General features: G+C 35.5%; 7 protein-coding genes and 2 long non-coding RNA genes across 10 annotated transcripts; 6 read left to right on the forward strand and 3 right to left on the reverse strand.

Annotated features, from left to right (window-relative positions):
- Positions 1–6593: 6593 nt before the first annotated feature.
- Positions 6594–13394, forward strand: LOC130641978 (chymotrypsin B-like). 2 transcript variants are annotated; one of them, XM_057449032.1, is made up of 6 exons: positions 6594–6807; positions 11582–11623; positions 11847–11891; positions 12088–12288; positions 12423–12638; positions 12906–13394. In XM_057449032.1, exons 1-6 carry the CDS (start codon positions 6756–6758, stop codon positions 13268–13270), a joined length of 921 nt encoding a protein of 306 aa, XP_057305015.1. In that variant the 5' UTR covers positions 6594–6755; the 3' UTR covers positions 13271–13394. The 2 variants fall into 2 exon arrangements, with proteins under 2 accessions (XP_057305015.1, XP_057305016.1); XM_057449033.1 differs by lacking the exon at positions 6594–6807 and adding an exon at positions 11155–11238.
- Positions 13395–15643: 2249 nt separating this feature from the next.
- On the forward strand, positions 15644–18000 carry LOC130640686 (uncharacterized). The gene is made up of 2 exons (XR_008982379.1): positions 15644–15702; positions 17554–18000. It is a non-coding gene; the product is annotated as an uncharacterized LOC130640686 (long non-coding RNA).
- Positions 18001–21837: 3837 nt separating this feature from the next.
- LOC130642362 (uncharacterized) lies at positions 21838–23427 on the forward strand. The gene has a single exon (XM_057449448.1). It carries the CDS (start codon positions 21838–21840, stop codon positions 23425–23427), a length of 1590 nt encoding a protein of 529 aa, XP_057305431.1.
- Positions 23428–23466: 39 nt separating this feature from the next.
- On the forward strand, positions 23467–25317 carry LOC130642363 (uncharacterized). The gene has a single exon (XM_057449449.1). The coding sequence runs from the start codon at positions 23467–23469 to the stop codon at positions 25315–25317; it is 1851 nt and encodes a 616-aa protein (XP_057305432.1).
- Positions 25318–25370: 53 nt separating this feature from the next.
- On the forward strand, positions 25371–26022 carry LOC130642364 (uncharacterized). Its single transcript, XM_057449450.1, has 3 exons — positions 25371–25519; positions 25606–25756; positions 25849–26022. The coding sequence occupies exons 1-3, from the start codon at positions 25371–25373 to the stop codon at positions 26020–26022; spliced, it is 474 nt and encodes a 157-aa protein (XP_057305433.1).
- A 5458-nt stretch (positions 26023–31480) lies between these two features.
- LOC130641983 (uncharacterized) lies at positions 31481–32744 on the reverse strand. The gene is made up of 3 exons (XR_008982528.1): positions 32179–32744; positions 31821–31884; positions 31481–31641 (listed from the first exon to the last, which is right to left on the reverse strand). It is a non-coding gene; the product is annotated as an uncharacterized LOC130641983 (long non-coding RNA).
- Positions 32745–33362: 618 nt separating this feature from the next.
- Positions 33363–35057, forward strand: LOC130642365 (uncharacterized). Its single transcript, XM_057449451.1, has 4 exons — positions 33363–33634; positions 34000–34246; positions 34361–34686; positions 34784–35057. The coding sequence occupies exons 1-4, from the start codon at positions 33363–33365 to the stop codon at positions 35055–35057; spliced, it is 1119 nt and encodes a 372-aa protein (XP_057305434.1).
- A 2686-nt stretch (positions 35058–37743) lies between these two features.
- Positions 37744–40825, reverse strand: LOC130641982 (uncharacterized). Its single transcript, XM_057449037.1, has 4 exons — positions 39797–40825; positions 39275–39383; positions 38976–39207; positions 37744–38831 (listed from the first exon to the last, which is right to left on the reverse strand). Exons 2-4 carry the CDS (start codon positions 39362–39364, stop codon positions 38395–38397), a joined length of 759 nt encoding a protein of 252 aa, XP_057305020.1. The 5' UTR covers positions 39365–39383; positions 39797–40825; the 3' UTR covers positions 37744–38394.
- An 18670-nt stretch (positions 40826–59495) lies between these two features.
- Positions 59496–60846, reverse strand: LOC130642367 (uncharacterized). Its single transcript, XM_057449452.1, has 3 exons — positions 60625–60846; positions 60223–60551; positions 59496–60111 (listed from the first exon to the last, which is right to left on the reverse strand). The coding sequence occupies exons 1-3, from the start codon at positions 60844–60846 to the stop codon at positions 59496–59498; spliced, it is 1167 nt and encodes a 388-aa protein (XP_057305435.1).
- Positions 60847–71078: the final 10232 nt, after the last annotated feature.

Raw genomic sequence — 71078 nt, forward strand, 5'->3', positions numbered from 1 at the left:
TGCGTCAGCATATTTCCTGTGACGTCATCAGAAGTCTAAAAATTGTTAAAAATGCCACTATCTGCTTAAAATATAATTACTTTTGTTCTAGAGCGAATTTTTACATTCTGTTTGAAGTTTCTGGAAGCTAAATAAATGTTATTTAACATATCTTCCGGTTTTTACATGGATCGGATAAAAAATTGCCAAAAATTGCCCAAAAATCCGTTTTTTTCCGATTTTTGGGTAAAATCCGACAAAATCGTGAAATCGGAATCGTCACGTGTACAAATTATTCAAAATAATTCTTCTTGATGAAACAAAGTTGTGTTGCAAGTTTTAAGTTCTATGGATAATCCTAACAGGAGTTATTATATTTTCCTCACTATAAGGATTTCATAGAGATTTTTAGGGGTAGTTTCGAGTAATGGCCAACATCAAAGCCTCTGAAAGGTATGGGACCTAAAAATTTAGCATGCAGGTGTCTAATAGATAAATGTTCAAACTCAGTAAGTATCATAGCCATATAACAAAGCAATCAGGAGTTATTAAAAAAAACCGTCAGGGGGGGGGGGGGGGCGGAATCCGCCCCCCCCCCCGGACCGAATAGGGTTAAAACTTTCTCGGTAATCACACTTGTACGGATGTGCAACAATTTTTACCTGGACTAACCGCTCAGCCCTGTTGTGTTTTTTTAAACAGAGTCTGTGACAAAGTTTTTTCCAAAGGCGTATTATTTCTATATGCCTGTGCAACACGGTTTAACTGTAGTAAGCGCTTAGCCCAGTGTCACGATAAATTTTTTAACTTTCACAAAAACTTATTCCGCAAAATAAAATAATATTGACTGATTGTTTTTGCTATGATGGGGTACCGACTGTTGTTTGTAAACTGTGTTTTTATTTCAGCTATCGTTGCGGGGAATATTTTTTTTTGAAAAATATGTTACAGTTGCAAGACTATAATGATGTATGCGCTTCACTTAATTTACGACATACTGTATACCTGTACTAAAGCGCTCCACCTGATCGTGTGGCACAGTTTACGGCTCTTATTAGGCGCTCCACAGAGTGTTCAACGTCAGGTCACACTTTGTCTTTGGCTTACCACGGCGTTTCGACACCGGGGTAAGCCAGTGGTATAAAGAGTATGGGCGGGGACGTGGATTATTCCACGGGCCATCGACTAGTAATATTAATAACGCAGTAGATGATAAATTATAAACATTCATTGCTTTCTTCTGGCGGAGTGATAAGACGTTGTGGATTTACTATAATTTCATTTTTGAGTCTGTATGTTACTATATATGTTGCCATTCTCTGGCGAAGTTGTTTGTTTAGACTTTTAGCAACCATTTTGGTTTTCCGTATAAACCGTTCAAAATAGCCATCAGTTAATAAAATATAATAATAACCGATTATCCCGTACCGTGCCAAAAATATCGTCCGACGTCTGAGTACCGACCGAGCTTTCGAGGTCGATGCAATGACGGAGAGGAGTCGGTTTTTTCTTGTATCAGAGTTGCAGTAATTTAACTATTTGAGGTAAAACATCAAACGTCAAATTCCTCATTGCAATTAAATGCAATTTTTATTTTTGCGATAAAACGATAACATTCACGTGTCTCCGATTAAAGTAATCATGAATTGATACGATATATAGCTACATATTTTTGCACCGCGGTCGCAGTTTCAGCAAATCGGAATTTAGACAATTCCGATTTTAGTTATAACACAAAAAATATGTACAGTGTTGTTTTGGCATGCCTAGCCCATCAGAATCTTTAATTATCTCATATGTTATTTAGACTTGTTATCAATAGTATAAGAAATTTCATTTTTTCTACTCTGCTAAATTTTCAAATGTGAACAGCCCATGTTAGCTTTACTGCTAATAACTAAAATTAAAGCAAATAATGGTCACACTTTATCAGGTAAAAAATAATCACAGAAAAGGATACATTAAAAGAAATTAAATTAGGACTTGCGGGGTGTGTTAACCCTATTTGTGCTTGGATGGGGGGAAGGGGGCTGTTTCAACTCTTACTCTTAAACTTCTTTTAATAACTTCTTATGTGTTTATAGTTACACCTTCCCAATTTGTGACATTTCCTAACTTTTATTTAGCTTTATTTTCCAAAATTGTTTTTTTGGAATTATGCCGAAATGTTGCCATATGTTGTGTAAAATTCTTAAAACTTTTTACTCAAAACAGTGACTTTTTATTTTATATTGTTATAATATTTTGTGTTTCTATTATTATTGTTACTAAATTCATCGAAATTATGTACCAATTATTGATTTCATTGTTCTTATTGTGTCATTGTTCTTATTGTATTGTCATAACGGCATCACCAGAAATGCTAACGTCATCAATTTTTTTTTACCAAATTTCTTATTAATACCTGGACAACACTTGTGGTGATTTTCAAGCCCAACGGACAACAAATGTAGAAATTACACAAGGGGGGGTTGAGGAGCCCATAAAAGGCCCAGCAGAAATAGGGTTAAGATATGAATCCCGTAATTTGGCATCCTGTTATTACGGGCTGTGGGTGACTGTCTGGTAAACTATATTTAACAGGATAATACTTTCAGGGTTCCCACTCTCTTTTAAAACAAAATTTGAGAAGATTTGAGCACTTTTGATGATATTTTTGTGATTTCTGAGGAGCTTTTGTTAACAAAATTAAGCAGATTTAAGGAGAAAAACTTAAACTTGTAAAAATGAAGGAAAACACATGGGGTCAGCCTATCTCTTCTTTCATAACTCGTATATACATTCTTTGAAATAAAGCTGTTCGTTTGTTAACCTTCTCACCTCCTTGGGTCTCTGCAGCACCCATTCATCACAACCTAGCCTTGCTTAGAATCCCTGACATAATAGAAATTCTTAATATCACTTTATCAAAAAAACATTTTCTCAAATGACATTCCTCAACCTCTTGCTGAAACTTTTGATGTCAATGATACCGTTATAAAAACAAGAAACAAATCTACCCGTATGCTAGATTGCAACACTACATCCTATAGTCTCAACTTGATCAAGTATTAAACAGTTTCATAATGGAATAATCTTCAAAAGACAACTAATCTATCTAGTTCGCTTTCTGTCCCATCTAAAATCTAAACTAACTTCATTTTTTTCTTTCCAGTTATGACCCTCCTTGTATTTTGTAATGTAATTCTTGATATGTAATTCATTAATTTTATGCATAATCCCTCTGTGATATTTCTTGTCCTATATTTGTAGTGTTATGATGTGACGTGATGTTTTTGTCTCTCATTGCTTTTTTTTTTAATTTTTTGCAGCATAAAAAACTTTGGCGGTACCATAAAACTTTTTACTTGATTCACTCCCGTATTTTTTCTGTTTATTTAATAATTTAAAGACACCATTATCTACTTGTCAAAGACAATACAGTTCCCTCCCTCTCTTCCTCCCCTCTTCCTCTGTCCCTCAATTCCTCCCTTTTTTTACCTTTGGGTGACCTCTACATTCTTATTAGCTTCTGCTACAGTATTGGTCTCCTGCCATGATAATCATAGTATGTAATTATCAAAACCTACCACTTGTAATTTTACATATTTTTTTACTGCCAAATAAATTGAATTGACACAGACTGGCATCTCGTTATTTTCTTACAAAACTTTGCTTCAAATGCAAACACAACAAAAAAAAGCAATGATTTGTGGTCATTCAAAATCAATAATATAAAAACTAGCGTAGAGCTATAGGAAATAACCAAATGGCAATGTTGAGGAGATTTAAGAAGAAAACAAAAATTTCAATAAAAACTTAGGACATTTGAGGAGAATTAATGAGACCTTTCGAATTTGAGGAGATTCAAGGAGTTTTGAGGAGGCGTGGGACTAATTAAGATAGTACATTTTAAGCACGGTGCTGGAACATTTGTGTGTACAGATTTGTGACATTAACATTTGTGCGTACTACCATTTATAATTTTTTTTTTTTTTGCTATGCCCTATTATCCTTTGCTAGTAATGAATATATTTTAGCTATATATGTATGTATAAAGCCTCAAAAATTATTAAGATTTTGAGAATTAGGAATTAGAGCAAGACAAATCTTTTACAAATGCAAATAACATCGTCACTGCAGAAACAAAAAATATGCAATGCTTAATTGCTTTTCACGTGTGCAAGTTATCTAATACGTTTAAATATTGATTGCTATGATTTAGTCTAGCAGGATGGACTTTTGTACTACTTACAAATACAGTTTCTTGTGACGACAAGCTTTGCGCTATGAAAAGTAAATTTGGGGACAAAACATTGCTTTTATGAAGAATCAGGTAGTATAACCCATATTGTGTTTTTCTATGATCTTTTATGGATCGTCTTTGTAGTATTCCAGTCTTGCATTAGCAACAAGAATCAAAATATTTGATCCAGCAAGTTATTTTGCTTTGTTGGATAACAATGGAAATTCTTAAAAGTTTAAAAAATGATGTATACGTGGACACTCGTTTCGGTAATTCAAAAAACGTCATAAGAAGGCTGTCAGTCTAAAGAACACTGTTAGATATTTCAATTTTCTCACAAACAAGCATGCATCGCTGCATAAGTTTGTGCAATTATAATTCATATAATTCTACTCAGAATGATTTTGTATTAGTTTCAAATTTAAGGCCATTCGGTCCGGGGTTTTCATAAACTCTTCGTAGATTGATTATATTCTCGTGCGCAGGTCCAATTTGAAATACACAAAAAACGTAAATAGTATCCCAGCAGAGTGGGTCACACAACATCGCCTTGTTCTGTGTGATTTTAAATTTTGTGAAAGTTCTGAAAAGCCTCGTAGAGTTGCTCCAAAAATTAATGTTTGAAAGCTGAAGGAGGAGCCTGTAAGAAACAGGCTATGTGAAAATTTTATCCAGTCGATTGAAGCAAAGGAGATTAAAGAAGACATCGAAAACACATAGAATGACCTGAAAGAGACATTGTTGGGTTCTTGTGCTTTTGCTTGTGCAAAAACAAATGGGCTTCCCCGCAGCGAAGGGATACTTGATGGTGGGATGACACTGTTAAAATTGCAATATGGAAAGCATGGAAGGTGGCTCAAAATAAGAATACTTAAGGGCAAAGAAGAGTGCAAAAGCTGCTGTGTATTTTGATCTTCACAGGAATACAAATTCGGTGAACTTAGGGGAACGGACCAGATAAATTTAGTCTTTAAACATGCTCGGAAAATGAAGTTTGACAACAGTGACAACGAAAAACAAAATGTCGCTCTCCGTAAAAACATTCTACGCGACGTTGCAATATCCTTTTCTCGACAAAAGGAAAAATTTAGTTTTCTTTTTGTTCTAGATATCCGTTTTCGTCATACGCAGAATTTTGTGACCTTCAGTTTTTGAAATCCGCTGTTTGCTTAAGACAACTGCTTATTGTGACAACATTGGATAACTTTATTACAAAAGACTCCACACGCAACTTTAAGTGACACTTTTGATAATCTTAAATGCATTATGATTTTAACCTTTCCTATTGCGCAGTTCGTCTTTTATATAAAAAAAAAGTTTTGCGTGTAGGGTAGCATATCTTCACCCGCGTTGCGCAAATTTGAATAATTTTTTTTAAAAGAGTCCAGTATATCTCAAATAATTTTCGGATCGTCCTGAAACTTTTCAAAAAGTATTTTCTTTATTTCGTGGCTGGTCACAACGAGTTGTCGTTGATCGGTGCGATTAAAGGGACTGTGATTATTCTACATGTTAGAAACTAGAACCAAAAAAGAATTATCAATGGTAGAAATTGGTAAAAAACGCCTTTTTTGTCAAGCGTATTCAAACAGGAAAACGGCCATTATGCATCTTTTGGAAAAAATCATATGGTACAATAATATTGAACCTTAGGTATTTTTTTCGGGATCTTTAAACCGCGTCAGCCTGTGTAAGTTTTTTGTACAACGCGATTTTCAGCAGCTAGCACGAGGCAAATAGGGTAACAAAACTTGAATAGCAGAGTAAACGTTTCCTTAAATAAACTTACCTTTGAATGGACCTCTTCACTCCTTTTAATCGTTAAAAAAGGGGTGAATGGTGTGCCAAATATATTACATAGCATAATGCACTTTCATTCTCACTTGCTCACGTGTGCTCATTCCCTGTATAACATTGTTTTTACATCTGTTTTGAATACACAAACATAGAGCATACATCTTCACTGGGGAAGTACTTACGCTTAAAATTTTGAAATGGGCGGATTTATTCGTTGACTATTTTTGTATTGAGTGTGGGAGATTCAGTGAAACTTGACGAAATGTTACAGGTCACAAGATTCTAAGTAAAATGTGTTAAGTGGGAGGTATGGCAAATTTTGCACGTAAAAAAGCAATTCTGACCACAGATTCCTCCCTCTACTGAAAAAAAACAAGTTCAAAAGTAGTAAAGCTCTCAAACTACTTTTCAACTTTGCTTAGACTCTTCTTCTTGAATAAAAGACAAGTAAAAATCTAAAAAATTTGGCTCTGATTTTCAAAAGGTACTTTGTAAATTGCAAAGGTATGCAGCAACAATTACCTCGTTGAATTGTTTACAATTTGTTGCATTATGGGAATACCACAAACACACAATGCCTCCAATGTTAACTAGCTCTTTAGTTATCGAAGAAACTTGAGAAAGTTGTAAGTAAACAAAATTCTCACATAATGGTACTTGTTGAGAGTGCGGATTGCGTTCTCATGTTTTTCTTGCAAATTGCGTATTTATAAGAGCAACAGTGTAAAAAAGTGACAGTGTTAAAACTACAGAGATGGATGTCACAGGATTGTTTCTGATGCTGCTTAGCGTACACATAGCTACAGGTAAGTCATAATTATCACTAGCGAGCTATGAGTGAGGAGCTAGCCCAGTAATTATACTTTACTGGTAATGTTTTGATGGAACGAAAAATTAGCAATGGTAGACTTTTTATTTAAACTATTTCCCAAATACTCCTTTTTTACACAAGAAAATTTATTTTGACCTAATTTTCATCAAATAAGCAAGATTATAACAGCGGTTAGGATATTTTTTTTGAAAATATATGTGGAAATATCAATCGTTATCTTTTAAATGGTGACCCAATTTTGACTCGTTGACTGACTTTTGTTATCAAAGATTTATTTTTGCCTACCTAACTTTTCCGCTGATATTTGCTTTAAGAAGCCAAATATCACAAAAATACCAAAATACGAGCGTTGCATATTCTCAGTTAACACTTCTCTATGTAACTGTCATAAAAAGATAAATTTATTTTGTTACTTGCATGATGATTGTGTTTATCCATTTCCATTTCAAGCAATGCTTGCGTTGAAAGAGATGTGCTCCATTATTTATTTTAAATTATACGCTGTATAAGTGATGTAGATTAAATTAATTAGTAAAAAACTGAATTTGGTAATGACTAATACCGATCTTTTTCAACATTTTTTCCTACCAATGATGTACATTTGTTTTTATAACAATGCTTAAGAATTGTGCAAAAATACTATTTCCGATTGTTAAAAATTCAGGACCAACAAGGTGACTAAAAAAAGAAAACAAAAAACATATGATGTGACTTCTTTTGTTGATGTAAACAAACTTAAACTTGTTTATCAAATCTAACACAATGTGACTACCAACCGCTATCTTCACTTTAGCAAATATTTTTGATATGATAACACATATTTTTGTAATGATATATCAATATTCGAAAGAACAATTAACTAAATGCACATGTAACATTATTTTTTTCAAAATACTATTGCTTTGGGACGTAAAAGGGAGCGAAAGTTAATGGTCAAAAGGAGCTAAAGTTAACGGTTACTTAACTACCTGAAGAAGTAGTAAGGGAACTTAGATGTAAAAATATAAAAGAAAAAAACGAAAGACTGGTACTAGTAATTACCTGTTGTAATCAAAAATTGCTTTAATAAAATTCTGCCACTTTACTTGATAAAAAAAGCAAACGGCAACTACTTTCATTGAAACATAACTGCACTCGGTATAATGTAATAACAATAAGCAAGTATAATGCTTCTTTTAAACGCGATCTCAAATAAGCTTAATGTCAATGTTGTAATAAACTTCTTTCTTTTAAGCGACCCTTCTCTATTTTATACCGCTATGTAGGAACAAGATCTGTCAAACTTTATCAAGTCCATTTTATTTAAGCCCATTTTATTATTAGGTCATTGAAAATTCTGCTATCCGAGCACCATTTATTAAGCTAAATGGTTCTGCCAAGTTTTGTCATAATACGATGCCCAATTTATTTCTTTTATGGAAGGCTTTTTTACACTTGCACCTGTCTAGAAACTCTCAAAGAGTTGAATTGGTTTAAAACATCTAGGACTCAGGAATTACCTCGGAAATTAACGTCATCCTGAGATAAATATTTTCTTAAATACCCGCCCTGATAAATAGTTTAATAATAATAACCAAAATACACTAGAAACTTAAACAAAATTATCCAACTTTTGTTAGTAAATAAAGTCATACTTGAGCCCATCAAAACACATGCAACTTCATCTCATTTGGTAATTAATAAGAATTACTAAAGAAACGATTTTTTTCATTCAAACTGCACTATACTTGCGTGTAATTTTTTTTATTTTACTTTAACTTATTTTGAAATAAGCTCTTTATTTGTTTGTTTGTAATTTCTAAATAAATAATAAAAAAAAGAGTGATCATTAGTTATGTGAATTATATTACTGACTTTGAACTTATTTTAAAATATTTTTAATATTTGTTTTGACTAAAATTATAACATCTATCACGCAACCATCTTATGTTTTATCTCTTATATATCGTCGAGTTACGCTGAAGTACTCCACTCTTTTTATTTTCTTCTTAAAACTTAACCAAGCTTACATTAATTATTAAAAACCTATTTGATGTCAAAATCCTTCATAAAATCGTTCAAACTTTGGCACAACGTTAAAGTAGGTTTAAAAAGTATATTTTAATGGCTCAGTTCCAAGTTTCAAGTTTCATTATCAACAATTTCTTAAGCCACGGAGAAACAAGGCCATATTTTCCTGCGATAGTAACAAATCAATTTTGTTACAATCGCCTCGAAAATTTATTGTATCGTCACACACCTGTGTAACAGGTAAAGAATTCGGGACAATTACTGCATTTTGATAGGCTGAATACAAAAATGTTGACTTAGGGTTGTTAATAAAATTGAATACACGAAGATTTTTTTATTCACAATGCTTTTTGTTACTCGCAACATTTTTTTTTGTTACCGATTTGGTTTTGTATATCTCGTTATTGGCAACAAAATTAATGTTAGGAGCAATCAAAAAATGATGTGAGCAACAACAAGCTACTCTGGCAAAACAAGTAAATATTTTCAGGCGAAAGTTATTATCGTAAATTTATTACTATCGTTTGAAATAGATACCTTGTGTCCCCGTGGCATTAAGACCGCTTTATATCACATCAATATATTACCAGCGTTGTACTGAAGATAACTGATGCATATTGCCAAATAATGCGAGAATATACTGGTCTTAGTGTTTGGCTCCGAAAACGTAGAAGATATTGGCTTTCTTCTGTAGGTACGTTTCGGCTGTTTTGTTGAGATCAGCACAAAATATTTCGTTAACTGGACAATGGCAAGAAGTTTGGCGGCATCCACTAAAATTCTAAAACATATTGCAAAATATCACTGACTAATCGTTGGCCCGTGAAAAAACCACCGGTTCGCCTTTTCTATTATACCGCATTGCGTGCCTGTCGTTACTTGCGGTACCATTTTTGCGTGAGAGACAGACAGACGTATACAGACAGACAGACAACCGTATACGGGTGTTTTAATATATTAACCGCAGAAAAATCCACGAGGTCGCCCTTCCTTCATATACCGCATTTCGTGTTTCTGTAACAAAATGGCAAATAAACGCACGAACAAACAGACGAAGGCTGTTATTATAGAGATACTTTAATATTATTGTAAAATCAAACGGCCTTGGAGAGAATGTCTTGGTGTTTGAGGAGACTGAATTATTTTGTCTTTAACTACACGTCTGCAAAATGTTCAATTGTTCTTTAGATGCTCTTTGTAAACAATACATTTGTAAAGAACTTTTTGAACTTATGACGTCAACACATCAAAACACATATGAGCGTCGTACATACTTGAGAATCTAGTAAGAGACACTTTAACATTTCGTGCAGCCCCACACTACCAAGTACTCAAAGATTGTAATTAAATATTTCAATATCCTCTTTCTTAGTATTTTCATTCTCCTTAGCGCAAATAATTATTTTTATCAAAATGAAGAAAAAGCGAGCTAGAGAAATTTTCTGAGATGGTTTAGGCAAATGTTAACTCAACTCGAATTCTGTTCTGATCAGTTGTGATGCGACACTTTTACGCGCGACCAATCACAATTCAGCAATTTTGCTGAATTTTTTTTGCTGAATGATTAAAAGTCAAAAACAAAAGTAGCGGAAAAAAGACAAGACATTAGTACTGAGAATCAACAGAATCGAACCAATGTGCGTCTTTCTGACGTTGGATACATTCACGCATTAACGTGTGTTCTTTTTTAAAATGGGGTCGCTCAGCTTTATCAATTCTTATGTAATCTCGAAAATCTTTGAAATCTTCCCGCATTATTTCCTGGAAAATTTTATGGTATGCTCCACTTCTTCGTTGCATCCAAGGTCTCCCATTTATGTTTATTTTCCCGCTTTTTTTTCCTTTTTGTAAATTCCACATGGTCATCTTCAAGAAGAAGTGAAATAGCTGTCAATAATATTTGTCTTTCCATTTTTAAGTGTTCAGAAATAGTTTTGTAATTCCCCCTTGCAAACTGTTGCCGAGGCAATAAACAATGTTTTCGTTTTGTTTTAATGGAAATGTTGCATTTTCACAAATGTGGCGACACAATAAAATTTTAGGGCGATAGTAACAAAATTAAATTTGTTGCCATCGCCTGAAAAAATTGTCTCGTGTCTCCATGGCTTTAATTTTTTTTTGTTAATTTGATTTTTTGCGTCACGTTAAGTATGAATTGAGAGTCTATTGAAAGCGCATTTTTGTAAACAAATATAAAATATAAAGGATTGAGGAATAAAAAAAAACAAAGAAATCTATTTTACGCAAATTACTTGTGGTTGACTTCAAAGTAGCAACAAGTCGCACTCGAGCACTTTTAATGTGTTCAGTAATCGGTTGCAGAACATTGATTTTGTGCCAAAAATGTGACATTTTAATTTGTCAAAGGCCGTGTAATATCATATACGCTGTAAAGGTAGCAGGCTTTTCAATTGTTCAATGAATAAGATCACTTCTTTCTATAAATCCTTTTGGTATGCTAGCCTTCCAGGACAGTGTTTTATAGTATCAAATACTTTTTTACGCTTTTACAATATAATTTTAGTCAGAAAATTGTTTTTAATATGCGCAGCTAATCTTAAGGAATAAAAGATATAACTTAAGACAATGGCACATTATTTAATATTGACTTTTACCGCTATATATTTACTCTTTGCTTGCTTAACATTAAACTCCTATTATTTACGAGGCGCCAATATGTTCATTAAAAAGTAATGCCAACCATTATATTACAACACTTCTAAACTTATTTTTTATAGCAAGATGGATTAGAATGAACCTCACCGAAAACTCAAAAACAGGTAAAGTTGATACTAACTAAATTTTATGAACATGCCAACATGTTTGGTGGAAAAAGTAAAATTCCTGTTTAAAGAGAAATTGACTTATATTGAAGGATAGATCTTAAAAAAGACTTAATTTTTAAGAAAAATAGTTGTTTTGTAATCCTCAACAGTATACCAGGAAAAACAACGAAATAGGTAAAATATTAGGACAACTTTTAATAACTTGTTTTGTTTTTAGATATCAAATCGACAACAAGACCTTTGCCACCAACCATTTTTCCCAGTAAGTATTGGCAAAGCTCTATAATAATGAATACAAAAGATTTAACGACATAGGTGGATAAAAAATAAAGGCCAAAATGAAAACTATTGATGTCATCAACCACACAATTTGTTAAATGTTCTTGAATCTTCTCCAACTACTTCTTTCATTAGCGATCTATCCCTGATTGTAGCTAAGCTTTTTAATTTCGTTTCAGGAACGTGTGGTAAATCGACCATCCAATTAAGTCGTGTTGTAGGTGGTCAAAATGCTAAGCCTGGTGCCTGGCCATGGAATGCCATGATCAGGTTTCATGGAATGTTTATATGTGGTGGTGTTTTAATATCTCCTAACTGGATCGTTACTGCTGGACATTGTACAGATGGTTATGGAATGGACGGATTCCAAATAGTGCTAGGTATGCCCAACATTTTGACAATGTACGGTAACGAAACTAGGACGGCACATGCTGTAGAAGTAAACTCGAACCCATTTCTGCATTTAATGCGATAGTACTGTCCAGACATCCCTTCAACATATTCTATGTTATAGGAGACCACAACCGCGTAACATACGATAATAGTGAACAAACATTTAAAGTGACGAAGATGATTCGCCATCGTAGATATGACCAGCCAACTATCTTCAACAACGACATCGCTATAATGAAGTTGGACAAACCAGCAATGTTTACTCCGAATGTTCAACCGGTATGCTTGCCTCGTCAGAACGAAGTTGTTGGTGTTGGAAAGCTGTGCTACATTGCAGGTAAGAGGAAGATACGGATATTTGCTACAAACATTACCAGTCGTATATGGGCTAACATTAAATCGAAGGCATGGACTAAATTTAAAAATCAAAGTGTAAGAGTGTTTATATTATGTGTAATATCGTTTACAGAAACATACTTTGTGAAATTACGAGACTCTAGCTTACTTCCCTTTACATAAATATGGCAGTGAAGAAGACAAAACACACGATACTCCATCACTTATGCTAGCAGAGTTTATATAATATATTTTTCTTTCTCTTTAGGTTGGGGAAGAACTTTGCGTGCTGCTCAAACTTCACACATATTGCAACAAGCTCCCTTGCAAATCATCAGTTTCTCTGATTGCTGGAGAAAAAATATGAAAATTGCACCAATCACAGATGAAATGATATGCGCAGCAAATATAAAGCCATCGCTTACAATCCATTCCGGTTGCCATGGTGATTCAGGCGGTCCACTAGTGTGTAGATACACGGACGGTGCGTGGGAGTTACAAGGGATCGTAAGTTGGGGTTCTGCATCATGTAACACAACCGATGCCTACACGGTATTTGCACGCGTTTCTAAGTTCCGTTATTGGATCGATAATATTATTAGCCGAGATCGAGTAAAGAAAGTCATTATTTAAGAACTGCTATAATAGCGCGATAGTATGAAGGATTATCTAAATATGTTATTTTTGTAATAAATTGAAACAGTAGAGATTGTAATTATAAATTCCGATACAATAAAAAATATTTTGTCTATCTGTACCTAGAAATACTTCTCGATGTCAATAGTATAGACCGAGTTTGCGAGGACGATATTTTTCGGAAGAGATAGATAAAACAGTTCATATTGTATTTATTAACTGATGGCTATTTTGTTTAGGTTTGTAGAAACCAGAATAATTTTCTAGAGATTTAGGTGTGACAAGGTTGTGAAAACCAGGTTTTATTAAAAAAAGAAAAAGTTCGATTTGAATTTCATTGATGCAAAACAAAGCATTCGATTGACAGAATTTTTTTAAACGTTTTTTTAAACAAAATCTTTTCTTCGGCAGAAGAAGAGTCTATCTTTCAAATTTAACACCATTATTCTTGTTGCTCATTGTGCTGATGAATGTTTTTCTGTTGTAGTAATTCGAAATATTGGATTTATTGTAACATGATTTTTGAGTACAGATATATGTGGCTAATGATATGATATGTGGCTAGCTATCAATGTCAAACGGGAATAAACTTGGGCCCGATTTGAAAAATTTACTATCAATCTCGAAATTTAAAACAAGTCTTCTTAATTTTATTTGGCCAAAAATGCGCCCTGTGTATAAAATCCACGATCCACGTGGACTAACACTATTAACCCGATTGCGCGTAAACTTTAGTCACCTTAGAGAGCATAAACTCAGACATAATTTTTGCGATACCCTAATCACTATCTCTTGCGCTGGTCTTTTTACACGCATATAAGAAAAACATTCATTGACAATAATAAAAATACCATAGGTCCAATATTGGACCTCACGGATGATAAACTAGTCAATTTACTTCTCTATGGCAATGATATTTATAATACAGAACAAAATTGTTTTATACTAAAAACCACTGTTGTTTTTCTAAAGTCATCTAAAAGATTTAATGTTCCATTATTATGAATAACCCCCCTCAACCTCGTCACCAGTATTTTCTTTTCATTTTCTCACAGTTTCATTGTCTAATTTATGTGCAGTACCTCACAGATAGGTTTTTCTATCGCGGGGTATGAAGAGTTTTGTATTCGTCTTCCTTTAGTTTTGTAATTTTGTGTTTGAGTACATGTATATAAAAAAACAAAATAAAAAAACAAAACAAAAAAAAACGATAATGTCAAACGATAACGATTCTCCGGTATTGTTATTTTTCTTTACAAAAATAGGTAACATTTTTTAGCTATAAGGTTAAAAGTTATACCGTGCAGTATAAAACCCGTTGAGAAGGCTTTTTAGCCAATCAGCGCTGCAGATTCCTGACAGCTTTTTTCAACTGTAAACCAGTTGAAAAGCTATCAATCAAATGTCAAATATGAAGTGTATCGTAAGGATTGATGGAGAAGTTACCTTATATTAAATTGAGACTTTGATTCTACTAGTCTTAGAAACTGTTGCTGGTTATTACAAGAAACTGTAGATTTCTTTTCACAGCTATGAATAAAATTGACCTGAAATTTATTTACATTGTCAACAGTTTGAGTTCATACCTAAAGTACATTTTGTCAATTTTTCAGCAGTACTCGAGACACAGTTATATAATTGTAATTTCCTGTCTATTAAGATTTACATTACTCTCTCTCAAAGGATCAGAGGAAGTAGAAAATATATTTCTTCGTATCATCGACTTTGTAGTATGAGGCGTAATGAGTAAGTAGAACGTAGCTATTGGTAGCTATATCTCTCTTATATGCTACTCTTTTCTCGATTGATTAATCTTTACAGGGTCGGGTCCAGGATTTTTTTTAAGTATAGACGCGAATAATTTTTTTTTCATTGAATTCCGCCATTGCGTTGTGTTTTGAAACTAATTAACTTTGCTGGTTACAGACAGACACACTTTTTCGTATTAATATAAGAGATTAGTTATTACCCGTCACGGTCATTTACGGCAGGAAAAAAAGTGTGCACATGCGCCATTATTTGTTATCAAATTTTCTGCCGCAAGCAATTCATAATGGCCACCATCGCACGTGCCTCTAATTTCCCTTAAAAACAAATGTTTTTTGAGCCTCTGCGGTAGAGATCATCCCCTAAAAGGATTTTATTTTAGTAGAGCAGGCCTTGGACTATACAAAAACTCTAGATTCGACTACCCGAACACTTTCACTTTTGTTGGGAGGAGACAGAAAGAATAGCAATGTTTTGATTATAAAATTTTATAAGTTGGTGGAAAATGAAGATATTTGCCTTCCAACGCAAAGTCATGCTTTAAGACATGTTTTTCCTGAAAGCTGATAGCCTGTTTTATCAAATAAAATCAGTGGTTTGTGGCTTTTTTTCTGAAAGAAATTGGTCCTCGGAAATGACCTTTCACAAGACTTCATAAATCGGTAAATATCATTATTTTAAATGAGAATTGTGCACTCAATAAGATTAATATAAGCAATAAACCAGTGTTAGATGTGAAAAATGTTGCTTGTGGCTACCCCCTAACTTTTCACAGTCAGGGTAAACACTTAATTAGGCGACGGTAGGCTAATTAGGGCATACCACCTATTTACGCGACTCTTTGAGCCTAGTTAGACCATATGTAACCTAGTTAAGACATTACAATATTCAATGGCTTTTCACACCTTCCTAAGAAAAAATCGCAAAAACACTTTGTTCAGAATGGATAGTGTATGCAACCATGATTCCAAAATTGTCACTTGTGCCTCGATATGCTCGCGCAAGTAAGAATTATGTTAAAATGAAATATTAAATGTCGCCTATTTAATTTAATGAAGATATTCTTTCACAAAAAACGCAAAAAAAATTTTTTTTTAAGATGGATGTGGTAACAATTTGTTTTGTAACGTTTCTTTTTTATTCACATCCTGTTTTTACAACGTTAAAATCTTAGTCAAAACAATACCACATTTTCATCCCCCATATTTTTTTTCCTGTGGCGTAAATGGCTGAAATCCATTATTTAGAACAACAAATATTGCCACACAAGGTTTGGGCCATAAGTTGCCAATGCGCAATGCAAATAAGACGATAATTGGTCAAAATTGTCTGCGATTTGATTCACATAAAAATTGTAGTGCGAAACGCAATGATTTCGACGTATTTACAACAGAAAGTTTTCGTTCGCCTAGTTAGACTACGGTTAGCGTAATTAAACTACATCATGTCGCCTAACTAAATGACTCGCCTAATTAGGTCATGTCGTCTAATTAGGTGTTTACCCTGACTGTTTCACAGTCACCCAAAAGGGGTTAGGGTTTATTAATAGTTCTGCTAAAAATAATTTTTCGTAGCGAAGGTTTGTTTGTTAATGAAAAATCTCATACAAAAAGAAATCGATAATATTTTTCTATAATATGTATATAATTAACAAAACAACAAGTAACACTAAACCAGAGATGCTCCTGTGCATTTATTTGGACAGCATATCTGTTCGTACCCTGGAAAAATTTTTTGACTTATATAATTGAGGCTTATGCCGAGTTTGTGGCGTCTGATAAATCATGAAAAATTTATGTTTATCTCACCAAAAAAAAGTTTTATCAGAAAAAAGTCAGGGGTTTTACAGGAATATGTTAAACATTAACTCACATGTCTGTACATTTTTATGCACACTTTGCTATCATTTTGCATGCTTTTTTATGAGAGCCTCAGGTTTTTTTAAAAGATAAGAGCTTTTTGTAGGCCCTGCCGTCTGCTCAATCATTGCTTTCCAAACCTAGAATCACCCAGAACCAGCTGGAATCAGTCAGAATGACCTAGGAACAGACCGAATTAACACGAACCTATCAGTCACTTGAAAAAAATATAAACAACTAGGAAAACACGCTGGTGTAAATAGTGCGTTAATAATTGGCTCCGTATCGAACGTGTATTCTATAGACTTTAAAGGGAAAGACTCATGTTAGGTAGAAGACCTTCCAAGCCAACATTAAGAAATTGAAAAGGAGGACATTTAGTAAGAAGTTGGGAATTATGAAACTTTTTATGTACAAAAAAATACATTTTATAATTGAGACTTGAAAAAGAAACTTTTTGTTTTCGGGAAGTCGGCTGTACGAGGCTTGTACCCGGGGTCCATTGAACGTTGACGGCTGGTCTGTTAAATTATTAAATTATAAAAGATTGAAAACGATTGCCAATCATTGGACATGCATGCGTTTTCGTGGTTTTGGGTGGTTCTGGGTGGTTCTGGTAGCTTATATTGTACTTTCTGTTTTTTCACATTTTAGGGCACCAGTCCCAAATTGTTCTATGATACAAAACATGTTGGCACGATTTCATTGAAGTAATTTTGACCCAATAATTCACAATTTCAAGCGTCATTCAAACGTGATTTGCATGTGAAGATTTGTTGAAAGAAGATGGAACAATGATGAAACAGAAGAGCTTGCTGATTTGCTCGATTACCACTTTTTGTTGGATGCGTTTGAAATAAGAATATATTCGTTAAATCCAGAGTATGAATACTTGTAATAGTCTAATTTTTAAAGTATTTTTATATAATTCAGATTGACTTTCGTGGTGAAAAATCTCACAATTAGGGAATGGTCTAGGCTGAAATGTCTGTGTAAATGGTTAGCTTTTTCGTTTAACATATATATAGCTATATAACTGTACAATTTTTTTCATTTGCAATCATTTGCTAGTCTAACAACAACAACAACAATAATGATAAATATTTAAAGTGTTTCTAGCCCAGAAAATCACAAAAACCTATTGTTAGTGGATTATTTCCATTGGGGTCCACTGAGTCTGAGTGAAGCTAGCTTTCTCACATTTACGTTTAGTTTTAGCAGGCTTCTAGATAGAGAAAACTAATCAAGACCAACCTTAGAGCTAGCTAAGGTTACAGATCAGATGAATTATTTTTTTTCCTTTTAAAATTTAATTTTAGTAGTATAATATCGTTTGTTCTTTGTTTATTAGCGTCTATTTTACATTTCTAATAGTTGTCCACCATTTTTTTTTGTGAAAACGAAAGTGAAATGTATGGTGTAGAAAAGCTCAAAATTTTAGTAGTAAAAAAAGTGGCAGCTAGTACCTAATACGATAGAACGCTCGATAAGGGATACATGCAAACAGGAAAAGTAATTTTTAGGCAAAACCTTGCGTCAGAATGTTGTACAAGAGTGCTCCTGTACTGGTAAATTGTGAACTAGCCATCGGGGCTTTTGTGGACCTTGCCGTCTGTTTAGGCTGCCCCGGGTAGCAACCAAAGGCGAAATAGTAGTCTATGGTCATCCTTCTTTAGTTTTAAAAGAAAAAAATGTTAAATTTTCTTTTATTGGGCAACTAAAACAAGATAATAGAGAGTGAGGTCAATATCGATGACGTCATAATCTTATGCCGTAGGCGCTTTTTTAAAAAAAATTTTTGGCGCATGCGCACACTTTTTTTCCTTAAAATCGCGGTTTTGAACGACCGTGCCGTGAAAGAATCCACATTCACCTAAATAATTCATAACAAGAACACCGTCCGGTTTGATCACACATTCGTATTGTACACATACTTTATACTTAAATATTGTATTGGTTATGTTTATATATCTTGTATCTATGGCAACGTTCTTGTTTATATAGACCTGTTGTATAACTTTTATATTACTTGAAAATGGTGTATGACACCCGAAACGTCGTAAAATGTTGTTTTAACTTGTACACATTCACATGATGTCCAAGTTTTAACATAAAATATTGTTAATCGAATTTTAAGTCTCATATAAAAACAACAAGAACTGAAGCGGTTTGAACATTCACACAACACTATGATGATAAATAATAAAAATTTAATTATTAAAATATAAAATATACAATGATAAAATGTGGTATGAAATATTAAGGCACAATCTTTAGAGAAAGAAATGAAAATAAATTGAATCATATTAAAAGTTGTGACTATTTTTCGATAACTGAGATATGGCTGAAGAGCACACAACTCGGGTCAATTTCGAACATTATAACATTGTCAACATACATAAATCAAAACAACCATTTCAAAACAATGAACACCCTCACTTTATGCGAGATTACTAGAAATTCGAATAGAATATATATATCTACTGGTTTCATTATTTTGGGTATACTATATAAAGCTACACGATGATAAGAAAACAACAAAAAAAACGCTGCTTTACGCAAAAAAAAACAATACATATAGTAACAAAACTTTTAGTCAATATAGCGCTATTTGTGGTGGCTTCGATTTTGATACTATTCGCGCCCCTTTCTACTTTTTGTTACGTGATTTCTTCTAGCCAAGTAAAAATGTAAACAAAACTCTTAATATTATAACATTTTTATAGATGATGTCTAATTTCCAGTCACAGACAGACACAACTTTCGTATTAAACCTATTTCGTCCGGGGGATTCCCCCCTAACGTTTTTTTTTAATATCTCCTTTTTGCTATGTTATATGGCTATGAAATTTATTGAGTTTCATATTTATCTATTAGACACCTGCATGCCAAATTTTTAGGTCCCATACCTTCCAGAGGCCTTGATATTGGCCATTACTCGAAACTACCCCTAAAAATCTCTATAAAATCCTTATAATGGGGAAAATTTAATAACTCCTGTTAGGATTATCCTTAGAACTTGAAACTTACTGTTACGACATACAGAACATCTACGATGGAGATCATTGCCTATACTTTATCTATATCTTTATCTATTATCTCTTATAATAATAAGCCAGTTCCGTGTGTCTGTCTGTCACTTTTGCAAACACGATCTTTTTTACCACCCGAATGCGCGAGCTTTTCGAGTTTTTTTGTTTTGTTTACATTTGTCTCGCAACCGTTAGAAACCACGTGATAGAAAATAAGCAGTATGATTCGTTCAAATACGTACTTTCGAACGGGACGGCATTCGAATAGAAAGTTTCCTTGGCGTAAAAACAAACAAACAAAAAAATTGTTTTTTAAGTTCTCGCGACAAAAGACGAACTTAAAAAACTTAAAAAATTTAGAAGAGAAAGAAAAAGGCGAATTAACAAAAAAAACCCGCATTAAATTGTGAGAAAATAAAAAGAACAACAAATAATACAGTTAATGAGAAGTGTAAAGGGGATTTACAGGTAAAGTTTTAAATACTCTCTCCTCTTTCACTGTTGTGTTAATAAATAGGGTAGCTAATACATCTTTGTTTTCAAATATAAAAATATAAAAATGTTGATGGTATTTTTAAAATACAGAGAACAAATCACATTTTAACAAATATAGCTACAGCACAAGTTAACTATGAGTTTTACTTTTACTACGTTAAGAAACAACCTATTCAGGCGAAAATGTAGGTGCGCATAAATCAAAGTGAAATAAAAAGAGAAGGGAAATGTTTCTTATACTTTCGTTTTCTGATTTGTTTATAACAACAAAGCTAGCATAATTGTATCTCCAGGTGCGTAACTAATCTGCGTGTTTAATTATTTAAAATGCTACACAAATGTGTTGAGCACATGGATTGTTGTTTACAGTGTTGTATAAAAAGTTTAGTTAAAAGCTAAAGATTTCAGTCATAGTTAGTTAGTTAGTTAAGAAAAAGAAAGGAAAGAAGTAGCCATAGTTGTAGCCATAGTTGTAGATAAAGACAGCAAAATATCAGTTTATCTACATTTTTTAGCAGTCTAACTAGCTTGTTTACATCACTACTCACGTCATCCTTATCTGTTTGCCTGCCACAAGACTGTTACAAATGTGTGAAAAGAAGCCTGTCTAGCTAAAGTATCCTATATATATATACAGCTAGCCTTTTGTATTAAAGGCAGGTTGTGTTTTTATGTATATGTTTTTAAGACTAGCTACCTAAGTTAAAAGAGTTTCTCTTTCTATTATGGTTTTTAGTATAGATACAAGACCAAAAGAAAGGTTATCAGAATCTATATAACTTGGAACATAGAAACTGCGAGTAAGAAATTCTATAGTTCTTAAATTTGAACAAGTTAGTTTTATTAATAATTATACATATATATAGATCATTTTCTTTTCTCATTTTAGGAATTGTGGTATATACCTATAATTTGTTTCATTTAGTTTTAATCAGGATATATATATATAATGTCAAATGAGTCTGGAATTAATGACAGCAGTAATACTATTCGTGGTTTTAGGCTGTTTAATAATTTAGGTAGGTTTGTGTTGCAACAGCATGACAATAATCAAGGTTTGGTAGGTGCCATCTTGAGGCAAAGACCACATATTTCCCAAAATTTTGAATTGCCACAAGAAATGCAAAGAAATGTAGTACCGCGTTTATCAGATAATGATGATGTTTCCTTAGCTAGACGCAGGCAAAATGCTCAATGTGTTGCCTCTTTACGTCGATTGGAATCGACTGATCAGGCCAATAATAGGCGGCATAATGATGCTGTTAGACATGCGGCTAGGCGCAATGCAGAATCAGCTCAGCAAACTCGCAACAGACAAGTTATGGATGCTCAACGACACGTTGTTGCTAGACAATTAGAATCTAATTAGCAGGCTGCCAATAGACGTGCTGAAAATGCTCATAGACAAGCCATGGCTCGAGAAATGCATAATGACGAGCACGTTATTAATAGGAGGCAAGTTGATGTCCAAAGACATGCTGCTGTTCGTGCTCGCCGAAATGCGCCGTATTATAATATTGCACGTCAAAATGTATTGCCTAATTTATATTTTTTAGGTGCTATGGACAAAAAATGTGATTATTGTCAAGCTTTAAAGTTTGAAAATGAAAATTGTTTTAAATGTTGTCACACTGGTAAAGTTGCATTAGATAATTTGTCTCCTTACCCTCAGCAGCTTGGGGAATTATTAACAAATACAGATACTGTTCAGGCAAAAAACTTTCAGTCAAATATACGTAAGTATAATAGTGCCGTTGCCTTTGCTTCTTTTGGAGCAAACCTTCGCCCCCCACCTGGCCGTGGACCACCATGCTTTCGTATCTGTGGTCAAATATGGCATCGTGTTGGGGGTCTTCACCCTCCTGAAGGACAAACCCCTGTTTTTAACCAACTTTATATTTATGAAGCAGGTAGGGCTCTCAACGAAAGAATGGCACGCCAAGAAAATAATGGCTGTCGTGAAGACGTGATGCGAACTGTTCAAGATGTTATGGACAGAGTAAGCCCGTTTGCTGCTGCCTATAGGTACATGGCTGAAGTTGAAGCTGAAGAATTAAATCAGGCAGCAGCACAAAACTGTGCTCCATCTGAAGTGCGTATGTACATGAGAGTTGGCAATGACCGAAAGCGCTACAACTTGCCACATCTTGATGAAGTTGCGGCAGTATTTGTTGGCCAAGATGGAGCACCTCCTGGAAACAGGGATGTTGTTATCTATCCGCGTGGAGGTGATTTACAGAATATTTCCACAATGTCTGCAAACTTGGATCCAATGGTGTATCCTCTTTTTTTTCCAAGGGGTGAACCAGGTTGGCATAATAGGATACCTCATGTTGCTGTACGTGCAACCCGTACTCGCAACACTACTACAATGTTGCAGTATTATACTTACCGTTTAGCTGCTCGGGAATATTTCAGCCCGATTCATTATGGTAAGAAATTGTTTCAGCAGTATTGTGTTGATTCTTATGTTAAAGTTGAAGGTAATAATTTAAATTACATTCGAGCAAGTCAAACCAACCTTCGTGTTGATAGTTATGAAGGTTTAGCTGACCATTTGAATGCACGAGCTGAAAAGCGAGGCCTTCAACCAGGTCGTATTGTTGTTCTTCCTTCGAGTTTTCAAGGAAGTCCACGTGCCATGGCTCAAAAGTATCAAGATGCTATGGCAGTTATTGGTAAGTTTGGAAAACCTGATTTTTTTCTGACTTTTACGTGCAATCCAAAATGGCGTGAAATTACAGAAAATTTGTTTGCAGGCCAACGTGCACACGATCGGCCTGATTTAGTGTCTCGAGTTTTTAAATTGAAACTAAATGAACTCCTTAAAGATGTTACTGAAAGGGGAGTTCTAGGTAAGACTATAACACATGTGTATGTTATAGAATTTCAAAAGAGGGGTTTGCCGCATTGTCATTTGTTAATTCATTTAGATCCCAATGACAAACTTAGGGATGCAGATGACATAGACAGTGTTATTTCAGCAGAAATTCCTAATTAACAGGAACACCCTGAGCTGTTTGAAATTGTACGTTCGCGTATGATTCATGGACCATGTGGACATCTGAATCCTAATTCCAGATGTATGGAAGATGGTGTTTGCACAAAAAGTTTTCCAAAGAACTTTTTAGCATCTACGGTAGCTGAAGTCAACGGATATCCATTATATAGACGTCGTGATAATGGTATACATATCAATGTCAATAATGTTGACGTAGATAATCGCTGGATTGTTCCATATAATCCATGGCTTTCCAAGAAATACAATGCACATATAAACTTGGAGGCGTGCATGTCTGTTAAATCTGTTAAATACCTCTATAAATATATTTATAAAGGTCATGATTGTGCCAACATTGAGATCAATGAACGTATTGATCATGATGAGGTGCAGACATTTTTAGATGCACGGTATGTCAGTGCACCGGAAGCCATATGGCGTCTTTTTGAAATTACCATGCACCAACAATCTCATGTTGTCCATAGATTGCCAGTGCCCTTGCCAAATAACCATATTGTTTATTTTCAGCAAGGACAGGCTGAAGAGGCTCTGGACAGAGCTGCAGATCATGCTACAAAATTAACAGCTTGGTTTGTGTTAAATGCAGAGAATCATGATGCTCGCCAATATATGTATCCAGACATTCCTCTTCATTTTGTTTTTAATAAGAACAAAGTTTGGAAACCAAGACAACGCGGTCATGTGTCCAGAATGTATAGTGTGAGTCCTCGCGCAGGTGAGCTTTTTTATTTACGTATGTTGCTATTGCATACACCTGGTGCAACTTCTTTTGAAGATTTACGAACTGTCAATGGCAATGTTGCTGAAACATTTCGTGACGCCTGTTTATTGCGTGGTCTCCTGCAAGATGATACTGAATGGAACAATACTTTGCAGGAAGCTGTTAACTTTCAGATGCCTCGACAATTAAGACAACTGTTTGCTGTGATACTTACTCACTGCGAACCTTCTGATCCTTTTACTTTGTGGACAAGGTACAAGGATGCAATGTATGAAGATTATATTCGCCAAATGAATGAGGAACATGCTGAGTACAGGCTGCTTCAAGATATTAATTCTGTACTTAGGCAATTTGGTAAATCTCTTACTGATTATAATCTTCCTCATTTAGATGAATTACCCCCAGCTGAAAACATTGATGTAGCTATGGAGGCTGAAAGAGCTTCCCAACTAAGGGCTCAACTTACTGACGAACAGACTGCACTGGCTAATGCAGTCATAGAAGCTGTTGTAAATGTTGCTAACAATGCAGCCCAAAACAACCGTCTGTTTTATTTAGAAGGTGCTGGTGGTAGTGGTAAAACCTTTACTTATAATTACCTTATTTCTGAACTTACAGGTAGAGGTTTTCAAGTTGGAACTGCTGCATTTACTGGCAGAGCAGCAACACTTTTGAAAAAGGGTACGACCATTCATAGACTATTCCGGTTACCTGTTCCTATTGTAGAGAACAGTACATGCAAGATAACCCCGGTTTCTGCTTATGCTGCAGAATTGCGACAAAAGAGTCTATTTTTACTTGATGAAGCTTCCATGATTCCTAAGCTTGCTTTTCATGCAATAGATCGTCTTCTACAAGATATTTGTAATAATGAGCTTCCATTTGGAGGTAAAGTTGTTCTTTTAGGTGGTAATTTTTCACAGTTACTGCCTGTTGTCAGAAAAGGAAAAGCAACTGAAATTGTGGACATGTGTTTAAAAAGTTCTCCATTATGGCACTTGGTTAAAGAATTTCGATTACATCGAAACATGAGAACAAGGCCAGGAGAACAACAATTTGCTGCATGGCTTCTGCAACTTGGGAAAGGTGTTTTACCTGGGAGCAAGAACCTTTCCAAGGCGCAATTGAAGTGCCATCCCAATGTGTGATACAAAATGAATGTATTGTTGATACTTTGTTTAGGGATCTTTCACCGGAAATTATGGCATCATCTGTGGTACTAACACCCACAAATGATGACTCACTTATCATTAATGATCAGGTGTTGGCGCTGTTGCCTGGTGAAGAAAAGTTTATTTTAGCGCAGATGATGTTGTGTGTGATGAGGAGGTGGAACGGAATCAATATCCGGTAGAATTTTTAAATAGTATCACACCTTCAGGTATGCCTCCTCATTGCCTTAAATTAAAAATTGGTGCCATTGTTATGTTATTAAGAAACATAAACATAAATAATGGTTTATGTAATGGCACTCGACTAATTATAAGACGTCTTCATGACAACTGTGTCGATACTGAAGTACTCACTGGCGATGCCATTGGAGATAGGGTACTTATCCAAGGGTGCAACTTGCACCTTCGGATACAGGTATGCCTTTTGTTTTACGTCGCAGACAGCTTCCACTAAGGCTGTCTTATGCTATGACAATAAACAAGGCACAAGGTCAAACCTTTGAAAAGGTTGGAATATTGTTGCGCAGGCCATGTTTTTCTCATGGTCAGCTGTATGTTGCTTTTTCTAGAGCAAGAGCATTTGGTGATGTTCGAGTAAGTGTTGTTCCCTCATCCAGGCAAGGGTTTTTTAATAGGGAATGTTATACTCAAAATGTGGTTTACCGTCAGGTTCTTACATAATCTATTGAACAATTGTGTTGTAGTATATGTAATGCAAATATAAAGTAAACAAAATAGATAATTTGCTCTTTATATCTATCCGCCGTGTTGTGCGAAATGTACTGCCAACATGAGAGTAGCGTGCACTGTTGATGGGGGTAAATGTTCCTATTCGGTGCACCCATGTCTTATACATTTATAAGGCTCATCAGAATAATTAGGGTTCAGCAGTATCCTAAAGTCAGGGGGGGGGGGAGGTTTTGATCTGATAACGAAAGTCTCGGAAAACAAAATAATATCTTTTGACTGTACTGAACAGGATAGTAATTTCGTATTCACATTTAAAAACAGTGAATTTGGGAAGAGTGCTACAACCCTTACAAAAAGCTGATGATACTACTTTTTTGCGGATATTTATTTAGGCTTTTTCAAATTTATTGTATGCCAAAAATATGTTGTGAATCCTAAAAGTACAGTAATGATGCATTTTATTTAAATGTTGTGTTGCACATGCATCTCTTTTTCTTTTAGGTGAAGTGCAAAGTCCTATGGCTTACCTTCGCGTGGGGCACTTTGTTAAGTGATTAGCATATGAAAGCATAAATTTAAAAATGATTTATCGTAAACTAAGGACTAAGAAAAGAAATTTGCAACATAAATTATTTCTAAGTCCGCTTTCTCATATATTCTGCAACATCAATTATTGCGGTTTAAGGCTGTGCAAAATTTTGTGCAGTATTTTTAATTAAACTAGCTGTAAATCTTTATATATCAGAACAAACAAAAAACACTTAGAAACACTTAGAAAATTTGAAATGATTGAAATGATTGTGGCTTTACTGATTTTTTGCACCTTTTGAACATGAGGAAACATTAAAATCAGGTGTTCTAACAACTTTAAAAATAATATCAGCGTTTATTTCAGAGTGTTAAACGGTAGTAAAAACTCGATCTTTAAATTGAATTTTAAACTCAATCTTATAAAATGAAAAATATGAGGTAAAAAAATCCTTATTTGATTAAATTTTTAAAGTAACAAGTCTGTAAAAATAGAAAAAAAATCATTCAGATACGAAAAAGGTTGAATGATGGATAAACAGAATAGAGTTAAGTCAAACTTTAACATTACGTCTGGGTTTAATTCAACTGAAATTCATTAACAAAAAACCCGATTGAAGTTTTTAGGATGCTCTTTTTCGTTATGCGAATAAAAGGTTTTTGCCAAAAAAATTGAGCTTAAAAAGCATTTTTACTAATTCAACCAATACTATAACTCACACAAAAACTTTATGTAGAAAAATAGCTGCGTTACATATGCTAATCATGAACTGAAAGCCAAGGCACATTTTCAAATGAATTCACATTGCTCTTTTTTTTACATTATTCTTCCTATTCAGCCATATATGTATTGTCACAACAGTTACCACTGAACCATTACTGTCGTAAAATGTACATTTTATTCTTAACATTCTCTTTTAGTCTTATAATAATATAATGGAAATAGTGATGGAGGAAAAATTATTAAAAACTCCAGAGAAGGATAAATCAGGTATTTGGCATAGCCTTATTTAACCAAACTTAATTTTGTTATCGCCCTTATTTTTATACACATCATTATTATTTAGAGCATAATAACAGCCAGCACAAACATTTCATATACTTACACATCCATGATCACACAAACACAAAGGAAGTATCCATTTTTTATTGTGATTAGTAATAGTTTTTCCTTTTTTTTTAAAAGGTGGACAAGTTGAAAACAGACAGGGTATTCTTACTTTTTTACATCTTAATATTTTCTTCGTACAGCATGAGGAAAACATTGTGATTAATAGTTCTTATTGTCGTAATTTTTTGTTTTTTAGAGAGTAGTGGACGAGCTGCAGAAATGCAGGGTATTCTTATTTTTTACATTTTAATATTTTCTTAAACTCCAGGCTACAGCATAAGTGAAATAATGGGATTAATATTTTTTATTGTTCTTAAACTTTTTAGAAGGTGAAGTTGAAAGTGTACACGGTATATTTTGTTGTCCTATTTTGTCACCTCCGCCTTCAATTTTTTAATATATTTTTTCCTTCCAGATTATTATAACAGAAATATTTTAGATAACACAGAAAAACAAGTAGAAAAAAAGAAAGAAGGTACGGATATGTTCATAATAAATAGTGTCTATTTTTATTATTTTTATAACATATTCCATTTTGTTTTATCTTTTTTAGTTTTGACGTATACAGCTTACGTGGCTTATAGAAAGCAAAATCCTGGCCCCCTGTCCAATAAATCATTTAAGTGGTGGAGAGCACATGGGGGTCAGGATTTACCCAATTTTTCGTGGAAAAAAAAACACCTAAGACGAAAGCACAAACATCAACACACATACACTGTTCAAACTCAGTACAACAACTGCACCATTACCAACAACAATTATTATTATTAAGTTTTTAAATTATTATTATTTTAAATTATTAGATTTTATGTTCGTGTATGTGTTTAGTTTTTTTACTCTGAGGTATCTAATAATACCACAACTGCAATTAGTTATTCTATTTGGCATTAAAATTTATATCTAAGCAATGTTTACAAACACTGACTTTGTAAAAAATGTTTATTCAATTATTCCATTATTTCACCCTGTACGATATTTATTGATCATTGTATACTCTACTTTTATCAATTTCATGCATGTGCTATTATTCAGTTTTTTTGTAATCGATACCTCAGAGGTTCGTTTTTTTGTTTGTCTGTTGAGTGGTTTATTTTAATGATAATTTATTTTTAATATAGTAATTATAATAGTTATTTTGATAACAAAAAAAAGATTAATTCAACCAATGTTTTATGGTACATCTTTTTTTATAAGAACACTTAAAGAAGGCCTTTCAACATTTCAAATTGTTCTTAAATTGGTCGTAATTTTCCTCTGATTTCGTCATTTTTTGTGTAAGTGTAAAGGAGCATTTCCGTACTTCGTGATGTTGTCAAAGACTTAAATGTTCTTAACATGTTCTAAACTTTTGGGCCTCTGAAGCCATATGTTCAAACATTTTGTTCTTATAAAAACTGTTAATGTTATCTATATTATGTAGTCAAACATTAAAATACATTTAGTTCACTTCAACATTGACTGGTATTGGGGGCTCACAAGCTACTGGAATTGGTCATATTGCCCAAAACTTACCTTATTAACTCTCTTTAGTACAAAAGCACACTACGTACTTTTCTTTTTCTTTTTTAGGTTGAAGCGCAAAGCCCCATGACTTGCCTTCCCGTGGCGCGCTTCGTTAGGTGGATTATTTTCATTTTAAGGAGATAATTCATGAACTAAAAGTCAGGGCATGCCATGTTAAAATTGCATCACATATTTTTGGTATTGAAAAGACTCAAGAAGCATCAACTGCAGGTAACTTACTTATCAATATATTAATATTATACGGTCTGTATGTAACCATTGAATTATCTTTTTACAGGAAACAAAAATATTAAAATATTATCATCATAATTTTATTATTTTTTAGGTTTATGGAGGTTTATGGAAAACAAAATCCCAAGTTTTCTTTTTTGTAACATCGTTTTCGTAAGTTATCCTTATTTTTACTGCTTTTTTGTCATTTTTCCACAGGCTTTTACAACTATCAAAAACGCATTCAATTTTTACGTAGATAAACAGGACACTGATGACGTCATCAAAATTCCTAAAATCTTCTAATTTTTCATTGTTCTTCTGCCTGAGTGGATTTTTCCACGGGTCTAATCGACTAGTCTCTATAATAATACGATAGGTGTTTCTGTCTGTGTGTCTGTGACAGGCAAAGTGGATGTCTTCATTTTCCTTTGATTTTGCCGAAAAATGCATGTCTAATATGTTAAATTTTCTGACGTCACGACGCGACGAAAATAACACTACTTTAACGTCAATATCCTATATTAAATTAATGAAGCCATTACAGTGCACCTAAAACTTTGAGGCAAAATAACTTGGAAACAAGGTGGTGACGTCAATAATTTTTCACCGCGTGGGTAACTAGGGACCAACTAGGACCAATTTGGGTAATTTTCCCAAACCTGGGTCCCCGAATCCGTTTCGGAATGGACGGGTTGATGACGTCATAGAAAAACCTTCAAATCCTAATATCTCTGCAACCGTTTGTCAAAAATACGCGATCCTATACATTTTCTTGATAAGCGTTTCAAGACCTATACAATGAAGACAGCAGGTATACAAATTTCTAAAAAAAAAATTGGGGGGTTTGAATGGACATTGCTGACATCAGCAAAATGTTAAAACCCTTATGTCTCATTAACTGCTTATCAAAAAGATATGATCATATACATTTTCTTGGTCAGCGCTTTAACATCTGCATAGTACAGACAACGAATAAACTAAATTTCGCCAAATATTTTTGTAATTGCACTGCTGACGTCAGCAAAAAATCTAAAACAACCTACTTTTCCATTGTCCTTCTGCCTAAGTGGATTTTTCCACGGGCCTTATCGACTAGTCTATATTATAATACCCGTATACGTCTGTCTATCACGCAAAATAGTAACTTAGCTGCGCAATAGCGAGAAGCACGCAATGCGGTATAAAGATGAGGGGCGAACCCGTGGATTTTCCACGGGCTAACGACTAGTTTGCACAAAATATTTAATGTGAGAATATATAGGCGATACGATAAACACGTGTCTTATGAATATCACATTGGCGACGAGAAAAAGGATTAATTTGTTTAAATAAAGTTAAAAAAGAAGAAAAAAAGAAGAAGATTATAGTTGCTATGGCTGCTGCCTTAACGATAACGAGTTTTCCAAAGTTCGATCTGGACGATTACAATGCTATCTCCACTAGATGGGAGAAAGTTGCCTTAAACGTGAACGATGAAACGCAAAAGTAGCTTTATTCTTAAACTATATTGGCAAAGAAGCTTACGATAACTATGACAATTTATTAGTAACCGGAACGGAACAAACATACGATACTGCAGTTGGGTTACTCGATGGACATTTTAACCCCAAGAAAAACACTGATTATGAGGTATATTTATCTCGCAAGTTAAAACAAGAACAAGATGAAAACATGCATCAATTCTATTAACGAGTTAAACAGCTAGGAAACAAATGTGACTTTGGTAGAAATTTAGAAAAAGAAATTACGCAGCAATTAGTTTTATCAACAAATAACAACGTTAACTGATTTTCTTATATACGCGAAACAGCTAGAAGATTCGGAACAGGAAGCAGACGAAGTAGAGAAAACAAACATACAGCAAGAAGTTACAAGACAGCTATCCCCCATCCCAGTGGGCACAAGAACTTTTTTAAGGTTCAAAAGACGTCATTTAGATCCTTCAATTAACGGTAAAATAACGCACCGTTTGCACATTCAATAACCACTTTTTTGAGGACGTTTACATAACGTTCTGCATGTAACGTTCAAATGACGTTCGAAATGAACGTTTAAATAACATTATTCGGTTGGTTTAATTTAAACGTTAATTATTATGGAACACATAAAAAATATCAGTATTACTTAAATATTAATAAATTATAATAAATAATAAATTTTTTTCTCCTTTGAGGTTTCTATCACGTGTTGCTTTTTTATGCACCTTTTCCACATCGGTCTGGTAAGGACGAAAACTAGAAAAAAAATAGGAAACAATTTGTATGGCAGGCGAAACATGCAGTACAAGACTGATACGAAAGCCAAGTGATCAAAATTTCAAGAAAAAACTCACTTTGTACGACTGGCTAAACACGCAGGTCATTACAACACTGACACAAAAGCCAAGTCATCAAAATTTCAAGAAATTACTCACTTTGTACGGCAGGCTAAGCATGCAGGTCATTACAGCACTGACACAAAAGCCAAGTCATCAAAATCTTAAGAAAAAAATCATTTTGTGCCACAGGCTAAGCATGAGGTCATTGCAACACTGACATGAAAGCCAAGTCATCAAAAATTCAAGAAAGAAACTCTTTCTTTATGGTCATTACAACACTGACAAGCCCAAAGCCATTTTCAAAAAATTAAGAAACAAGTTTATATATATTCAAACCTCGGCTACATAGCTAGCTACACTTCTTATATATAATAAGAAATTGTTTTTTTATTTTGTTGTGATCATTCCTGCAACGAAATTTTTCAATCCTAAACTATTTATAAAATTACCTTACCCTGTACGTACATTTACATAACATAAAATATAAACAACTTTCCACCGCTACCTCTTTCCGCTATCATTATTGCCCACTAGACCATGTGCTCACAAAATTGAACCATCTGCGCTCATAGCTCGCAATGGCTGATGGTCTTTAACCTCGTCCCCGGATTCCTTTTCTCTTTTGACTACCAAGGCAAAAGTAAAAGAGACAGAGTTCTGGAAGCGATGTTGTGAATGGGACAACGAGACAAGTTGCTCGCATTAAAACAAAAGGCTACGCACCACGCGTGTTTTGTTGAATATGTTACTCCCTGGGGGTTTAAATTAGCTCGTCTTTAAAACTACTATGCTAACGACGCTATTGTAATATTGTTATTTAAAAACGTAACTTTTAGTTTCTTTAAAATAATCTTTAAAATAACGTTACAAACGAAATGTTACAAAAACGTCTAATCGTATACCGTCTTTTTAACGTCACACTAATAACGTTAAAAATACGTGACAGTGACTTTTAAAAAACGTTATTTTACGAACGTTTCGAAAACGTTTAGTTTGGGTTAGTGTAAATGACATTACAAAACAGATGTTACATAAACGTTTAATCTTATACCGCCTTTTTACTATCACACTAGTAACGTTAAAAATACGCCATTTAGTGACGTGCAAAAAAGTTTTTTTCACAACGCTTATTAAACGTTAAATCTATGTTTGTCTTAATAACGTTAGAAAAGAAACGTTACAAAAACGTTTAATCGTATACCGTTTTAATAACCTCACACTAATAACGTTAAAAATAAGTCAATTAAGCGGTATTTGAAGAACGTTATTTTGATACCGTTTTAAAAACGTTTAATTTAGGTTTTGTGTGGTGAATGTTGAAGGGAGAGAGTGCAAAAAGGGTCACAAAATCGAACATTTTGCTAGATACTGCAAAAGTTCTGTGGGAAAGAAACTAAGGGTAACAGGTCGGTGAACAAATTGGCTACTTTTAATTCCTCCGACTCTAGTGATAATAAGTGGTAGAATCTCGAGACATCCAGATGTAAAATAATGATGATGAGGACTATCGCTTATTTACATTGTGTTGTTATGCTAAAAATTAGAAGCTTAAAAAAACTTCAACCAAAGTCATTACGTATGGTCAAGAAAAAACAGCCTCCTTAAAAATTCTAGGCGTTGTTTCATTATTAGTTGAAAATGATAAAACTAAAAGAGTTTTACTTCATCGATACAAATCACAAAAATCTTCTGAACGGTACAGCGGCAATTGATTTAAGATTGCTTAGCTTAAACGCGCCTGAGATCAACAAACACGTAACTCCAAAAAATACTCAAAAGCAGATTAATAAAATAGAAAAAGCACCCGAGCAGGAGAATAAAGTACCCAGTTTAAACCAGAATAGTGCTGAAAAGATAAACGCACCGCCCCTTAAGGCCGGTTTCCATACAACTGCATTTTGCGCCCAGTCGTAAAAAGCGCCGTGACTTTTGATCTACGCACGCGCATTATCAGAATAATGCCGCTGACCTCGCGCTTTTGCATGCGCTGGGGCGATTTAAAAAAAGTTGAACAGGCTCTACTTTTTGCGAGCTACATTTTGCGCTTCAGCTTAACAGCCATTCAAAAGGTAGCAATCTACATGAATTACGAAAGAAGTTTTAATTAGATCATTTCAATATGGCACGTGAGCAAAAATCGCTAAATGGAAATGGTTCGGTATATATGATAAAAGTCACGGCGCATTTTACGACTGGGCGCAAAATGTAGCTGTATGGAAACTGGTCTTTAGATTACAGCCGCTACTCGATAGTTATAAATAAACAATCTTTAAAGAAACATAGGCAAGTTTACAGATTGTCAAGTAAAGTTACATATAGATGAAAAAGCACCACCAGTCACTCAACCAGAACGCAGAATTCCGAATAGACAAAAAGTCAAGCAGACAGTGGCTAAACTTGAATCCGTCGGAATACTAGAAGAAGTGAAAGGGAAACCTACACCTTGGTTGAACCCTATAGTAGATATTCGTGCAGCAAACAAGGCGATTACGAGACTCGATACCCCACACCAGTTATTGACGGTCTAAATAAAAAGGTAAAACTAAAAGACAGTAAACATTTTACAAAGTCAGATTTAAACTCTGCATTTCATCAGCTAGAATTAGACCCCTTATGCAGATATATACTGCCTTCAGAACCGAAAAGAGAATCATGCAATACAGAAGGTTAATTTTTGGGGCAAACAGTGTGCTGAAGAACTCCAACACGCCCTTCAATCCATCCTTATGGACATTGAAGAAACAGCAAATATAACTGACGACATATTGATCTACGCCAAGACAACAAAAGACCATGATAACATACTGGAAAAAGTCTTCAAAAGGTTAGCTGAAGAGGGACTAACCTTAAATTTAAAGATATGTATTACGATAAAAATAAGCTCGAGTATTTTGGTTATATCTTCTCAGCTGATGGCATCAAACCGAGCCAAAAAAAACGTCAGCATTAAAGAATGCAAACCGTACAGAGGATCTGAAATCACCTTGCAGTTTTCTAGGAATGACAAATTACCTGAAGAGATTCATTCCGCAGTACAGCACAATCACTCACCCACTTAGATGCCTAACACAAAAAGATGCGAAGTACGAATGGAGTCCAGAGTGTGAAACCGCATTCCAAACCCCGAAAACGTTACCGTCAGAAGATTCATGCATTTCCTACTTCGACGAGAATAAAGAAACATTGATTTATTGTGATGCCAGTCCAGTAGGCATATCCGCTTTTTTGTTACAGAGAACTAAAGGAAAAGCTGACACAAAAGTTGTAGGTTATTCCTCCAGATCGCTAAACAAAACAGAAATGAGATATTCCCAAATAGAAAGAAAACATTAGCAGTAAGATATGCATGTGAGAAAAATCACCTTTACTTATTAGGAAGACCTTTCGTACTTTTAATGACAATAAAGCTTTGACAAACATTCTTAACAACCCTAAATCAGTACCGCCTTCACGTATAGAAAGGATGTTACTCCGAATAATATTTGGATGCTACCCATTTGGGTAGTTCAAGGTATGATGAGCCTCTTGTTAGCCTCAATTTGTGAAAGTCTACATCGAGGTGTAGGATTTGGGACATTGTAAAGCCACTCTGGGGTAATGCCGGGTTTTCCACATGTGTTTTAACCTGGGCAAACATCCTATCCAGCACATCATCCACATCGTTACCCTGAAATACCGGGGCCATATTGCTGTGGAATACTTTCTTTACCTCAATGTAATCCTCATTCTCATTAGCCCCCTTTATAGGTCCACATGATCTATAGCGACAGATGTACCTTCGCCGACCCCATATCTTCTACCTGGTCCGCAACCAAGGTTCGGACATTGGGTCGCACCATCCCGACATACCCATCAACGTCGGCACCTCCTATACCAGGAATTTGGAAACTCCAGAAGGTTCTGTGAAGAGCATGCTTATGCTCCTGGTGCGTAAAGTTGTGTCACGGCTGATTATGGGGATTTTGGATATCTTCCAAATTGTCTTCCCTGACCTCCTGTTCGACTTCATCATGGAGCGTGGGCCTTGTTGGTTGCCCTGCCATAGAATCCCATAACCGTACGTTTAAGGGTCGCATATGCACCCTTGACCCCATCTTTTATAGGCTTTGGGACGGCATCAACCAGCCAGTTGTACCATTCCTGCATCTTGGATTTCACAATCGATCGATTTTTCATCATCTCTTGTTTCTCAAAAATATCCATGGCCTCCGGCGTTGGTAGTATGGTTGCTGGCCTTACGGGCTTTCGTTGTCAAGCCTTTCTTGGTGGCCTCTGTGGTACGTCCTCCAATAGGTCAACAAATTCAGCTTTACGTAGTCTATAATACCCTTTAAGTCCACGGGTTTTCGCAATATCGCGTAATTGTTTGACAGTGCGTGAATTCATTTCTCTTTTATTATACGGTTTTTTTTTACAAAGTCGGAGGATCAGTTATTTCCCTTTGGGAATTTCCCTATCATACAAAAATAAGTAAGGGAAATTCCCTGATGTGCGTAGAATATTATGGGAAATTGTGCTAGAAATTTTAGCTGTCTTTTATTCTACAGATGTTATTGAATACTAGGTCCTTGAATTATGTGGATCACTATGGCATGGTATCGGATGCTGATGGATTAATAGGGACTGTGCTGGGACTTGCGGTGACATCACGGCATTGTGCGCACGCGACTGTGCCAGAAGGAACATTTCTCTATCTCTATTTCTCTTCATTTATAACCTCTATTTATTCCATGCCAGTACTTAATTTAGGTCGTATCATAGACGGTTTTAGCATCATCGACCATTTCAACGATCTTCTTAATCAACCATCTGCAGTAGACTCAACAATTCTGGACGAAATTAAACAACTCCCAATTGACGAAACCTTGATGCACCAATCAGCGAAGCTGAGCTAGAAAAAGCACTACAATACACCAGACTTGGAAAAAGTGCAGGACCTGACGGTATCTTACCTGAAATCCTTGTCCATGGAGAAGTTCGCTTAAGAGCATTCCTATTCGCTATCATCACCTTATTTTGGAATACTGAATCCATACCATGCGACTTAACAGACCCCAATATCACAATTCTCTTCAAAAAAGGGGATTGTAGTCTCTGTGGCAACTATAGAGGAATCTCCCTACTCAGCGTTGTAGGGAAAGTTTTTGCTGACATCCTTTTGCAGAGACTGAAAAACCTTGCAGAAAGAATATATCCTCAGTCGCAATCACGGTATCGAGATGGTAGACGTACGATTGATGGTATTTTCACCCTCAGACAACTGATGGAAAAGGCTAGAGAGCAACGTCAAAATCTGTACATTGTTTTTGCCGACTTTAAAAAAGCCTTTGACACGAGAAGCGAAAGTCCTGTTGAGGAACTTCTTTATGGTGAGTTTGTGGAAGGAACATGTGCTATTGGTTGACCAAAATTAAGGTATAAAGACACGTGCAAAAGTATTTTGAAACATGGGTTGGTTTCGAACTTGCATTTCCCTGTTAACAGGGCATCCTGCCAATTGGATGACTGAATCTAAGTCAAAATTATTAGATATACAAACTAAACTTACATTTTTTGTGATTACTGGGTGGAAAATAACTCTGAAAAGATTATTTGTTTATTATATATATAATTTTTTTTATTTGTCACCGCATTAACCAAAATCTTTTGGTGATGACCCCTGAATGTGTACTTACTTTATGGATGACCCCTTCTCTATACCAGTCAGGGAAAACTTTTAAATATGCTGTTACAGTATAAATAAACTGTACTTGTTAATTAGACGTCTATTATATCCTGCTGAAGCCGCAAATCGCTTATTTAAACTGGTAAAAGCAAAATATTTCAAAATGTACACACTAAGCTGAAATTTGCATCTTCTTTTAAAAGCCAATAAAAAAAGATGAAGATGAAGGGAACATGTGTTTAAGAATTTTTGACAAAAGCCTAAACGATTTGACAGTTACAGCCCGTCGATGACAGCTGTAGCTGTTAAAACGTTGCCTAGAATAAACTCGCTTGTTCATTACATGATAATATCTATATTATCCAATAACTAATAGCTATTCAATAGCTAGTTAGTTAATAATATATATACATAGGTATATTTATATGATTGTATATACGCCATTTAAAAGACGAAAAAAACTTTACATCAACTGCAGTGCTAGTAGTGAGAGCACATAAAATATCCACACCAGCCCCCAGGGTAAGTCATCAACACAAGTTAGCTACCTATTCCTTATACCTGGCCAGGAACTAATTTTGTGTTCTCTCTAATCATTTTCAGTTATTAAACACTCTATGCAAAACTCAATGTAAATTGCACCTAGAAAGAATGAATAGTTAAATACGAGTTTCGCCTTGAAAATCAAATAAACTAAATAAATAACACGAAATTAGCTGTTTACCCATATTGTCGGAAAGCTTATGTTGTCTTTTTTCCGCAGTTCAAAAATCGGAAAACATGGGTTGAAAGGTTTTCGCAGTGGCTATTCATACGTGACCGTACTTTAATATTTTTTTTCCATTCGTACGTGACTCTCACGTATTTTAAATTTTTTTTTCTATTCGTACGTGACACTCACGTACTTACTTTATTTATTTAAAATGAGTCTGGAGGAATTAAAAGAAATTTAGAGAAATTCACAGAATGTATATATTTACAAAAGAGCATTAATCTTTTTCATGTTTATCTGATTTTATGGCTGCCCATCTTTATTGTCGTGATCTCACGTTTGAAAGCTCTCAGTGTGTGAAACAAGCATAACTGTATAGATGCACGAGGAAACTGTTCTTTCAAGGTATCTCTTTCCATCATGTCTTTATCAATGACCACTACTTCTATCTGATTATGGTTAGGATTGTGTTTTTTGAAACATTCACTCATGCGGACAATTGTCGATTTCTCCTTATTCATTACTATCCAAACACCCACAATCTCGCTTTCTCCATCTGCATCCACGCATATTAACAAATATACTGGCATTCGCAAATCATTTAATTTGTAGGTTGCGTCTAACATAAGCAGATCTGGGTAAGCAGAAAAAGCTTTTCTCATCTCCATGTCCTGATAGCATATAGCGTTCAATGTATCTTCGCTGTCAACAATAACTTTCACAGTGGCTCCTTAAATAGAAAGTAGCAATAATCTTTCACGTCATTTAAAATAATTAAAAATTAATACCCGGAAATAAATTTTTTCTTAAATTGCGAAATTAAGTAGCTGCGAAAATTAAGGAAGTACATCAATTCAAAAATTTAAATTCTTACCAGGCACACTTCTCATTTCCCTGATAAGACTCTCGACGTCATTTTTACTTCTACCTGCCATTTTCGCCTGGATATTGTGAAGATTTTTCAGCAAAACGTTTTTCCCTGCTACTTTAGAAACGTGATTTTGTAAAAGTTTCTTGCTTGCTTTCAACTGAAGCATTTTTGTTATTTCAGCTGACGTATCTACATCGGTTATACGGCGTTGTTGCGGTAAATGTTCAAAACATGCCTATAAGGTAAATTCATGCATGTTAGGGTCATAATAAATTTGTAAAACAGTTAACATTCTTTGTTACCTTATTGACAGCGTGGTTATGTTCTTTGTGCATATCTTTCACATATAGTTGTTGACCGTCTTCAATTGTTCTAATTTTTATCATATACATACATCCTTACTGAAATGTCCTATAAGGAAAATTTTTAATTTTGATCATTATAGAAACCAGCCTTAAATTCTATATACATCTTTTAAGAATATTATATGCTCAAGTATGCGTAAATCATAGATCAAATGTTATGTAAACGAAGTATATTTTTTTTTAATTAGTTTTACTATGAAACGAAATTCATCGACTATCATCGAGATACCCATCTTAAAAAATAGAACTTGGTTACGACGCACATAGATTCAGTTCTACAATACTCACGATTGCTTTGGACGTTTTGCAGTTGAAGTGGATAAAAATTTCTTGCCACCATTAATACACCAATAATCAATCTCAGAGAATTTTATGTTGGTATTATACTTTTTTTCGTTGCACGTTTAGCTGCACTCTCTATAGAACGAGAACTCCTGACATAAAGTTGAAAATAATTACCTTTTTCATGACTACAAATTGCTTCATTTAACTGCTCAAAGCTCGAAAAACTTTGTCCGACCTCCATCTTCTTCCTTCAGCATAGAAGTCCTATTCGCGCCTTTTTGCAATTGAAATTGTAATGAAGTTGAAAAGGCTGGTTTCTACTACAAAAACTTTCCTTATAACAAATTGAAACTTCATGCTAAGTATAAAAATTTTTTTTTTATGAAACGAGAAAGAAAAGGTTTTACGTACGAAGAATAAATATAGAAAATCGCAGATATAGAAAAAATTAAAAAATAATAAAGTACGCGAGTGTCACGTACGAATAGAAAAAAAATATTAAAATACGTGAGAGTCACGTACGAATAGAAAAAAAATATTAAAGTACGGTCACGTATGAATAGCCACTGCGAAAGGTTTTCGTTTTAAAGGTCGCCGTAGATCCACTAGCTTTGCTATCCCTACGGAATTCCTTTGTTTTTAACTCCAAAGCCTCAATGAGATCTAAAAAATTATTTATCCATTATGAAGGTTTAAAATATTACCGTTTTGTACATCTTTTCTAACAACATATATATATTATATTAGAGCAATAGGTTTTTAATCCATGAAACATATTAACATATGTCGTTATTTATATTATATTTATTTGAAACGGGTTTATCAAAAACTGTAACTTTTGGAAGCTAAAAATGCTTTGTTTTTGCGGAGAGAAGCGGAGGGCGCGTCAGCGCCCGGAGCGTAGCGGAGCCCATTTCCTCATTAAATAAGCCAAATATAAAAGAAAAAGGAAGTACGGTGGAGAGTATATAGGATTTCTATACGATTTCCGCCCCTCGTCCCCCTATACATCAAAAATATTCAAAATTCGGCCGTTTTTGAGTCAGTTTTCCAGCGATTTAATATGGTCATTCTTAATTACATTTTTTAGTAAGCGAGACAATATGTTTTTAGCACGGCGATGGAGTTTTTGTTGTTTTTTAACCAAGCGTAAATAGTGCTGTTTCCAGTTGAGATTAAGTTTGCCTACAATTTTTAGCCACGTGATACACATATTAATTTCACTAATATCACATGACTTTTTTCTCGGACACATAGCGCCTCAAACTCAAACTTTCGTTAATCTAAGCTATATCGCAACTGACGGAAGGGCTTGTTCAAGAAAAAGAAGAAAGGGTATGTTTTTAGCTAGCTAGTATATCACTATTCCTTTACATGTAATGAACTCTTTCTTATTCTCACTCACACTTAAGGCTAGCTAGCATAAAACTACTGACTGAGCTGGCTGGCATAAAAAAGAGCAATAGAACAAACATATAACATATACAGCTAGCATAAAACTGGCTACAGAGCTAGCATAAATTTAACTACTTAGCTGGCATAAAATTAGCTAATTAGGCTAGCATAAAATTATCTACATAGCTAGCATAGAAAAATTCTTTTGGACAGATTTTCAATGAGATAGGCCACCTAGCTTATACTTATGACACAGTATATAAGTGATATAATTCTACTCTGATTAGGAATGTCCCATTACATAGCTTGTTCTAGCGACAATCCACAATCGTCCAATTTTAGACCAAAGTTCAAGGGCAAAAAATGTTTAGCGAAATCAGCAAAAGTACATACCTATATATAATTCTACAGATACTTCCCTTCCCACTTACGAGGTCAAGTTGGGAAATTTATAACATTGCATGTTATAGAGGGGGTGAGAGCCATATTTTTGTGAATGATTGTAGCTATAATGTAGGAACATCACAAAAGAAGCGGTGTAGTAGACATTGCCACGTTAGATTAACCCTGCCGGTGAGCATACACCAGTGTGGATTAAGTGACAAATGGAAATTATTTCTATATTGACATCTATATTTTTTATTAAGCCATTTTAAATTCTGACAAGTGGTTCTTGTGCAATCGTCAACATGTATTGAAAATCTTTAAATATCTATATATATCGCATTCATTTTTTGACAGAAATTATTTCTATATCAAATAACCTTTTTTCACATCAACGTCTACATTTTCTGTTACAGGGAGCGTTCACATATTACGTAATCAAGTAGGGGGGAGGGGGGGTGAACTAAAATCAGCCAAAGTGGTTTAATAACATAAGCAAATCAAAAAAAATTAACAGCATATTTTATCAAGAGTGTGAAACATATCAATTATATCTAAAACGTTTATATTGACCTTATTCTATATCTTAAATGTAAAATATAAAAGTAAAATATAAAACTGTAAATATTTAAAACTTTTGTAGGGTCTGGTATAAATACTAGCATCTGTTTTAAGACAAACAGTATTTGCTTTCATTCATAAACTAATTCTTTACGGATTTTTTTAGGGGGGGCTAAGTAGATGATGACGTAATTTTGGGAGGGGGGTCAACCAAATGATTGCGACTGATTACATGGGGGTGGGAGGAGTAGAAAATAGGCAAAAAATTGATTACGTAATATGTGAACGCTCACTTAAAAAGGTTATTTAACTAGACGTTACTGTTAAGTTCTTGTTATGATGTGCAACTGTAAAATTATGCACGCATTTATCCCCTGTTGGTCTAATGGTTAAGACACTCTTGCAAATGAGAGATTTAGGTTCGAATCCTAAACAGGGCTAGGAAAAAAACTTGCACCTATAGATATTGAGACAAGTGAATCTTTGGAAAATTTAAAATTACGTACAGCACACAAACCTCGTGCTGGTGATCATTTCGGGTAGAAATAGTCATTATGACAAATTAGAGCATTTGTTAGTCTGTCCTAAAAAACTTATATTCTTTTTAGCAGAAGAGCCTGAACTTTATTATGAATAAAATGATAAATTCAGCCTTTATAATGTTTTTTTACAACTTTGTCCCTAGTATTTCTTTGCTTTTGTCATGAAAATTATGGTGAAAACGAAAGGTTATGTAGAGCTAGTATATCACTATTTTTTTCACATGTAATGAACTCCTTCACCTTCAAAGAGATAATTCACACCCCTAAAGCTAGCTAACTAAAGCATGAAAAAATTTGTTAGTGACATGCCTAGATTTTCTAGCTAGCTACACATACTAAACTGAATACATAGGTAGCTAAATTTTATTAAAATCACCAGCTTCAGTGCTAAGATTAAATTTTTAGAGACCTTGATATTTACATCAAATATACATCCTAACAAACAAGTTTTATTCTAAAAATAAAATGCCATAATATTTAATTAAGATATCATGTATCCAATGTAATAACTTTTTAATAGAGGAAAAAAAACAAAAAAAAAACAAAAAAACTAATACATAAGCGCAAATAATTTTTCCAAAACAAACATATTTTGATTTAATTGGATAAAATGGATCACGTGAAGTTTTTGAAACACAAACATTTTTCGCTTTGATTGGACAAAATAGATCACGTGATTTGGCGACCGAAATATACTTTTTCGGCGCCACTTTTTTTTCAAACCCTCTGGTAATTTACCAGAGCGCGTTGGTTTTGTTTGCTTGAACTTTTGGATACTTCACAGATTATTGGATAAGTATTATTTGATAATTTTTTCTGTGTCTTTTACTAGCAAACAAACAAACATTTAGGTGCAAAGTGCAGCTAGGTGCATCTTTTACTAGATTATTATTTACTGTTTAAATCTTATTTAGGTGCAAAAAACTGCAGTTAGGTGCATCGTTAATACTAATTTACTTGTAAAAAAAACAATCATGATATCAGTTCAGGCATATCGTGCCACCATCGGTTCGTTTTATAATGTAGCTGCTATTCATTCCAGTAATGATATTAAAAATAAAACAAATTTCCACAGCCATACAGGAATGTTTTTTGACAATCTGGATAATAGCAACCACTTCATTTATTTTTTGAAACTTTTTAGTTTATTAATTTTTATATGTTGTCTAAGCTGTAACATCAATCTTGCATGTTTGAAGTTACTGTTATTGTTATCAGGGGATATTGAAAGCAATCCTGGACCCTTCAATAACAATGATATTGACTTCCAAATAGCACTACAAGAGTCTTATGCTGCCCATCTTTTAAATGAGTCAAATTCTGCAGACCATATAATTGCTTATGCTAGAAGTATTGGTCTGTCAAATATAACATATCGTGAACTGACGATAGGAGATGGCAACTGTTTTTATAGAGCAGTAGTACAGCAACTTGATCGGCCTGAGATCAGACAAATTGTCCCCTCTGAACTTAATTTCCAGAACCATGTTGAACTACGAGCAGCTGTGGTCAAATTTGTCCGCAAAAATAACAACATAGGAATTTTCAATTCAGTTCAATTCAATTCAGTCAAAACCTACTGTCTATGTTGAAGAAATTTTCATACGAGCTGCCGCAATAATGCTGGGCGTCAACATTTTGATAACATCTGATACCAGTACTGCGATGCACCCATATACCCTTATTAGTCCTACTCATGATGAAACACATGATATTGCTAGGGAACAGCAATTGACACATCTATTGTCTGATGGTACCACTGCAGGTGCTTTTATTTTGCTTGGGAGAGTAAATAGAAATCACTACCAATCATTGGTCTTTGATGACAATTTGAGCCTTCCTTCTGTTGCATCATCCACACCACTCAGTCCACCTAAAAAAATTCCCTGTTTGTCATCGGGCAATGTAATTCAACCTAAAGATACAACAAATAAAAAATATGGTAAAGAGAAAGTGATTACTTTAAAGGAAAAGCAAGATCTTCTAGTGGAAAAAGTAATGAAATCTCATATGTCTGTTGTAATACAAAACAGACCTAAAACTAATAATTTTTTAAATAAAGAACTAAATCTAAAGCAAAAGTGTCTTCAGTTGAATATTAAATATGAAGAACCTGAAGTCAATGAAACAATTACCGAAACAAAAAATAGGCGCAAGCGAATAACTTATAGATGCAAAAAAGGCGTTTGTAAAACAGCTGTGGGTAAACAGAAAAATTCAATTTTAAAAAACCCGCCTGTTACACTGCCAATCACTACACACAATCAGAATAATATTTTGTCAACAAATTTACCAACTACACACTCCATATCAACAACTCAGTCAATGCCAACAAGTTCATCAATTGCACAGACGATACCAAAAAATTTGCCAACCTCACAACAGTCAATACCAAAAAATTTGCCAACCACACAACAGTCCATACCAAAAACATCAACCATACAGTCAATGTCGACAGTTGTCACAGGCAACCAGTCCAGTGATCAAGACAACATTTTTGGAAGTGAAACTGCCACCATTCATCAAAATCCCGATGTAGTGGCTGCTGTAATACAGTTTGAAGAAGGTGAGAAATTACATAGTTTATCAACCTGTAAAACTTGTCTTGAAACTCGACCAGTATTTCACGCAACACCTCCAATAAGACCTACTGCAAAAAATGAAACAAAACCAATTGCTGTTAAGTCTTGGAAAATATTCAGCGATGGTAGGTGTGATAGGTGTCACAGGGAGAGTCTTAGTCGTTTTAAACAGAATGTTAAGACACCTGCTAGATTTTCAGGTATACTGTCAGCTGATAATGACGACTTGGGTCCGTTACACGATAACATTCGTCATAATGATATGCATTTTTTACCAGTACCACCATATCTCCAAAATTTGACCATACTAGAAGTAGCATTAATTCGTCGTATTACTGTCATTATGAATATACACCTCCTGCGGTATGGCATGCTTGCATCAAAAGGTCATTCCATGAGTTTTCCTCAAAGAATGCAAATTGCTACTGAACTGCCATCATTACCGTCAGAAGTTGGAATAGTGGTTATTAAAAAGAAAGGAATTCAAAATTCAATTCAACAGTACTGTGCAAAGGGGTAAAGTTGAAAACGCATTACGGGGACTGTGTTTTGGATACCCAGAAGGGGGTGCTGAAGGTCCAGATACTAAAAATAAACATCAATACAATGGCTCTGATCACATTGACAAACCTTTAAAAGGACGCTACTTCCAGTTCCTGCCGAATGAATACTATAAGGATGTCTCAATAAAATATGACCGCATTCAAAATTTACCAGAGATGCGTTCTGAATTACCTGATTTGCCAGTTGTGGAATTGCCAAATATCATACCAGAAGGAGATAAGGGTCCTGCTGAAAATCAATTTCAACAAAACTTACCTGACGATGACGAGAGTATAACCCGTTCTGGTTTAGTTTGCCCGGTTGAACCTAAAGATGCTGACAAAGAGTTACGAATAGTACTGGAGAAGCTCTTGGGTTCTGAAGATGCAGTTAATCAAGCTCTTCAACATGGCACAGTTGCGAATGCAAATTTAGAATATACACGAGAACGGCCTATTCGGGAATTAAAAACTCCTGGGTTTTTTACTATGGCATACCCAACTGTTTTTATTAATGGAAATTGTGACTTAACTGTTCCAAGGTTAAATAAAATTAACTTTGAGGAATACATCGAACATATATATTATTGTTCTTATAATCGTGTAGCACGTCATCCGTACTTGAAATTTTTCTTATTAAATATGCGTTTGCGAATGCAAGCATTGCAGCAGGGTAGCTTTCTTGTTTTCCAACAATTAAATGATGCTCATCTCACAATCGCTGAACTTCGAGATAATTTACAAAATGATGATGATTCAGTTCCACGTAAAATTATTAGTATTGGAAAAAACCTGGTAAATACCGATCCATACTGGAGAGACCAAAAAAATAAATTGGATGCCATGCTTTTTTTTTAGACGAAATGAATTTGGCGATTTACCAGCATATTTTGATACCAACAGTTGTGCCGAATTTCATTGGAAACCATTGCATGAACTACTTATTAAGTATTATGCGTTGATAAACAATGTAAACGAAGATGCTGTACGCCAGCAAATGGAAAGTGATAATAAATTCAAGCGGGAAATGATTCTACAAAATCTTCATATTGTGACACAGTATTTCGATGCAAGGACTATAAATTACTTCGCCACAGTTAGTAAAGAAGTATTTCAATATGATGACTATTGGTTGCGATATGAATTTGCTAAAAGTCGAGGTGAGATACATGGACACGCAATAATATCGTCATCTAAACATGCCCGGAAAGTCAAAACTATAATGGATAGCTTGTCTGATGATGTTGCAGACTCACAAGCATTAAAACCTGCAGCGCAAGAACTTCAAAATTGGTTACAAACAACAAATGAAAACAGTAATGACATTTTTTCACCAATGTTTACTTCACTGCATCCTGCTGGTGGAAATGAAATTATAGATACTTCTGGAATTAAAACTTGGGTTCCAAACAAAGATCAATGGGCCAGACCAGAGGGGACTCAAGCTCCACCGGACCATAACCCATTGGCACAAGAACTTTCGGATGTTGCTAGTCATGAAGGTGGTATAAAAGAGCAACATATCTATCTTGTGAACAGGATTGGCCTCCATAATTGTAATTCCAATTGTTTGCGTTATCGCCGTAAGAATAAAAAAGATACTGCTCCACAGAAGTACTGTCGCTTTCATTTTGGCGATCTTGATCCACAAACCAAAAAAACAAGTGGTAAAGAGATTCATCCTTTTAATGCTGTCATAACAGAAGGGGAACATCCTAGATATAAGGGACCACGGGATCATCCTCGCTTGATGATGCATGTAAAAACCCATTATCGATCAGAACCTTCTCGCTCTACAAAAATACATTGCTAGTTATGCTTGCAAAGGTGCTGCTTCAACGGAAGATTTAGTACATGTTTATCGTCATCTCATTGAAAACACTGATGATGGAAGCACTGTTAAAAATTTGGCTCAACGACTACTTCAAAAAATTGCGGGTTTAGTAGATGTTTCAGGTGCTGCGGCGGATTTCATTAATAGTGGTGGTCGTCTGAGTAGATGTAACAGAAATTTTCGATACATTAGTATCAGTGGTTTCCGAGCCTTGGATACGTCTGGTGAAGATGGAACTGTTACAAAAAGTAGCGCATTAGACAAATACTTAAGTGATAAGCGGAGAGAAACTGAGCCAGAAATATCATTATGGAACTGGAGCAAAAAGTGTAATTGTACCAGCAAAGTAGATCACGTCCCAGTTTTTACAGGAATATCAACAAAACCTGTCTGGCCTGTTACTGAGGACTATGCAAAAGCTATGCTCATTATATTTTCTGTTGGAACGTGGCACAATACCGAAGATTTGAAGGGACAACATGAGTCATTTGCTGCTGCTTTGGCTTCCCTTGTTCAAACTGAAGAATGCCCATCAATATTAATTGATTCATTGAAAGAGGCTAAACAATCATTCGATAAAAAAAGCGAGAGAACACAAAGTCACACCCGTGCAATCAATATTGAAACCAATTCAGTGTTCGGATTAATTATCTCAATATACAGATGCAAGTTCCCAATGTTTCCAAAATTCTGCCATTGCACAAATGAACATAGGTAGAGCAATAATGAGAGATATTGCTAGGCACCATGTTGCTGATATCAATGAGCCGAATGTACAACAGGTTCTTCCTGATGGTGGGCCTACATTTGATTGGAATAATTATGCAATTCAAAGTTTTGGTAGTCAATGGCCAATTAATGCTGACATATGGTTACAATCTATATCTGAAGAAGCAGAAAAAAATGAATTGCAGCATGCTGAAGATTGTACTTTACCCCAAATAAAAATCTTAAATGCTAATGAATTACAAAGAACAGTCATTGGTATAAATCTTCAGCATTTATTACAAGTCGCAAAAGGAACTTTGCCAACAGGTACCCAGCCAATACGTTTATTAATACAAGGAACAGCCGGTGTCGGGAAAACAATTATCATTACCGCGCTTACTAGAATCGTTCGTCGTATTTTTAAGCGAAATTCTGCTGTTATGAACTTGGCCCCAACTGGGGCAGCATCAGTCCTCATACCTAATGGTCGCACTATACACTCAATGACTCCACCACCACACAAACTTAAAAAAGAAAGAATTTAAATTCTATCCAGCTTTCTGACTATCCGTTGGGTGATGTAGCTCTAAGAAAGCTAAGAAAATATACAGGCATGCATGAAAACAATGAACTGAAATTGATTCAACTTAATATTGATCAATGTAGCATGCAGTCGAAGCTTCTAGTGGCTTGGTGCAGCCAAAGATTATGTGAGGCAACAGGAGACTTTGATAATTATTATGGAGGTGTACCAACTGTCAATTTCTTTGGGGACCTTGGTCAACTTGGACCAATTCGTGCTTTGGATTTACATAAGCCGCCGAAACATGATGATTCCACAATCAACTTTGCTGGTTATGCAATCTATCGCTCATTTCACGATGTTATTGTTCTTACAGAAACAATGCGCCAAGGACCCGATCAGTTGGCCCTTCTACAGCGGCTACTTAGAATACGCAATGGATCGATTACTCAACAAGACTGGCAAGATATAAATAGTCGTTATGAAAATGCTTTGCCCCATGCCGAAAAATGTAACTTTTTGCATGGTCGCGTCCTTACATTAATGGAAACATGGAATGAAGTTAATGAAGAAAACCATAATAAATTAGCTAACCTTGGTGTGCCAGTTGCTGTTATTCCATCAAGAGGACGTGGTAAACATCACTCTTTAACTGATAAGCAACTGGGTCAAATACCACTAAGATCTTTAATGGCAGTTGGTGCAACTGTAATCCTTACCGAGAACCAAAAGGGTCTTACAGGCCTTGGCCTAAATAATGGTGCCATGGGAAAAGTAATTGCAATCCTTTATTCACCAAATATGTCACCACCTGAATTTCCAATAGCTGTTGTAGTCGATTTCCCAAATTATAAAGGCCCGTCATGGATTCAAGAACATCCGAAATGGATACCAATTACTGCTGTTGAAGGTCGATGTGAGTCTGATTGTTGCAGCAGAAATGGCCTGCCGTTAATGCCAGGATATGCAATAACTATTGCTAAAAGTCAGGGTATGTCAATTGGAGATGGTAAAACTGCCACCCACATGCGTATCAAGTTACAACAATCAATTCAGATGGAAAAAAGTAACCTTGGTACAGCTTACACTGCATTCTCCAGATGCGAAAAAGAAAGAAATTGGACACTTGTCGAACCAATTACTCAAGAACGACTCTTGTACATTAATACACATCCCCGTATGAAAGCCAGACAAGAGGAAGAGAAACGCCTGAAGGCATTATCGAATAAAACTGTCAAAAAATACAATATCACTATGGAAAAGTATATTAACTTGTTGAAAGAACTTGACCAGTTTTGTGATGATGGTATTGAAGATGCAGTTTGTCCTTCACCATCTGTAAATTGCACATGTATAATATGCCTATCTCATTCATAATGATAATTACAATCTGAATTCACCTACTTTGCAGACAATCACAATCTTGGCCACTAAAAACCATTCGAATTATGAGAAAGGTGCAAATGCAACCTGAACAAGGTGCATTGACATTACAGCTTTATACTGATTATTAATAGTGTTGTTGGAGGTGGAGGGGGAGGGTCATAACACAGCCTTACAAAGGTCTGTGATTGTTACATTAACCATAGAGACATTTGATATCCAGTTGCATATCTATTATTTCATCCGTACCCCATCTATCATCATACCACAATACCATACCGTTTTGACTTATCGCAATTATAACATATCGTTTCTAACCTACCGATCATCATACAACAATTACCATACCGTTTCGACTTATCGCAAATAGCATATTGTCTGTACCCTACCGATCATCATACCACAATTAAACCATACCGTTTCGTCGTCTGTACCCTACCGATTATCATACCACAATTACCATACCATTTCGACTTATCGCAATAAACATATGGAGTGTGCGAAGGAGGAGGCGCATGCCCGAATGCAACCTGAACAAGGTGCATTAACATTACAGCATTGTGCTGATTATTAATGGTGTTGTAGGCCAATTGCAGCCTGAACAAGGTGCATTAACATTACAGCTTTGTGCTGATTATTAATGGCGTAAGCCAATTGCAACCTGAACAAGGTGCATTAACATTACGGCTTTGTGCTGATTATTAATGGCGTTGTAAGCCAATTGCAACCTGAACAAGGTGCATTAACATTACAGCTTTGTGCTGATTATTAATGGCGTTGTAGGCCAATTGCAGCCTGAACAAGGTGCATTAACATTACAGCTTTGTGCTGATTATTAATGGCGTTGTAGGCCAATTGCAACCTGAACAAGGTGCACATGCAACCTGAACAAGGTGCATTACAGCATTGAGCTGATTGCATAATTTTTTTTTTTAAGCAACTTAGGGGTTTGGTCAGATCTTCAGTTATTTTTTAGCCAACATCTAGGACTGAAATTTCTTGCTTAATTTTATTTAACTAATCTTTTTAAATATATATGTAAACAGGGAGAGAAGAAAAGAAGTCATATTTTTGGTAAAAAAGAAATTTCTTGAAAATAAAGTGAAGTGTGCAACAAAGAAGTTTTGTAATTTTCTTTTCTCATAAGTTCAGTAACTTATAAAAGAGTTGCTTATAAAAAGAAAATGTGTATTAACATACAGGTCCAAATTCAAAACATAAACAAAGTGCTTTAACATTACAGCATTATGCTAATTATTAACATACCGGACGAAATGCAACCTAAACAAAGTGCTTCAACATTACAGCATTATGCTAATTATTAACATACCGGACCAAATGCAACCCAAACAAGGTGCTTTAACCTTACAGCATTATGCTAATTATTAACATACCGGACCAAATGCAACCTAAACAAGGTGCTTTAACATTACAGCATTATGCTGATTATTAATGGTGTTGTTGTAGGTGGAGGTGGAGGTGGAGGGTCATAAAACAGCCTAACAAATGTCTGTGATTGTTACGATAACTATGGATACATTTGATATCCAGTTGCATATCTATTTTATCTATACCCTACCAATCATCATACCACAATTACCATACCTTTTCGACTTATCGCTATCAACATATCGTCTGTACCCTACCAATCATCATAACACAATTACCATACCTTTTCGACTTATCGCTATCAACATATCGTCTGTACCCTACCAATCATCATACCACAATTACCATACCCTTTCCACTTATCGCTATCAACATATTGTCTGTACCCTACCAATCATCATACCATAATTACCACCTGTTTTGACTTATCGCAACCAACTTATCGTCTGTATCCTACCAATCATCATACCGAAGTTACCATTCTGTTTCCACTTATCACAATCAACATATGCAGTATGCGAAGGAGAAGGCGCATGACGGAATGCAACCTGAACAAGGTGCATTAATATTACAGCATTGTGCTGATTATAAATGGCGTTTTGGCCAAATGCAACCTGAACAAGGTGCACATGCAACCTGAACAAGGTGCATTAACATTACAGCTTTGTGCTGATTATTAATGGCGTTTTAGGCCAATTGCAACCTGAACAAGGTGCATTAACATTACAGCTTTGTGCTGATTATTAATGGCGTTGTAGGCCAATTGCAACCTGAACAAGGTGCACATGCAACCTGAACAAAGGTGCAGTACAGCATTGAGCTTTTTTTATTTAAAATGTTAATTACAACATAAATCTGTCCTTCATTTTAGATGTGACCTGCTGAGTCCCATTGGCTACCTTCTCGTGGTGCAGGTTGTCAAGAAGAGCTTGCAGACATCTACTATTTCTACTTGGGATATTAAAATTTAGTAAATATGTTTTTTAAATACACCTGATGTTGATAGGCATACACATTTTTTGAATAAGAAAAAAGTCTATATAAAAAACCCACAACTTACACAGGCCAAGTTTTAAGAAACATTTAAAAAACTTTATCAGGCTCAGAAATCTCTGACATCAAACTTATACATATAACATAAAAATACATACAAACATGTCATTTGTCAATGTTATTCATATATATCAAATTTATAGTTTAGGCAGCAAATAAGGAAAATTTAAGAAACTCTAGGCTTAGCAAATGTTTAGGTTTCTTATAAAGAAACGTGTAATTAACCTCACTTTTACAAAATTCACGAACGTATACTTTAATTGGAGAAACTTTCGCGAGAGAAACTTTCGCGGAAAAAAAATTCGCGAAATTTTTTGGATAAACTTTCGCGAATGAAGAAATTCGGAAAATTTCGCGAGATTAACTTTCGCGAATGAAGAAACCCGCAAATTTTTGCGAGATAAACTTTCGCGAACAAGGATTTTTCAGTTAGAAAAAACTTCAAAATTCTTAGCATAATTGAAAATGTTATAAATTTTCTTTCTTGAAATAAGATTTCTAAGTATTTTGTGCGTTTTTGGTGAAAAATGATAAAATAGCTTACTGGATAAACTTTCGCGAATGAAGAAATTCGAAAACTTTCGCGAGATAAAGTTTCGCGAATGAAGAAACTCGCACATTTTCGCAAGATAAAATTTCGCGAAAATGGCGAAAAATCGTGAATTCGCGAAAGTTTCTCTCGCAAAAGTTTCTCCAATTAAAGTATGTAAAATAGAAATTAACAAAAAAATGCAAAACATTAAAATTAAGTAGAATATGTGAATTTTGTCTACATGCTCTTCAACGAACAGCCAGGGCATTAAAACTTTCTGCTTTACAGGAAGTAAATTTTGTACACTTTCTTTATCCTTTTTCATGGCTAATTACAGAACAAAAGTAGAATATTTTCTACTTCCGTTAAAAGGCTTCATTTAAATGCGTCAAGATAGATATGAAACAAATACTTTATTAGTTTTAAATTTATTTATAGATTTATAGATATTTATGAATAAAATGGCACAAAATGTTTCAATGGAGCATTTATTAGAAAAGGTCAATGTAAGTATTTTTATATTTTTTTTACCTATCTAGTACAATGATAAGGCATTTTTCATGATGCAAATTTTAAGATTTTTATGTGCTACTTTAAATAGTCAGATGAGATAAAATAAAGTGATTAGTCTGATCAACATGCAAGGGTTAGCATAATAGGTGCAGAGTATGGAATTAATTTATTGAGGGATTTTGTTGTAGGAGTTACAGCAGAGAGTGGACTCCCTGGAAGAAAAAGTTAAAGTAAGTTATACGTCGTAATTAGTTTGAAATGTAGAATGTGTTAAAGCAGCAACAATGTGATTAGAAAAATAGTATTAGATAAAAAGTTTACCAAGTTCACATTTTTATGGTAGTTTAGAATGTAGCATTTCCATAAGTTGTTTCATTCATTTAGGAATTAGAAACTAAGAAGGTTAATTAGAGTTGGGACGCCTTTCGGGACTTCTGTGCCGAAAAACAGTCGTTGGGAGCATTTATCAGCTCCCAAAACTACAGGTCCTAGAAGGCGTCAGGTGGTGTTCGCGTTTACACCCAGGAGGACGACCGGAGGGGAAGGATGAACATGAAGAGGAGAGGAGGCAGCTATAGCGGAGGGAGGGGAGGAAAGTGGTTTTAGGGTTTTTTTTTGTTTTAAGTTTATTTTTTGTTAATTTGATCCAATTTATTTTAGTTTATCAAGTTATGTGTATATATATGAGAAAATTTAGTCTTTTTGTTGACGATGCAGCACTATAATTCTGTTTATTAACAATTGCGCCAAGATAGCTTTAGAGGGAGAAGTATAAAAGACTTTATACTTTAGTATTGTTCTTATTTTGTAGTAAAGTTTAGATCGGCGTTGTTCTTTAGTTTTCGAAGGTGATTTTTTAGTTTTTATTCTATCATCGACCACTTTTTGCAATTATTTATAAACTACAGACTGCGTACTTATTACTTTACATTTTCAAATATAAGCCTTGTTCTTTAGTTAAAATGTGAACATTTTGTTTGTTAATAATATATATATAACGTATTTACTTGAAAAAGCAACACCCCTCCCCCAAATTATCTTCCTTTTTGGCGTAAATATTTAAAAAATGCCTTAAATAAGCGCCTCTATTTTCTCAGGTGTTAATTTCACACCAACTATTCAAAGCAGCGCTTTTTTAAAATAAAATTTGTTAACATAATACACGCTTTTTTATAAAAATAGTGTTTTTTTTGTTCAGGGTGAAGTATTCTTATGATTTAGCAAAATATGGGGGTGAAGTATTCTTAATGTAGTCTTATTTTTCAGAGTAAAGTTTTTGTCACATGTATGAACAAGAATAACTATTTCGCGACAGCTGAATATGTTTCTTTTTCTAAGCAAACTCACCCTGGAAATATTCTTAAGATATTCTTACAATTTAGGCAATTTTCACCCTGATATTCTTATAGAAGTTATTCTTATAAAAAAAAGCGTGCAGTTTAGCCATCTTTCTTTGACACATACATTTTTTGTTAGATTTATTACTTTCATTGTTTAGTTTAGAGAGAAGATAGAGCTATATTGTGGTGTCCTTGATTTTATTTAATAAGTGCCTTATTTTAGAATATAAAATTAGCACCCCCCTTTGAGAACTTAAAATTAAATAAGAGCCGCAGGTACTCAAGTACGGTACAGTTGAATTTTAAAAATTTTGTTAACATTTATAAAAGAATATAAACCATAAAATGTTGATATTTCTTTTTGAGAAGTTCCTTCTTTGTTTCACGTTTATAGGTGCCATTTATTTATATCAAAATCATAGTCCAAGCGGCAAAAATAATTTTTATGGTTAAAAAAGGAAAATTTAAGAAACTCCAATTATTTGAGCCTGAATCTGTTCTCATTTTGTTTTTATTTTTTAGAAAAATTTGAGTGCTTGTCTCTTATGAAATTGTTCTTATAAAAATGCGTATATTTTTTTCGATATGCCGTTTTTACTTCCTAAAGGCCGTTTCACATTACAGAAATATATTGAATCCAATATATTGGAAATTATTGATAACTATTGAAAAATATTGCCTCAATTAATTGACATAATGTGAAACCAACTTTTGAGACACGTTCGAAAAAACATTAAGCAATCGCTTTCAATACTTGTCAAGACTTTTTAATTCAAACACGGTTTGAATTAAAAAATATTGCAAGGGAAATTCTTTTGTTGTGAGAAGACTCAATTGTTCTCCGAACAATAGAAAAATCGAATCAGCAAAGTATTCGAAATTTGTCTGTCTGAAATAAACAGTAAATGAAACATACGATCGAAGATAAAAGATGGAGCAAAATAACATTTATTATTTTGAAAGTCAGCCACACGATTTTGCTACGAATGATCAAATACTATTTCCTCAAGCTACGACGCAACAGCAACATGCCGCACATGTCTTCACTCAGAGCTCACCAAAACCAACCTCGTCAATCTTGAGCCAAAACACACAAATATTCGGTCAGAGCGTGCCACAGCAACTTCAACCTTCACTCAGCCCCGTATTACAAAATCCAGAAGATGAAACTTCTGCGAAACCTCAGAAGCGAGGAAGAAAAGGCTTGAAACATGAGAAAGTTTGGAGTAGTGGTGAAACTGAACATTTGATAAATTTGTGGTCACAACACGAAGTTCTATACAAAGTTAGTTGCCCAGGATATATGGACAAAAACAAAAAACAACTGGCACTTGTAGCGATTGCAGCCGAGCTAAATTGTAGCGAGAGTGAAGTACAAAAGAAGATGCACAGCATGAAGACTTATTATGGGACATTACGTCAGAATTATGAGGAATGGAAGAGGAAAAGTGGAAGCGGGAGAGCTGATTTGAAGAAGCCTAATTGGCCTTGGTATGCACTTATGAAATTTTTGAACGGTAACTTGACTTCCAAGCGCACATACCGTAAATGCTCGATTTAGCGCCCTGGGCGCTTATTTAAAAATTCAACTTTTGGGGTGGGCGCTTATTCGAGAGGGGCGCTAAAACGAGAGGGGCGCTTAAAAAAAAACTCAAGTTGTGTCAAATCAAAAATTTTTTAGCAACTAAGACAGTATTAGTAAGTGATAAAATAATAGAATAAAACAGAAGACATGCTTTAAAAATAACGTTGTTAATGTTCTTAAAAACTAAATATTCTCTATGTCAATATCATCGTCTTCGATTTCGTCATCGTCCAATAAAAAAACATCGTTTGCCGCCCCTTCTACATCGGAATCAGTTACGCTATGTGATGAAAAAGGGTTTGTTTCATCCTCGGCATCCCGTAATACCTGCATTTGTGTTTTAAGCATTGTTTTGCCTGCTGCACAAGGTTGTAATTCTTTGAAACAATGAATATCGTCATCTTCAGAACCATCAACTTTTATATTTAGTGCGCATGACTTGATGATTGTTTAATGGTATCAGCTGATAAGGATGACCACGATTCTAGAATCCATTCAACAATACGTTTACGAGGTGGTGTCTTAAGATTGCCATCAACGGTTTCGTTGTGTATTCCCTCATCTGCAAGCCATTGATCGTATCTTTCTGTACACATCGCCTTAAATGGTTTATTCCATGACACATCTGGTGCTTGAATGTACTTCGTGCATCCTCCGGGAATAATAGCCTGATCAATGTTTGAAGACTTTAATGCTGCTGCAACACTACTTTCCATATGACACTCGTAGGAGTCCCACGCTAAAAATCGCTTACCGAAAGAGAAACTTCCCAAAACCTTCTTAGTATAGTCAAGAGTCAATTCAGTATTCATCCAGCCATTTGATGAAGAAGCTATTATACAGCGTGTTTTAAATTTAAGTGTTTTTGACTCACGTTTTGCGCCTTTAAATACGATATACGGTTTCAATCTTGTTCCATCCGCTTTTGCTGTTAAGCAGACAGATACTCGTGATTTTTCATGGCCAGTAGTTTTCATTGTAACAGTCTTGTCATCTTTTTTATGTACTGTTGTATCAGATACCATATCTGACCAAACGGGTGTTTCATCCATTGCTATGATGTTTGAAGGTGAATAATGATACTTAGAAGCATAATGTCGAGTGTGGAGTATGTTTGACACAAGTTTATCGATCAACTTAGAAGGATCTTTTTGAGCGACAGAAGTTTTTCGTCTCAGAGATAGCCCATTTCGAAGCATAAACTTCTGCAACCACCCTGTACTTGCTACAAATGTGATGCTATTTTCTGAATCACTTTCTTTCGCTTTCTCATTATACACAAAAAGGGCTTTTTTCATGATCAGTTTTCTGGAAACTCGAAGTCCTTTATCTCGTCTATCGTAAATCCATTCAACAAGCACTTCTTCCATCTGCTGATCGAGAGGTTTGCGTCCAGCACCGTCTAATCGTTTCCTTATTGAACCGTGATCTTTCTTTTTTAAAGATTGTAATTCTTCTTTACACTTTGACCATTCTCTTATTCTCTTTCTATCAACGTTGAATTTTCTGCTTGCTGAACTTATGCTATTGAGTTCGGCGTAAGCTACTGCGTCAAGCTTAAACTTTAAGCTATAACTAGATACTTTTTTACCCTTATGAGAAATAGCGACTTCGTTAGTTTCGTTTCCATCCGCCATATTTTCGTACCACACTTGACCTTGAAATTTTTCTTTATTTCCAAAGCTATCTTTATTTCACTTCGCAGATCTTTTTTAAATGTCCTTCACCACAGAAGACAATTTCTGCAAGCTCCTCAACTATCTAACATTGTGTAAAGCCAATAAGATGGAGTGTTTTCATCGATGTTCACAAAGATCAAAAGACAAAGGTGACAACTTAATAGTTGTTCCAAATGGTGTTTTTTGTTTCTCTTGTTATCACAGCTGCAGTCACATCTAATTAAAGTGCCAATTTACTATATTTCACTACTAGTCATAAAGATAGCTAACATAAAAGTTATGGCAAGAACAAACTCTTCTTTCTGCAATATATTTTACACTTTGGATTTTGAAACTGCTATCCGTGGTCATCATGTTTACCAGTCAAAATGGACGCCTGAAATAAACTTAAAACTGAAATGTGCAGTTGATACAAGAAATGAAGCTACAGAATACGATGAAAATGCAATCGGCGTTTATTTATGGGGCAAAGAAGGAACAGTAGATGGGCTTGTTGGTCATCTTCCATTGGAGTTATCAAAACTCATAAAACAATTTCTAAACTCAGACCATTATAACGTCGTGACAGCAACCGTGATTGGAAAGAGAAAAAGAGAAGTTGGGCTTGTCATCCCGGCAAAGTACAGTGCTATGACAACACGTAAAGAACTGATAACTATTCTAAATGATGAACTATTGAAAAGAAAAAATAGATACGAACACTTTGCTATGAAATTTAACGCTGTAAATGATTTTAAAAAGAAAGCTATTTTTGAGTAAAACGTCTTTTTCCTATTTCCTAAATATTCAAATAAGCGCCCCCTTTGGCTCTAAAATTATATTCGAATAAGCGCCCAGAGGGGCGTTTATTTAAAAATTCAACTTTTAGGGTGGGCGCTTATTCGAGATGGGCGCTTATTCGAGAGTGGGCGCTAAATCGAGCATTTACGGTATTCCAACATGAGACAAAACGAGGCTTCATCGGAGATTGACGATTTAGAGTCTCACGAATCTTTCTATGTGACCCCAAAATCGAAAAACAACCGGAGTAAGGGGCAAAGTTCGTGTCAACAAGATCTGCTGTACGTCAAACAATCTGCGCTTATGTACAAAGCTTTGAATGTTTTGTCTACTCCTAAGCCGAACGCACAGCCTTCTAAAAAGTCAGCTGACGATCTGTTTGGAATGATGGTGTCAAAGTCTATGTCTTCCATTCCCGAGAGCGAAGATAAGGAGGAATTGAAGATAGAAATCCAATCACTTATTTCACAAACAAAACGAAGAATACAGCTTTTCTAGAACCCTTAGATTCGTCATTGTTTGTATTTGTTGTTTTGGTGAATAAAGTTCTATTGTCCGTATACTTGATTCCATTGCCAATGCACCTGACCTAATCCTTGAAAATAATCACTGAAAGAATTTCGCATATTTTCTGCGCGTGTGCTAAAGTTTCTTGATTTTGTTCCTTCCATCGGGGACAGACTTGATAGGTTGTTAAAAATATTATCTTTGATTTCCGGTCCCTCCGCGTTTGTATACGTTTGCATAGACATAGTACACAGCATATTATGTAGCGCACAAGTAGCTAACGTTACTTTTACAGCAGATTCGGGCAAAACATTTAATTTTGCAATGAGGCAGTGAAACCGCTTTACAAGTATTCCAAAAGCGTTTTCACTTGTTCTTCTTGCACGTGATAAACGATAGTTGAATATGCGCTTTGACTCAGTAAGTCCTTTCTGTGCGTAAGGTTTCATGCAATACTCAGTTAAGGGAAAAGCATCATCAGCAACTAGAACGTATGGCAAGAGTGGCTGGTCACACTCAGGGTTAAGGAAGGAATCATCAATTCCAGATATGTTTGGCAGTTTTCTCCTTTCTGGTAAATCTATGCTGTTTTTAGATAATCCTCTGAAAAATTCACACCGCCTGAAAACTCCACCATCGCTCAGACGTCCCTGGCAGCTGATATTGACAAAAATAAATCAATAACGCGCATCAATGATACCTAGTAAAACTAAACTGAAAAAACCTTTGTAGTTGTAGTATGTTGAACCGCTAAGCTTAGGATAGTACAGAGCAATATGTTTTCCATCCATTGCCCCAATGCAATTTGGAAATTGCCACATTGTTTCGAATTCAGATGCAATTTCAAGCCAGTCGTCTTTGTTTTCGGGGAACTTGAGGAAATCATCTTTTAGTGTATCATATAATGCTTGACAAACCTGAGGAATAAATGTGGCAATGGTTGAAATACCAACAGAATAGTGATGATGTAAGCTAGTAAAATTCTCCCCAGTAGCGAGAAAGCGCAAAGTTATTGTCAGCTTCAACTTCAGCTCCAAAGGTTTCCGTAAATGCGTTGTCTTCTTCGTTAATTTACTTCTGACTTTCTCAAGTAAAAGCTAAACAAAAGGATTGTTTTAGATCAAACTCAGAATTATTTCACATGAATATCAAGTTAAAAATTATATTCACCTCATATATGTCTGGGCTCATTCGCAGGTATTTGCGGAAACTCTCTTCGTCATACAAACGTAGTTCTTGCACTAAGTTATTGTAAACACCGATCGATTTTCGTTTTTTCATCCACTCCTTCACCCAAATTCTACGCGTAACCTTAGATTTGGAAAAGTTTGTCGGAAGTAAAGTTGTAGCAATAATAATCGCAGCAACCGCTTTTCTCTGTTCCTCAGACATTTTGAATTACAACAAAATTTAAATGGACATTTAAAGAGACATTTAAAGAGACAATTTGCAATAATTTGAAATATTTTCCAATATAATGAATTCAATAATTTTCAATTGATATCATTATTCATAAATATATTGCTGTCAATATTTTTCTATATATTGCTGTAATGTGAAACGGCCTTAAAACAGTGAATAATTTTATGCCCCGTTGGTCTAATGGCTACGACACTCATGCAAATGAGAGATCTGGGTTCGAATCCTGGACGGGGCTAGGAAACACAATTATGCATCTAACAACGGCCAGGTAATCCATAGGTATACCTTATGGAGGGAAAAAACGAGTAAATTCGAGGTTTGGTGGGTTTCCCCCGACCAACATTTCCCCCGTGTTTTTTCCCTGATAAGATACAAAGTCAGGGAGCCAGGGGTCAAAATTGGACACTCAAGGGCAGCAATTGACTTTGCTTTTATTCAAATACCCCAAATTTAACAAAATTAAATGTTGCCCATCGAACCTTTACTTGTAGATTAATTTGTATTTAATTTGAAATTCCCGGACTATATATACCTTAGAAATATTGAGTATACGTAATCTTTGATTTGTAGGGGGAGAGTTTTTATTAAGGTGCCTGCCCCTGCCTTGCCAGCACTTACCGTGCCTTTGCCTACCCTTCCTATACCTTTTCTGCTGCCTGCCCACTAAGTCCTTGCCTGTGCCTGTCATGCCTGTGCCTCCCATGCCTTGCCTACCCCTGCCTTCCTGATTCCTTTTCCTGTTTTCTTGCCTGCCTTTGCCTTTCCTTTCCTTGCCGTGCTTAATGCCTTTGCCTTGGCAACCTCTCCGCAACACTTTCTATACTGGTTATATATTTACGGTAATAAACAAAATCGTGTAGCAAAGCTGAGCTTAAAACACTTTCAATGGCCTACTAGGCGTTTCTGGCGGAAAAATCCACCATCAGTCACAAAAAAAACTGCTAAGAGTGTACTGCTAATTTAACTTATCACTCCTAATTTAGAGAATGCATGAGCTTAATTTGGTTAAAGAGGATCTAATTAAGATACGCAATTAATATGAAAAGGGTTGTGTAATAGACGTATTTCACTATGACGCGGTATGAGTGGCTCCCACACTTCTGCACATTTCGACAGGCAAAAGATGGCAGCAGAAATGGTAAACAGCAAAAGCAAAAGAGCATAAAATTTTACTATAATTACTCAAAAAACTGAAAAGGGAAAGTCGTTTTGCTTATCGATCGAAGCTGTTGTTGCCATCTTATAATCTCTGCTTGCTCAACAAAAAATTCCTTGCCCGTGGGGTATTTACTCGTTTATTATACATCCCTTCTGTTAGTATTTGAAAATCATGTTCATGAAAGCGAGAACAGCTGTCAATAATATTTTTTAAGCTATGGATGACTATATACAACAAAGTTAAGCCGAGCCACAGACTACGTACGTTTCTGATAAGATATAACAGTTTTTAAATAAACTAGAATATAAACGTAGCTATAAATGTACCGATTTTGTGAAGCACTTCCTCTTTGCTGATAAAAACAAATTTATATATGTTTATTTATATTTCAATATATGTCGAAAATGCTGACTATTTTCAGAATCTTTCAAATGCAGATAAATCCCACCATACTGGAAAACTTACACTTGCAGAGGAGACTATGCTTGCAGATCCATACTCGCTGCAGACTAGCGATTGCAGTGGTGATGCTTTACTACTTCCAGATATATCTTATGTTCATCTGTATGTGTATTTGGTTCACACACGAGTCACCTAAAGCACACAAATCCTTGGAAGCTTACAGCTTTTATCTCTCAGGGCACTTACAAGGTCTTTATTAAAAGACTGGTTGACACTGGGAAAGACTAGTGACTGTGGGAAAGACCACTGACGGTGGGAAAGACCATAGATCGCGAAGGCTTTTAGGTTTTGGTGACTGAAGAGTGTGTGTTCTTCATTGGTTAGGATGGGTCTTCAGTTGCAATCTCGGGACGATTGATAACTCCTTCCAAAGAATGGAGTGTGGCGGATTTCGAAGCATAAAAGTTGACTGGGTGGTGAGGTGAATTACTTGTTTAAACTCGAGACGATATGTAATGGTTTTCTGGGTTACTGCCGCTGGGTTCCAAGTCTACCTTTCTAAGGGGCGGTTTCTTGGTCAGCCAAGCATTACGATACGATTTCTCAAGTGTTCATGTCTAATGTCAGAAAGCTTTTCTGTTTCCAGGTTTGCTGCTTTTTATTCTTTGTCACAACCTCTCTAAGGGCTGGGTTCCAAGTCTACCTCTCTTAGCCCTGGGCTCTGTGTCAGTAGGTAAAAGCAACAACGATACGATTTGCAGCTGTCAACTTTTCTTTTTCCAAAGTTTAACAAAAGTTATTGGTTTTGGCGGACGGTGTCAATGAATGTGGCTGGTATCTTGCAGGAGGCAGGGGATGCTTACTCAAGGGCCCGCACCAGATCCCAAGCATGAGTGAATTTCACCAATCCTCGTGTTTCCACATTCATAGGTGTTTGTTTCAGTACAGTCGAAATCCATTAACTTTCCGATTATCCCTGTAAAGGGGAGAATGCAGAAGTTCTCCAGCAGCTTCTTATTCTTTGGAGAGAAACCTCCTTTTTTTAATTAAACTTTCCGTCTTAAAAGACTAGTTTTATCTGCATTGCGATGTAGTTACTCCTATTCTCTTGAATTGCAACCAAGACCCACAATTCAAAATTCATTAAACCTCCTCTTACAACCAGAGGTTTTGACAGGGAATGATAAGTGGTTTTGCCCTCTGTGTAACTCCCATCAAACAGCAACACGAGAGACTGAAATTGTGAACAGTGGTTCACACCTTATAGTGCAGTTAAAACGTTTCATCATGTCAAATGGTCATATCTCAAAACAAGTGTCGCCAGTTTCTTGTTTCCCGGACTTCTTATCCCTTCCTCTTACCATCGACCCTGAGGTAAGAAGCCGTAAGCACTTTAATATCACAGCGCTTATAAACCACTCTGGCTCTCTTAATAATGGGCACTATACAGCCTTTGTTCATGACCAAAAGACAGACCAGTGGCTTTACTGCAATGACAGAGCTGTGACACAATGTGACGTTCGGAAGGAACTTAACAGCGAACTATCCTATGTCTTTTTCTTCCAGGCAGTTTAGAAAATAAAATAAAAGTAGATAAATTTTTTAAAACATTTGAAATAACGTCGCATAGCAATGGGTTTGACTTGCTTAGTTCCATTTTACAGGTTCCTACAAGTCTTGTCTTTGGGTGTGACGACCCCAAGTATTACCCCAGTGAACCCTTGTTTTATATGTCAATAGATTGCACGGATTAAAGAACATCTGATGACAGAAGAGGATTCCAGCGCCTCCTGATGACCACTAGAGGACCTCGGATTAGAGGTGCCCTGCCTGGAATCCTCACACCCCTTGGTTGAGGCTTTGGGGCGAAACCGTTTGGTGTCAAGGTTGGGATTGTGCAATCTGTGTTGTGTGTGCGTTTTTTTTACTGATATTGTGGATCCTGCGAAAAGGAAGTTTAACTGTCCTTTTGGTAGTAACTTTGGAGGAAGAAAACCTCTATGATTTAACCCTAAAACTTAACAGGTTGATTATTTCATTGTGCCTTGCTGCAATGTTCAAAATTTTCTCTGTATTGTCAGCACTTAAAAGAAGTAGACTTCTGTTACATAAAATCGTCTGTGTTACCAAGTCAAAGGCAGGGGAAAGCGCAAAAACTATATAATAAATCAGACCTTGCCACAATATGGCTGGATATCGCAAATGCATTTCCTTCAATTCCACGCAACTTAATATTTTATGCACTGGAGAGATATGGTGTTGTTCTACGCTGGATATTGCTCATCAAGACTTATTTTATTGGTATTTATAGCAAATCTTTTAGTTTGTCCTCACCAAGCCACTGGCACAGGCACATGGGTGGCATTTTTGCTGGGTGCTCTCTTTCCATCATTTTGTTTCTTGCTGGTATCAACATCATCCCTGAATACTTTCTTCTATCTGATGCCTGCACTTATGTTACTTCTACGAAGTTGTCCCTACCAGTCATTGGAGCTTCTGTGGACGATATCAACCTCATGTCATCCTCTGTTGTGGGAACTCAAAAACTCCTAAACCGATGTACTACTGCTTTGACATGGGCCAGGATGAGTTTCTGTCCCCGTAAGTCACAAAGCATAATGCTTATAAAAGGTAGGTCAGTAAACACTAACCCGTTTTCTGTTACCTCTCCATCTACACCAACTGACTTTTCCTTGTTTATCCCATCAGTACACTCCTCCCCTGTTCGTTTCCTCGGTCACATTATTGACGGTTCACTTTCAGACGCAAAGTTATCAGGGAACTAGAAAATAAGTTAACAACTGGGCTTACAATAATAAATAGTTCTTGTTTCAAAGGCACTCAGAAACTCTGGATTCTACAATATTTACTTATCCCTAGAATCCAATGGCCACTGCTTATTTACGAAGTTCCCATATCTCGGGCTTCAAGGTTGGAACAAAAGACATCTGCTTTTATCAGAAAATGGTTTTCAATTCAGCCATCCACTACTAACATGTCTGTACTGCTCCTGTTAGCCTTGTCCCTTGCCAATCAAAAGTCTGACATCATTACTGAAGTCCTCCAAAATCGGTGGCCATCTGCTTTTAAGAGACCCACTAGTCTCATATAGTGCCAAATCCTTAAAATCGGGTAAATAGAAGGTTAAGGACGCAGTTACGACGGCAAAGACAGAAGTGACAGTTCGATCCATGATAGGTACTCCCCAACTGGGTAGAGCTGGCCTAGGCATCCAACAATGTTTGAAGGTTCCCACTTCCAAACAGTCCTACGCTTACAGAAAGTTGATATCAAACACAGCAAGAGATATGGACGAGGAGGCTAACATGAGTAGAGCCTTGCAGTTGCAAGTACAAGGGCAGTGGATCAGATGGGAGTCCTAGAAATGCATTCTGGCCATGGCACCAAACTTGCTTTCTTTCTGCCTAGATTCTACTTATGACGTTTTACTGTCACCCAGCAACTTAAATCGTTGGAACATTTGCACAGAATCCGTTTGTTCCTTGTGTGGAAAACTTTTATGCACCACAGCACATGTCTTAGGTTCTTGCAAGGTTGCCCTTACTCAAGGCCAATTTTTTTTCCGACATGATTCTGTTCTTTTTGAGCTTCTTCTAAGCCTCAAAAAATTTTGTGTCAGATCGTAAACCATCTCCGAAAAGTATATTGTTCAAGATATCATTTGTTAAAGCAGGTACATACACATCTGGAAAAAGATCAAAACCAACAGGTCTATTCCATCACGCCAGTGACTGAGTGATACTGTCTGACGTAAACAATAGCTTTGTGTTACCTTGTCATATAGCTGTTACATCACTAAGACCAGACATTGTAATGTATTCCAACTGTTCCAAAATTGCCATTCTCATTGAAGTTATCTGTCCTTGTGAGGAGAATATGGAGTCCTGGCACTGTACCAAACTTTCTAAATACTCCTTTTTGTTTAGGTGATACGTAGTAACGGTGGGTCTCCAAATCTTTACGTTGTTGAAGTAGGTGCTAGAGGTTACTGTTCTAGGTCCGTTACATGTTGTTTGAATCGCCACTAGTGAAGTCAATAGTCCTAAATATGTCCCTTTTACATCGCTCCCGTTCACCTACCGATCCTTCCAATTTCCTGCGGGCTTTGCAAAACAGAATGCATACTCTAAACAAAAAAGAATTCCATTTCAACAATCAGCAAGACATCTCTGAGACGTAGTCATTGACGAACTAATTGGATCTTCTTCTTTGTGCTTTTAGAGGCATGTTCTCTAGAGGAGTACAACCTCTAGCTTGTTTCCAAAGACCTAACAGGTTGAGTTCATCATTGCGGTGGCTTGCCACCTCTTTGAAAATTATTTTCTTTCTGTTAGTCTGAAAACAACAACATCTTGTAATGCTTGTTTGTGTTCATCTTCTAAAGAACAAAAGGAGACAATTCTTACTTTACCAACATGCAAGTCAATAGGGGACTCTTTCAAGGCAATTTCGCAGTCGCAACAGCTTGTAGGTGACAACAGGTGGTTTTGCCCCCAGTGTTCATCACATCAGAAGAGCACAACTGAAACACAAATTTCCAGTTATGGCGATATCCTTGTTATTCAGTTACTTAGGTATGCCTTAGTTAATGGTTCCTCTTTCAAAGATACAAGATCGGTGAACTGTCTGTCTGCGAAACACCACGAGCTAATCGTGCTTTCTCACCCTAATGATGAAATTTTCTTTAGCAACAAGTACAGATTAGTCGCCACCATAAACCATTCAGGTACCTTAAAAGCCGGACTTTACTGGGCGTTTATTAAAGATCAACGAAACACTTGGCATAAGTGCAACGACCGCTGCGTTTCAGAAGTCAATCCATCTCACTTAAACAATTCATCCTGTTACATACTATTTTTTACCAGGACCAAACTTTTTCCATGCCATAAAAACAGATTGGGGGAGGGAATAAATTTCCCTAATGGTTCTAATTTACCCCAGCTAATCCTTGCCCGGTTAGTTTACCATGATATAGGAGTTTGCTCACTCCCTTCTCTCTCTTGAGATCCTGTAAGCAGCATAGCAAGGGGGCTAGACTTTTTGTCTTGTCTTTGGGTTTGACGGTCCCAATTGTTACCCCAGTCCAGTAGGCAGGCAGAGTTTGCTCACTTTGCCTTCAGGATTGACGATCCTGCTGCCCTGAGTCATTTTAGAAGCTTTTCAAGGGGGTTTGACGCCCACGCACATCAGGCCAGTCATGACAGGCTGGTACTGTCATTAGGTTGACCCACCGCAGCAATGATCTGTGTAAGTTTGAGTGTTGGGCGCCCTTAACATGTGTAAAGCTACAGCTAGGTTCACAAGTCCTGGCGCACAGATCGTTGCCTGCTTTAAACTCTATAATATCTAACCATCTGTCATTAGACAAGCTATATCACAACAGCCAGCTGTTTTGTCACTTCATCATCAAATATGCACTATATAAAATATGCCAATGTTATTTTGCAAGCACTAAGTACTATTCCATCCCTATGGTCCCAGAGTGCTTCTGAGTCATCCCGTTTGTCACCAATTGTGAGGGCGATTGCTCTTAACATGACCATGTCTGGAGAGTGAAAATAAATGGTTTTGCCCACAATGTTCCCTGCACCAACAGAGCACTAGGGAAACAAGGATTACGAGAAATAGCGAAATTTTAACCTTACACCTGAAAAGGTTTGCAAGAGATGGAGAACATCAGGTTAAGGACAATAAATTTGTTGAAAGTTTTTCCTCTTGTAATCCTTATCTCAATATCCCGATATCTAGTGACTCGGACACATCTTTTATCCAAAAGTATGCTTTGGTAGCTGTGATAAATCACTCTGGAACATTGAATGGAGGCCACTATTGGGCCTATACCAAAGATCGGACCACAAACTCTTGGTACCTCTGCAATGATAAGGCAATAAGCAAAGTTGATCCAAGAACGCTCAACAGCACTACATCACATGTTTTCTTTTATACCCGCTGCTAGGTTTTGTAAATCCGGGCGGTTTTGTATTACCCCAGCTAGTTCATTCGAACCAGTTAACCGTCAATACCCAGAGGGTAAAAAGTTCAGCTCACTCTTCTCAGGTAAATTATAACAAGCTTAGCAAGGGGGTTTGCTTTTAGCTTGTCTTTGAGTGTAACGACCCCAGGCTTGACAACCCTGCTGTCCTTAGTCAAAATATGGACAGGCTGGTCCTGTCGTGACAACCTCCTGTGTAAGGCTGTGTTGGGGCCCTGTAACACATCTGGAAAGCTACAGCCAGAGTCACAAGTTCTGGCGCCCAGGATGGGTCTTATTTAATTCTTTTTTATAATAATATATTTTTGACATTACATTTTTCTATTTGTGTTCGATCTGTAACGAGTCCGTTTATGTCGTTAGCTCTGTCTTGTGTTGTGTTGTTTGTGATAGAAGGATTGTTTTTTCTCTTTACGATTTTCTTAAAGAATAGTTTTAAGTCCAAGTTGGACAGTACTCATGCTTGTAAGAAGCAAGAAAGTGTATTCAGCACCTTCTTCTAGGAGCCTAATCCTAGTTTTGACAACCACCATCCCTGTAGACAAGATGCTTCAGTGCAGCTTGCTGTATTGTAAACCTTTTTCATCATACAATGCCTTTGCTTATGTTGCTTAGTGCACAAACAACCACCATTACTTTATCTATTAGGTGGACTTGCGTTATCGGAATAGTGGTGTTCAGAATCATGAATTTTCTTAATCATCCAATCACTCTCTCAATATGTATTCGAACATTTGCAATTTGCCTCGATCGATCAACATCAGCAGCAGAAATTTGGTCTTTTCCCCTACTAAATTCCGGGTATCTTCAAAAATGCTCCCCTTGTGGCTAATTCTTGTTCAATAAGAAAACCTCTATCTGCCAAAACCATATCACCATTCTCTATCAAGTCTAGAAAGTCACTTTTGATCGTTATTTCTTTATCTGATACTCCTCCACCCCATCCTCTAGATAAAAACTGACAGAACTGAATGGAGAACAAGCTATCAAATATTTTATTGTATTGGTATTTTTGTAATTAGACCAAGTATTATTGTATTGGTATTTTTGTAATTAGACCAAGTATGTGCCCTTGTATTCAAGTTCAATGGTCGCTGAATAAGAATTTCTGTGCAGTCAATTATACAGCAACAGCTTTTATAGGATCTAAAACATTTTCGCAAATTTTTTCTTAAAGCTTGTTTTTTAGGCTATATAAGTGTAAACAATAATGACTTTGCTGGTAGTGGGTAACAACTGTCGATAAATACGAGAAATCACAGGTGGTCGAACTTTAAATCTATATTCAATGTCTCTATTAAGAAGTCCAAGTTTTAATTTCATGAGGACTACAAGGACATAATCTTTTTGTGTCAACAATTTTGTTGCTGGCTTAATTTATGTTATACAATATTGACCACTCAATTAAATCTTCCTTTGTTTAAAGCCAGTATAAAAATAAAACATTTCAGGAGATTGTTTCAATGGCTTATAACAAAATTTATCCATGAATGTCATTTAATCTATTTGCATATTCCCTATTCAATCCAGTGTACTTGTTTGAAATGTTCTGTTTTTCATCCACTTCATTATTGAAATCCTTTTCCAAGCATTTAACTTTCTCCTCCAGTTCTTATAATTTCTGACATAATTCTGACATGGAAAGACCTTGATCTTCTGGGGGTTCAAAATCATCGTCAGATTCACATTTTAGCTACTAATTCAGATGTTAATTTCCTTCGTTTTGTGAGTCGAGAATGTCTATCTTGCTTTTCAAACTTTCTTTTCTCACGCACTCGTTTTCCACAACGTTCAAATACTGAGGGTATCCAGTCTGGATAAGAAGAATCTTTAGACTTTTTTCCTAAAAATGCGAACAATAAAAGCTCTAAAGACTTTAAAAAATTCCAGAGAAAAAGTTCATGTGGGTGAGGGGACAGAAAACACAAGATGGTTCGCACAACTTTACAAAAGAGTGAACAAAGTCACTTACCAGACAAAATGTAAATGACACACTGGCATTCTTTATTCAACCATTCAATTCTGTCAATTGCAGTCAGCCATCTCTCCCTTAACACAGGATGCTTCTTATTAGGAATTTTGTAAAATCCACCTTATTCATCCGTCTTCCAACAATTTGTACAATTAGGTACGCAACAGTTACCAAGCTATGAAAACAACAGTTTTTTTAAGTATTTAAAAAATAAATATATCCAAACAGTACAACACGTCTCTTCTCTTCAATAATCTCTAACAAAAGACACTGGGCGCCCTCAATGTTTTGCCTGTCGATTTTTTCGCAAGTTTGCGCATGTGCAAAAGTGCCGTAAAACGTAAACATTGAAATGCGTTTATAGGTTGCCAATGCAACATCTCCACAACCCTTAGTAATAGCAGTAACCACATGAAACGAGCTAAAACCATTTTAAACCAGCTGGAACGAGCTAAAACCATCTGAAACGAGCTAGCCAGGAGCATAATTTTTCTTACCATCAGGAAATTGGAATAGTTAGGTGGATTATTATTATGCGGTCTCTTGATGGTTTATTAATCTCCTTTTTCAAACGTTTACAAAAGTTATTGGTTTTGGCAGATGGTGTCAATGAGTGCAGTTGGTGTCTTGCAGGAGGCAGGGGGTGCTTACTCAGG

This window comes from Hydractinia symbiolongicarpus, chromosome 4 (genome assembly GCF_029227915.1).
Source record: "Hydractinia symbiolongicarpus strain clone_291-10 chromosome 4, HSymV2.1, whole genome shotgun sequence".
In the NCBI taxonomy this organism is placed as follows: domain Eukaryota; kingdom Metazoa; phylum Cnidaria; class Hydrozoa; order Anthoathecata; family Hydractiniidae; genus Hydractinia; species Hydractinia symbiolongicarpus.

What these genes read in the sequence shown, in the direction of transcription:
- LOC130641978 (XM_057449032.1), top strand. Translation starts at nt 6,756, where the DNA reads ATGGATGTCACAGGATTGTTTCTGATGCTGCTTAGCGTACACATAGCT. An exon ending in TAGCGTACACATAGCTACAG is followed by an intron (nt 6,808 to 11,581) that starts GTAAGTCATAAT and finishes TATTTTTTATAG; the next exon opens with CAAGATGGATTAGAATGAAC. An exon ending in AAAGCTGTGCTACATTGCAG is followed by an intron (nt 12,639 to 12,905) that starts GTAAGAGGAAGA and finishes CTTTCTCTTTAG; the next exon opens with GTTGGGGAAGAACTTTGCGT.
- LOC130642362 (XM_057449448.1), top strand. Translation starts at nt 21,838, where the DNA reads ATGGCTCGAGAAATGCATAATGACGAGCACGTTATTAATAGGAGGCAA.
- LOC130642363 (XM_057449449.1), top strand. Translation starts at nt 23,467, where the DNA reads ATGATTCATGGACCATGTGGACATCTGAATCCTAATTCCAGATGTATG.
- LOC130642364 (XM_057449450.1), top strand. Translation starts at nt 25,371, where the DNA reads ATGGCATCATCTGTGGTACTAACACCCACAAATGATGACTCACTTATC. An exon ending in TGGAACGGAATCAATATCCG is followed by an intron (nt 25,520 to 25,605) that starts GTAGAATTTTTA and finishes TATGTTATTAAG; the next exon opens with AAACATAAACATAAATAATG. An exon ending in ACTTGCACCTTCGGATACAG is followed by an intron (nt 25,757 to 25,848) that starts GTATGCCTTTTG and finishes ACCTTTGAAAAG; the next exon opens with GTTGGAATATTGTTGCGCAG.
- LOC130642365 (XM_057449451.1), top strand. Translation starts at nt 33,363, where the DNA reads ATGATAAAACTAAAAGAGTTTTACTTCATCGATACAAATCACAAAAAT. An exon ending in ACTGCATTTTGCGCCCAGTC is followed by an intron (nt 33,635 to 33,999) that starts GTAAAAAGCGCC and finishes CAATCTTTAAAG; the next exon opens with AAACATAGGCAAGTTTACAG. An exon ending in CCCCACACCAGTTATTGACG is followed by an intron (nt 34,247 to 34,360) that starts GTCTAAATAAAA and finishes TACTGCCTTCAG; the next exon opens with AACCGAAAAGAGAATCATGC.
- LOC130641982 (XM_057449037.1), bottom strand. Translation starts at nt 39,364, where the DNA reads ATGTATATGATAAAAATTAGAACAATTGAAGACGGTCAACAACTATAT. An exon ending in ATAACCACGCTGTCAATAAG is followed by an intron (nt 39,208 to 39,274) that starts GTAACAAAGAAT and finishes TTTACCTTATAG; the next exon opens with GCATGTTTTGAACATTTACC. An exon ending in GGAAATGAGAAGTGTGCCTG is followed by an intron (nt 38,832 to 38,975) that starts GTAAGAATTTAA and finishes TTTCTATTTAAG; the next exon opens with GAGCCACTGTGAAAGTTATT.
- LOC130642367 (XM_057449452.1), bottom strand. Translation starts at nt 60,846, where the DNA reads ATGTCTGAGGAACAGAGAAAAGCGGTTGCTGCGATTATTATTGCTACA. An exon ending in TGAGCCCAGACATATATGAG is followed by an intron (nt 60,552 to 60,624) that starts GTGAATATAATT and finishes CCTTTTGTTTAG; the next exon opens with CTTTTACTTGAGAAAGTCAG. An exon ending in GATGGAAAACATATTGCTCT is followed by an intron (nt 60,112 to 60,222) that starts GTACTATCCTAA and finishes TGTCAATATCAG; the next exon opens with CTGCCAGGGACGTCTGAGCG.